We start from the raw sequence: 69,866 nt of genomic DNA on the forward strand, positions 1-69,866 counted from the left end.
AAACACGAGTCATGGAGCAGTGTGAGGGGAAACCCCGAGTTATGGTGCAGTGTGAGGGGAAACCCGAGTCATGGTGCAGTGCACGGGAAATCTCGAGTCATGGTGCAATATGAGGGGAAACCCGGAGTCATGGTGCAGTGTGAGGAGAAACCCCGAGTCGTGGAGCAGTGTGAGGGGAAACCCGAGTCATGGTGCAGTGTGACGGGAATCCCCGAGTCATGGTGCAGTGTGAGGGGAAACCCTGAGTCATGGAGCAGAGGGAGCGGAAAGCCCGAGTCATGGTGCAGTGTGAGGGAAACCCTGAGTCCTGGAGCAGTGTGAGGGGAAACACGAGTCATGGAGCAGTGTGAGGGGAAACCCCGAGTTATGGTGCAGTGTGAGGGGAAACCCCGAGTCATGGTGCAGTGTGTGGGGAAACCCTGAGTCATGGTACAGTGTGAGGGGAAACCCTGAGCCATGGTGCAGAAGGAGCAGAAACCCCGAGTCATGGTGCAGTGTGACGGGAAACCCCGAGTCTTGGTGCAGTGTGAGGGGAAACCCGAAGTCATGGTGCAGTGTGAGGAGAAACCCCGAGTCATGGTACAGTGTGAGGGGAAACCCTGAGTCATGGTGCAGAAGGAGCAGAAACCCCGAGTCATGGTGCAGTGTGACGGGAAACCCCAAGTCATGGTGCAGTGTGAGGGGAAACCCGAAGTCATGGTGCAGTGTGAGGAGAAACCCCGAGTCATGGAGCAGTGTGAGGAGAAACCACGAGTCATGGAGCAGTGTGAGGGAAAACCCCGAGTCATGGAGCAGTGTGAGAGGAAACCCGAGTCATGGTGCAGTGTGAGGGGAAACACGAGTCATGGAGCAGTGTGAGGAGAAACCCCGAGTCATTGTGCAGTGTGAGGGGAAACCCTGAGTCATGGTGCAGTGTGAGGGGAAGCCCAAGTCATGGTGCAGTGTGAGGCGATACCCCAAGTTATGGTGCAGTGTGAGGGGAAACCCGAGTCCCGGAGCAGTGTGAGGGCAAACCCGAGTCATGGTGCAGTGTGTGGGGAAACCCTGAGTCATGGTACAGTGTGAGGGGAAACCCTGAGTCATGGTGCAGAAGGAGCAGAAACCCCGAGTCATGGTGCAGTGTGACGGGAAACCCCGAGTCATGGTGCAGTGTGAGGGGAGACCCGGAGTCATGGTGCAGTGTGAGGAGAAACCCCGAGTCATGGAGCAGTGTGAGGAGAAACCCCGAGTCATGGAGCAGTGTGAGGGAAAACACCGAGTCATGGAGCAGTGTGAGGAGAAACCCCGAGTCATGGAGCAGTGTGAGGGGAAACCCGGAGTCATGGTGCAGTGTGAGGAGAAAACCCGAGTCATGGTGCAGTGTGAGGGGAAACCCGGAGTCATTGAGCAGTGTGAGGAGAAACCCCGAGTCATGGTGCAGTGTACGGGTAACCCCGAGTCATGGTGCAGTGTGAGGTGAAACCCGAGTCATGGTGCAGTGTACGGGTAACCCCAAGTCATGGTGCAGTGTGAGGGGAAACCCAGGTCCCGGAGGAGTGTGAGGGGAAACCCGAGCCATTGTGCAATGTGAGGGGAAACCCCGAGTCATGGTGAAGTGTGATGGGAAACCCGAGTCATGGTGCAGTGTGAGAGGAAACACCGAGTCATGGTCCAGTGTGAGGGGAAACCCCGAGTCATGGTGCAGTGTGAGGGGAAACCCGAGTCATGGTGCAGTGTGAGGGGAAACCCCGAGTCATGATGCAGTGAGAGGGGAAACCCCGAGTCATGGTGCAGTGTGAGTCGAAACCCCGAGTCATGGTGCAGTGTGAGGGGAAACCCTGAGTCATGGTGCAGAGGGAGCGGAAAGCCCAAGTCATGGTGCAGTGTGAGGGAAACCCCGAGTCCTGGAGCAGTGTGAGGGGAAACACGAGTCATTGTGCAGTGTGAGGGGAAACCCCGAGTCATGGTGCAGTGTGAGGGGAAGCCCAAGTCATGGTGCAGTGTGAGGCGATACCCCGAGTTATGATGCAGTGTGAGGGGAAACCCCAGTCCCGGAGCAGTGTGAGGGCAAACCTGAGTCATGGTGCAGTGTGTGGGGAAACCCTGAGTCATGGTACAGTGTGAGGGGAAACCCTGAGTCATGGTGCAGAAGGAGCAGAAACCCCGAGTCATGGTGCAGTGTGAGGTGAAACCCGAGTCATGGTGCAGTGTACAGGAAACCCCGAATCATGCTGCAGTGTGAGGGGAAACCCGAGTCATGGTGCAGTGTGAGGGCAAACCCGTGTCCCACAACAGCGTGATGGGAAACCCGAGTCATGGTGCAGTGTGAGGGGAAACCCCGAGTCATGGTGCAGTGTGAGGGGAAACCCGAGTCATGGTGCAGCGGGAGGGGACACCCCGAGTCATGGTGCAGTGTGAGGGGAAACCCCGAGTCATAGTGCAGTGTGAGGGGAAACCCTGAGTCATGGTGCAGAGTGAGGGGATACACCGAGACATGGTGCAGTGAGAGGGGAAACCCGAGTCCTGGTGCAGTGTGAGAAGAAACCCGAGTCTCGGAGCAATGTGAGGTGAAACCCCGAGTCATAGTGCAGTGTGAGGGGAAACCCTGAGTCATGGTGCAGAGGGAGCGGAAACCCCGAGTCATGGTGCAGTGTGACGGGAAACCCCGAGTCATGGTGCAGTGTGAGGGGAAACCCGGAGTCATGGTGCAGTGTGAGGAGAAACCCCGAGTCATGGAGCAGTGTGAGGAGAAACCGTGAGTCATGGAGCAGTGTGAGGGAAAACCCCGAGTCATGGAGCACTGTGAGAGGAAACCCGAGTCATGGTGCAGTGTGAGGGGAAACCCGGGTCATAGTGCAGTTTACGGGAAACCCCGAGTCATGGTGCAGTGTGAGGGGAAACCCCGAGTCATGGTACAATCTGAGGGGAAACCCCAGTCCCGGAGCAGTGTGGGGGGGAACCAGAGTCATGGTGCAGTGTGAGGGGAAACCCTGAGTCATGGTGCAGAGGGAGTGGAAAGCCCGAGTCATGGTGCAGTGTGAGGCAAACCCCGAGTCATGGAGCAGTGTGAGGGGAAACCCCAAGTCATGGTGCAGTGTGAGGGGAACCCGAGTCCCGGAGCAGTGTGAGGGCAAACCTGAGTCATTGTGCAGTGTGAGGGGAAACCCGAGTCCCGGAGCAGTATGAGGGCAAACCTGAGTCATGGTGCAGTGTGTGGTGAAACCCTGAGTCATGGTACAGTATGAGGGGAAACCCTGAGTCATGGTGCAGAGGGAGCGGAAACCCCGAGTCATGGTGCAGTGTGACGGGTATCCCCGAGTCATGGTGCAGTGTGAGGGGAAACCCGGAGTCATGGTGCAGTGTGAGGAGAAACCCCGAGTCATGGAGCAGTGTGAGGAGAAACCCCGAGTCATGGAGCAGTGTGAGGGGAAGTCCATGTCATGGCGCAGTGTGAGGGCAAACCCGAGTCATGGTGCAGTGTGTGGGGAAACCCTGAGTCATGGTGCAGAGGGAGCGGAAACCCCGAGTTATGGTGCAGTGTGAGGGGAAACCCCGAGTCATGGTGCAGTGTGAGGGGAAACCCGAGTCATGGTGCAGTGTGGGGGGAAACCCGAGTCATGGTGCAGTGTGGGGGGAAACCCGAGTCATGGTGCAGTGTGAGGGGAAACCCCGAGTCATGGTGCAGTGTGAGGTGAAACCCGAGTCATGGTGCAGTGTGAGGGGAAACCCCGAGTCATGGTGCAGTGTGAGGGGAAACCCGAGTCATGGTGCAGCGGGAGGGGAGACCCCGTGTCGTGGTGCAGTGTGAGGGGAAACCCAAGTTATGGTGCAGTGTGAGGGGAAACCCCGAGTCATTGTGCAGTGTGAGGGGAAACCCCGAGTCCTGGAGCAATGTGAGGTGAAACCCCGAGTCATAGTGCAGTGTGAGGAGAAACCGCGAGTCATGGAGCAGTGTGAGGGAAAACCCCGAGTCATGGTGCAGTGTGAGAGGAAACCTGAGTCATGGTGCAGTGTGAGGGGAAACCCCGAGTCATGGTACAATCTGAGGGGAAACCCCAGTCCCGGAGCAGTGTGGGGGGGAACCAGAGTCATGGTGCAGTGTGAGGGGAAACCCTGAGTCATGGTGCAGAGGGAGTGGAAAGCCCGAGTCATGGTGCAGTGTGAGGCAAACCCGAGTCCTGGAGCAGTGTGAGGGGAAACACGAGTCATGGAGCAGTGTGAGGAGAAACCCCGAGTCATTGTGCAGTGTGAGGGGAAACCCTGAGTCATGGTGCAGTGTGAGGGGAAACCCCAAGTCATGGCGCAGTGTGAGGGCAAACCTGAGTCATTGTGCAGTGTGAGGGGAAACCCGAGTCCCGGAGCAGTGTGAGGGCAAACCCGAGTCATGGTGCAGTGTGTGGGGAAACCCTGAGTCATGGTACAGTATGAGGGGAAACCCTGAGTCATGGTGCAGAGGAAGCGGAAACCCCGAGTCATGGTGCAGTGTGACGGGAAACCCCGAGTCATGGTGCAGTGTGAGGGGAAACCCGGAGTCATGGTGCAGAGGAAGCGGAAACCCCGAGTCATGGTGCAGTGTGACGGGAAACCCCGAGTCATGGTGCAGTGTGAGGGGAAACCCGGAGTCATGGTGCAGTGTGAGGAGAAACCCCGAGTCATGGAGCAGTGTGAGGAGAAACCCCGAGTCATGGAGCAGTGTGAGGGAAACCCCGAGTCATGGAGCAGTGTGAGAGGAAACCCGAGTCATGGTGCAGTGTGAGGGGAAACCCCGAGTCATGGTGCAGTGTGTGGGGAAACCCGAGTCATGGTGCAGTGTGTGGGGAAACCCTGAGTCATGGCAAAGTGTGAGGGGAAACCCTGAGTCATGGTGCAGAGGGAGCGGAAAGCCCGAGTCATGGAGCAGTGTGACGGGAAACCCCGAGTCATGGTGCAGTGTGAGGGAAACCCTGAGTCCTGGAGCAGTGTGAGGAGAAACCCCGAGTCATGGAGCAGTGTGAGGGAAAACCCCGAGTCATGGAGCAGTGTGAGAGGAAACCCGAGTCATGGTGCAGTGTGAGGGGAATCCCCGAGTCATGGTGCAGTGTGAGGGGAAACCCTGAGTCATGGTGCAGAGGGAGCGGAAAGCCCGAGTCATGGTGCAGTGTGAGGGGAAACCCCGAGTCCTGGAGCAGTGTGAGGGGAAACACGAGTCATGGAGCAGTGTGAGGAGAAACCCCGAGTCATGCTGCAGTGTGAGGGGAAGCCCAAGTCATGGTGCAGTGTGAGGCGATACCCCGAGTTATGGTGCAGTGTGAGGGGAAACCCGAGTCCCGGAGCAGTGTGAGGGCAAACCCGAGTCATGGTGCAGTGTGTGGTGAAACCCTGAGTCATGGTACAGTGTGAGGGGAAACCCTGAGTCATGCTGCAGAAGGAGCAGAAACATCGAGTCATGGTGCAGTGTGACGGGAAACCCCGAGTCATGGTGCAGTGTGAGGAGAAACCCCGAGTCATGGAGCACTGTGAGGGAAAATCCCGAGTCATGGAGCAGTGTGAGAGGAAACCCGAGTCATGGTGCAGTGTGAGGGGAAACCCGAGTCATGGTGCAGTGTACGGGAAACCTCGTGTCGTGGTGCAGTGTGAGGAGAAACCCCGAGTCATGGTGCAGTGTGAGGGGAAACCCAGGTCCCGGAGGAGTGTGAGGGGAAACCCGAGTCATGGTGCAATGTGAGGGGAAACCACGAGTCATGGTGAAGTGTGAGGGGAAACACCGCTGTCATGGTGCAGTGTGAGGGGAAACCCGAGTCATGGTGCAGTGTGAGAGGAAACTCCGAGTCATGGTCCAGTGTGAGGGGAATCCCCGAGTCATGGTGCAATGTACGGGGATTCCCTCAGTCATGGTGCATTGTGAGCGGAAACCCGAGTCCTGGTGCAGTGTGAGGGGAAACCCCGAGTCATGATGCAGTGTGAGGGGAAACCCCGAGTCATGGTGCAGTGTGAGTGGAAACCCCGAATCATGGTGCAGTGTGAGGGGAAACCCCGAGTCATGTGCAGTGTGAGTGGAAACCCCGAGACATGGTGCAGTGTGAGGGGAAACCCGAGTCCCGGAGAAGTGTGAGAGGAAACCGAGTCCCGGAGCAGTGTGAGAGGAAACCCGAGTAATGGTGCAGTGTACGGGTAACCTCGAGTCATGGTGCAGTGTGAGGGGAAACCCCGAGTCATGGTGCAGTGTGAGGGGAAACCCCGAGTCATGGTGCAGTGTGAGGGGAAACCCCGAGTCATGGTGCATCGGGCGGGGAAACCCCGTGTCGTGGTGCAGGGTGAGTGGAAACCCAAGTCATGGTGCAGTGTGAGGGGAAACCCAAGTCATGGTGCAGTGTGAGGGGAAACCCCGAGTCATGGTGCAGTGTGAGGGGAAACCCCGAGTCATGGTGCAGTGTGAGGGGAAACCCCGAGTCATGGTGCAGAGTGAGGGGATACACAGAGACATGGTGCAGTGTGTGGGGAAACCCTGAGTCTTGGTGCAGTGTGAGGGGAAACCCTGAGTCATGGTGCAGTGTGAGGGGAAACCCTGAGTCATGGTGCAGTGTGAGGGGAAACCCCGAGTCATGGTGCAGTGTGAGGGGAAACCCGAAGTCATGGTGCAGTGTGAGGAGAAACCCCGAGTCATGGAGCAGTGTGAGGAGAAACCCCGAGTCATGGAGCAGTGTGAGGGAAAACCCCGAGTCATGGAGCAGTGTGAGAGGAAACCCGAGTCATGGTGCAGTGTGAGGGGAATCCCCGAGTCATGGTGCAGTGTGAGGGGAAATCCTGAGTCATGGTGCAGAGGGAGCGCAAAGCCCGAGTCATGGTGCAGTGTGAGGGGAAACACCGAGTCCTGGAGCAGTGTGAGGGGAAACACGAGTCATGGAGCAGTGTGAGGAGAAACCCCGAGTCATTGTGCAGTGTGAGGGGAAACCCCGAGTCATGCTGCAGTGTGAGGGGAAGCCCAAGTCATGGTGCAGTGTGAGGCGATACCCCGAGTTATGGTGCAGTGTGAGGGGAAACCCGAGTCCCGGAGCAGTGTGAGGGCAAACCCGAGTCATGGTGCAGTGTGTGGTGAAACCCTGAGTCATGGTACAGTGTGAGGGGAAACCCTGAGTCATGCTGCAGAAGGAGCAGAAACCCCGAGTCATGGTGCAGTGTGACGGGAAACCCCGAGTCATGGTGCAGTGTGAGGGGAAACCCGGAGTCATGGTGCAGTGTGAGGAGAAACCCCGAGTCATGGAGCAGTGTGAGGCGAAACCCCGAGTCATGGAGCAGTGTGAGGGAAAATCCCGAGTCATGGAGCAGTGTGAGAGGAAACCCGAGTCATGGTGCAGTGTGAGGGGAAACCCGAGTCATGGTGCAGTGTACGGGAAACCTAGTGTCGTGGTGCAGTGTGAGGAGAAACCCGAGTCATGGTGCAGTGTGAGGGCAAACCCGTGTCCCACAACAGCGTGATGGGAAACCCGAGTCATGGTGCAGTGTGAGGGGAAACCCCGAGTCATCGTGCAGTGTGAGAGGAAAACCAAGTCATGGTGCAGTGTGAGGGGAAACCCAGGTCCCGGAGGAGTGTGAGGGGAAACCCGAGTCATGGTGCAATGTGAGGGGAAACCCCGAGTCATGGTGAAGTGTGAGGGGAAACACCGCTGTCATGGTGCAGTGTGAGGGGAAACCCCGAGTCATGGTGCAGTGTGAGAGGAAACTCCGAGTCATGGTGCAGTGTGAGTGGAAACCCCGAATCATGGTGCAGTGTGAGGGGAAACCCCGAGTCATGGTGCAGTGTGAGTGGAAACCCCGAGACATGGTGCAGTGTGAGGGGAAACCCGAGTCCCGGAGAAGTGTGAGAGGAAACCGAGTCCCGGAGCAGTGTGAGAGGAAACCCAAGTAATGGTGCAGTGTACGGGTAACCTCGAGTCATGGTGCAGTGTGAGGGGAAACCCCGAGTCATGGTGCAGTGTGAGGTGAAACCCCGAGTCATGCTGCAGTGTGAGGGGAAACCCGTGTCCCAGAACAGTGTGAGGGGAAACCCAAGTCATGGTGCAATGTGACGGGAAACCCCGAGTCATGGTGCAGTGTGAGGGGAAACCCCGAGTCATGGTGCAGTGTGAGGGGAAACCCCGTGTCGTGGTGCAGGGTGAGTGGAAACCCAAGTCATGGTGCAGTGTGAGGGGAAACCCAAGTCATGGTGCAGTGTGAGGGGAAACCCCGAGTCATGGTGCAGTGTGAGGGGAAACCCCGAGTCATGGTGCAGTGTGAGGGGAAACCCCGAGTCCTGGAGCAGTGTGAGGGGAAACACGAGTCATGGAGCAGTGTGAGGAGAAACCCCGAGTCATGCTGCAGTGTGAGGGGAAGCCCAAGTCATGGTGCAGTGTGAGGCGATACCCCAGTTATGGTGCAGTGTGAGGGCAAACCCGAGTCATGGTGCAGTGTGAGGGGAAACCCTGAGTCATGCTGCAGAAGGAGCAGAAACCCCGAGTCATGGTGCAGTGTGACGGGAAACCCCAAGTCATGGTGCAGTGTGACGGGAAACCCCGAGTCATGGTGCAGTGTGAGGAGAAACCCCGAGTCATGGAGCACTGTGAGGGAAAATCCCGAGTCATGGAGCAGTGTGAGAGGAAACCCGAGTCATGGTGCAGTGTGAGGGGAAACCCGAGTCATGGTGCAGTGTACGGGAAACCTCGTGTCGTGGTGCAGTGTGAGGAGAAACCCCGAGTCATGGTGCAGTGTGAGGGCAAACCCGTGTCCCACAACAGCGTGATGGGAAACCCGAGTCATGGTGCAGTGTGTGGTGAAACCCTGAGTCATGGTGCAGTGTGAGGGGAAACCCAGGTCCCGGAGGAGTGTGAGGGGAAACCCGAGTCATGGTGCAATGTGAGGGGAAACCCCGAGTCATGGTGAAGTGTGAGGGGAAACCCGAGTCATGGTGCAGTGTACGGGAAACCTCGTGTCGTGGTGCAGTGTGAGGAGAAACCCCGAGTCATGGTGCAGTGTGAGGGCAAACCCGTGTCCCACAACAGCGTGATGGGAAACCCGAGTCATGGTGCAGTGTGTGGTGAAACCCTGAGTCATGGTGCAGTGTGAGGGGAAACCCAGGTCCCGGAGGAGTGTGAGGGGAAACCCGAGTCATGGTGCAATGTGAGGGGAAACCCCGAGTCATGGTGAAGTGTGAGTGGAAACACCGCTGTCATGGTGCAGTGTGAGGGGAAACCCGAGTCATGGTGCAGTGTGAGAGGAAACTCCGAGTCATGGTCCAGTGTGAGGGGAATCCCCGAGTCATGGTGCAATGTACGGGGATTCCCTCAGTCATGGTGCATTGTGAGCGGAAACCCGAGTCCTGGTGCAGTGTGAGGGGAAACCCCGAGTCATGATGCAGTGTGAGGGGAAACCCCGAGTCATGGTGCAGTGTGAGTGGAAACCCCGAATCATGGTGCAGTGTGAGGGGAAACCCCGAGTCATGTGCAGTGTGAGTGGAAACCCCGAGACATGGTGCAGTGTGAGGGGAAACCCGAGTCCCGGAGAAGTGTGAGAGGAAACCGAGTCCCGGAGCAGTGTGAGAGGAAACCCGAGTAATGGTGCAGTGTACGGGTAACCTCGAGTCATGGTGCAGTGTGAGGGGAAACCCCGAGTCATGGTGCAGTGTGAGGGGAAACCCCGAGTCATGGTGCAGTGTGAGGGGAAACCCCGAGTCATGGTGCATCGGGCGGGGAAACCCCGTGTCGTGGTGCAGGGTGAGTGGAAACCCAAGTCATGGTGCAGTGTGAGGGGAAACCCAAGTCATGGTGCAGTGTGAGGGGAAACCCCGAGTCATGGTGCAGTGTGAGGGGAAACCCCGAGTCATGGTGCAGAGTGAGGGGATACACAGAGACATGGTGCAGTGTGTGGGGAAACCCTGAGTCTTGGTGCAGTGTGAGGGGAAACCCTGAGTCATGGTGCAGTGTGAGGGGAAACCCTGAGTCATGGTGCAGTGTGAGGGGAAACCCCGAGTCATGGTGCAGTGTGAGGGGAAACCCGAAGTCATGGTGCAGTGTGAGGAGAAACCCCGAGTCATGGAGCAGTGTGAGGAGAAACCCCGAGTCATGGAGCAGTGTGAGGGAAAACCCCGAGTCATGGAGCAGTGTGAGAGGAAACCCGAGTCATGGTGCAGTGTGAGGGGAATCCCCGAGTCATGGTGCAGTGTGAGGGGAAACCCTGAGTCATGGTGCAGAGGGAGCGCAAAGCCCGAGTCATGGTGCAGTGTGAGGGGAAACACCGAGTCCTGGAGCATTGTGAGGGGAAACACGAGTCATGGAGCAGTGTGAGGAGAAACCCCGAGTCATTGTGCAGTGTGAGGGGAAACCCCGAGTCATGCTGCAGTGTGAGGGAAAGCCCAAGTCATGGTGCAGTGTGAGGCGATACCCCGAGTTATGGTGCAGTGTGAGGGGAAACCCGAGTCCCGGAGCAGTGTGACGGCAAACCCGAGTCATGGTGCAGTGTGTGGTGAAACCCTGAGTCATGGTACAGTGTGAGGGGAAACCCTGAGTCATGCTGCAGAAGGAGCAGAAACCCCGAGTCATGGTGCAGTGTGACGGGAAACCCCGAGTCATGGTGCAGTGTGAGGAGAAACCCCGAGTCATGGAGCACTGTGAGGGAAAATCCCGAGTCATGGAGCAGTGTGAGAGGAAACCCGAGTCATGGTGCAGTGTGAGGGGAAACCCGAGTCATGGTGCAGTGTACGGGAAACCTCGTGTCGTGGTGCAGTGTGAGGAGAAACCCCGAGTCATGGTGCAGTGTGAGGGCAAACCCGTGTCCCACAACAGCGTGATGGGAAACCCGAGTCATGGTGCAGTGTGTGGTGAAACCCTGAGTCATGGTGCAGTGTGAGGGGAAACCCAGGTCCCGGAGGAGTGTGAGGGGAAACCCGAGTCATGGTGCAATGTGAGGGGAAACCCCGAGTCATGGTGAAGTGTGAGGGGAAACACCGCTGTCATGGTGCAGTGTGAGGGGAAACCCGAGTCATGGTGCAGTGTGAGGGGAAACCCCGAATCATGGTGCAGTGTGAGGGGAAACCCCGAGTCATGTGCAGTGTGAGTGGAAACCCCGAGACATGGTGCAGTGTGAGGGGAAACCCGAGTCCCGGAGAAGTGTGAGAGGAAACCGAGTCCCGGAGCAGTGTGAGAGGAAACCCGAGTAATGGTGCAGTGTACGGGTAACCTCGAGTCATGGTGCAGTGTGAGGGGAAACCCCGAGTCATGGTGCAGTGTGAGGGGAAACCCCGAGTCATGGTGCAGTGTGAGGGGAAACCCCGAGTCATGGTGCAGTGTGAGGGGAAACCCCGAGTCATGGTGCAGTGTGAGGGGAAACCCCGAGTCATGGTGCATCGGGCGGGGAAACCCCGTGTCGTGGTGCAGGGTGAGTGGAAACCCAAGTCATGGTGCAGTGTGAGGGGAAACCCAAGTCATGGTGCAGTGTGAGGGGAAACCCCGAGTCATGGTGCAGTGTGAGGGGAAACCCCGAGTCATGGTGCAGAGTGAGGGGATACACAGAGACATGGTGCAGTGTGTGGGGAAACCCTGAGTCTTGGTGCAGTGTGAGGGGAAACCCTGAGTCATGGTGCAGTGTGAGGGGAAACCCTGAGTCATGGTGCAGTGTGAGCGGAAACCCCGAGTCATGGTGCAGTGTGAGGGGAAACCCGAAGTCATGGTGCAGTGTGAGGAGAAACCCCGAGTCATGGAGCAGTGTGAGGAGAAACCCCGAGTCATGGAGCAGTGTGAGGGAAAACCCCGAGTCATGGAGCAGTGTGAGAGGAAACCCGAGTCATGGTGCAGTGTGAGGGGAATCCCCGAGACATGGTGCAGTGTGAGGGGAAATCCTGAGTCATGGTGCAGAGGGAGCGCAAAGCCCGAGTCATGGTGCAGTGTGAGGGGAAACACCGAGTCCTGGAGCAGTGTGAGGGGAAACACGAGTCATGGAGCAGTGTGAGGAGAAACCCCGAGTCATTGTGCAGTGTGAGGGGAAACCCCGAGTCATGCTGCAGTGTGAGGGGAAGCCCAAGTCATGGTGCAGTGTGAGGCGATACCCCGAGTTATGGTGCAGTGTGAGGGGAAACCCGAGTCCCGGAGCAGTGTGAGGGCAAACCCGAGTCATGGTGCAGTGTGTGGTGAAACCCTGAGTCATGGTACAGTGTGAGGGGAAACCCTGAGTCATGCTGCAGAAGGAGCAGAAACCCCGAGTCATGGTGCAGTGTGACGGGAAACCCCGAGTCATGGTGCAGTGTGAGGGGAAACCCGGAGTCATGGTGCAGTGTGAGGAGAAACCCCGAGTCATGGAGCAGTGTGAGGCGAAACCCCGAGTCATGGAGCAGTGTGAGGGAAAATCCCGAGTCATGGAGCAGTGTGAGAGGAAACCCGAGTCATGGTGCAGTGTGAGGGGAAACCCGAGTCATGGTGCAGTGTACGGGAAACCTAGTGTCGTGGTGCAGTGTGAGGAGAAACCCGAGTCATGGTGCAGTGTGAGGGGAAACACCGAGTCCTGGAGCAGTGTGAGGGGAAACACGAGTCATGGAGCAGTGTGAGGAGAAACCCCGAGTCATTGTGCAGTGTGAGGGGAAACCCCGAGTCATGCTGCAGTGTGAGGGGAAGCCCAAGTCATGGTGCAGTGTGAGGCGATACCCCGAGTTATGGTGCAGTGTGAGGGGAAACCCGAGTCCCGGAGCAGTGTGAGGGCAAACCCGAGTCATGGTGCAGTGTGTGGTGAAACCCTGAGTCATGGTACAGTGTGAGGGGAAACCCTGAGTCATGCTGCAGAAGGAGCAGAAACCCCGAGTCATGGTGCAGTGTGACGGGAAACCCCGAGTCATGGTGCAGTGTGAGGGGAAACCCGGAGTCATGGTGCAGTGTGAGGAGAAACCCCGAGTCATGGAGCAGTGTGAGGCGAAACCCCGAGTCATGGAGCAGTGTGAGGGAAAATCCCGAGTCATGGAGCAGTGTGAGAGGAAACCCGAGTCATGGTGCAGTGTGAGGGGAAACCCGAGTCATGGTGCAGTGTACGGGAAACCTAGTGTCGTGGTGCAGTGTGAGGAGAAACCCGAGTCATGGTGCAGTGTGAGGGCAAACCCGTGTCCCACAACAGCGTGATGGGAAACCCGAGTCATGGTGCAGTGTGAGGGGAAACCCCGAGTCATCGTGCAGTGTGAGAGGAAAACCAAGTCATGGTGCAGTGTGAGGGGAAACCCAGGTCCCGGAGGAGTGTGAGGGGAAACCCGAGTCATGGTGCAATGTGAGGGGAAACCCCGAGTCATGGTGAAGTGTGAGGGGAAACACCGCTGTCATGGTGCAGTGTGAGGGGAAACCCCGAGTCATGGTGCAGTGTGAGAGGAAACTCCGAGTCATGGTGCAGTGTGAGTGGAAACCCCGAATCATGGTGCAGTGTGAGGGGAAACCCCGAGTCATGGTGCAGTGTGAGTGGAAACCCCGAGACATGGTGCAGTGTGAGGGGAAACCCGAGTCCCGGAGAAGTGTGAGAGGAAACCGAGTCCCGGAGCAGTGTGAGAGGAAACCCGAGTAATGGTGCAGTGTACGGGTAACCTCGAGTCATGGTGCAGTGTGAGGGGAAACCCCGAGTCATGGTGCAGTGTGAGGTGAAACCCCGAGTCATGCTGCAGTGTGAGGGGAAACCCGTGTCCCAGAACAGTGTGAGGGGAAACCCAAGTCATGGTGCAATGTGACGGGAAACCCCGAGTCATGGTGCAGTGTGAGGGGAAACCCCGAGTCATGGTGCAGTGTGAGGGGAAACCCCGTGTCGTGGTGCAGGGTGAGTGGAAACCCAAGTCATGGTGCAGTGTGAGGGGAAACCCCGAGTCATGGTGCAGTGTGAGGGGAAACCCCGAGTCATGGTGCAGTGTGAGGGGAATCCCCGAGTCCTGGAGCAGTGTGAGGGGAAACACGAGTCATGGAGCAGTGTGAGGAGAAACCCCGAGTCATGCTGCAGTGTGAGGGGAAGCCCAAGTCATGGTGCAGTGTGAGGCGATACCCCAGTTATGGTGCAGTGTGAGGGCAAACCCGAGTCATGGTGCAGTGTGTGGTGAAACCCTGAGTCATGGTACAGTGTGAGGGGAAACCCTGAGTCATGCTGCAGAAGGAGCAGAAACCCCGAGTCATGGTGCAGTGTGACGGGAAACCCCAAGTCATGGTGCAGTGTGACGGGAAACCCCGAGTCATGGTGCAGTGTGAGGAGAAACCCCGAGTCATGGAGCACTGTGAGGGAAAATCCCGAGTCATGGAGCAGTGTGAGAGGAAACCCGAGTCATGGTGCAGTGTGAGGGGAAACCCGAGTCATGGTGCAGTGTACGGGAAACCTCGTGTCGTGGTGCAGTGTGAGGAGAAACCCCGAGTCATGGTGCAGTGTGAGGGCAAACCCGTGTCCCACAACAGCGTGATGGGAAACCCGAGTCATGGTGCAGTGTGTGGTGAAACCCTGAGTCATGGTGCAGTGTGAGGGGAAACCCAGGTCCCGGAGGAGTGTGAGGGGAAACCCGAGTCATGGTGCAATGTGAGGGGAAACCCCGAGTCATGGTGAAGTGTGAGGGGAAACCCGAGTCATGGTGCAGTGTACGGGAAACCTCGTGTCGTGGTGCAGTGTGAGGAGAAACCCCGAGTCATGGTGCAGTGTGAGGGCAAACCCGTGTCCCACAACAGCGTGATGGGAAACCCGAGTCATGGTGCAGTGTGTGGTGAAACCCTGAGTCATGGTGCAGTGTGAGGGGAAACCCAGGTCCCGGAGGAGTGTGAGGGGAAACCCGAGTCATGGTGCAATGTGAGGGGAAACCCCGAGTCATGGTGAAGTGTGAGTGGAAACACCGCTGTCATGGTGCAGTGTGAGGGGAAACCCGAGTCATGGTGCAGTGTGAGAGGAAACTCCGAGTCATGGTCCAGTGTGAGGGGAATCCCCGAGTCATGGTGCAATGTACGGGGATTCCCTCAGTCATGGTGCATTGTGAGCGGAAACCCGAGTCCTGGTGCAGTGTGAGGGGAAACCCCGAGTCATGATGCAGTGTGAGGGGAAACCCCGAGTCATGGTGCAGTGTGAGTGGAAACCCCGAATCATGGTGCAGTGTGAGGGGAAACCCCGAGTCATGTGCAGTGTGAGTGGAAACCCCGAGACATGGTGCAGTGTGAGGGGAAACCCGAGTCCCGGAGAAGTGTGAGAGGAAACCGAGTCCCGGAGCAGTGTGAGAGGAAACCCGAGTAATGGTGCAGTGTACGGGTAACCTCGAGTCATGGTGCAGTGTGAGGGGAAACCCCGAGTCATGGTGCAGTGTGAGGGGAAACCCCGAGTCATGGTGCAGTGTGAGGGGAAACCCCGAGTCATGGTGCATCGGGCGGGGAAACCCCGTGTCGTGGTGCAGGGTGAGTGGAAACCCAAGTCATGGTGCAGTGTGAGGGGAAACCCAAGTCATGGTGCAGTGTGAGGGGAAACCCCGAGTCATGGTGCAGTGTGAGGGGAAACCCCGAGTCATGGTGCAGAGTGAGGGGATACACAGAGACATGGTGCAGTGTGTGGGGAAACCCTGAGTCTTGGTGCAGTGTGAGGGGAAACCCTGAGTCATGGTGCAGTGTGAGGGGAAACCCTGAGTCATGGTGCAGTGTGAGGGGAAACCCCGAGTCATGGTGCAGTGTGAGGGGAAACCCGAAGTCATGGTGCAGTGTGAGGAGAAACCCCGAGTCATGGAGCAGTGTGAGGAGAAACCCCGAGTCATGGAGCAGTGTGAGGGAAAACCCCGAGTCATGGAGCAGTGTGAGAGGAAACCCGAGTCATGGTGCAGTGTGAGGGGAATCCCCGAGTCATGGTGCAGTGTGAGGGGAAACCCTGAGTCATGGTGCAGAGGGAGCGCAAAGCCCGAGTCATGGTGCAGTGTGAGGGGAAACACCGAGTCCTGGAGCAGTGTGAGGGGAAACACGAGTCATGGAGCAGTGTGAGGAGAAACCCCGAGTCATTGTGCAGTGTGAGGGGAAACCCCGAGTCATGCTGCAGTGTGAGGGGAAGCCCAAGTCATGGTGCAGTGTGAGGCGATACCCCGAGTTATGGTGCAGTGTGAGGGGAAACCCGAGTCCCGGAGCAGTGTGACGGCAAACCCGAGTCATGGTGCAGTGTGTGGTGAAACCCTGAGTCATGGTACAGTGTGAGGGGAAACCCTGAGTCATGCTGCAGAAGGAGCAGAAACCCCGAGTCATGGTGCAGTGTGACGGGAAACCCCGAGTCATGGTGCAGTGTGAGGAGAAACCCCGAGTCATGGAGCACTGTGAGGGAAAATCCCGAGTCATGGAGCAGTGTGAGAGGAAACCCGAGTCATGGTGCAGTGTGAGGGGAAACCCGAGTCATGGTGCAGTGTACGGGAAACCTCGTGTCGTGGTGCAGTGTGAGGAGAAACCCCGAGTCATGGTGCAGTGTGAGGGCAAACCCGTGTCCCACAACAGCGTGATGGGAAACCCGAGTCATGGTGCAGTGTGTGGTGAAACCCTGAGTCATGGTGCAGTGTGAGGGGAAACCCAGGTCCCGGAGGAGTGTGAGGGGAAACCCGAGTCATGGTGCAGTGTACGGGAAACCTCGTGTCATGGTGCAGTGTGAGGGGAAACCCCGAGTCATGGTGCAGTGTGAGGGGAAACCCAGGTCCCGGAGGAGTGTGAGGGGAAACCCGAGTCATGGTGCAATGTGAGGGGAAACCCCGAGTCATGGTGAAGTGTGAGGGGAAACACCGCTGTCATGGTGCAGTGTGAGGGGAAACCCGAGTCATGGTGCAGTGTGAGAGGAAACTCCGAGTCATGGTCCAGTGTGAGGGGAATCCCCGAGTCATGGTGCAATGTACGGGGATTCCCTCATTCATGGTGCATTGTGAGCGGAAACCCGAGTCCTGGTGCAGTGTGAGGGGAAACCCCGAGTCATGATGCAGTGTGAGGGGAAACCCCGAGTCATGGTGCAGTGTGAGTGGAAACCCCGAATCATGGTGCAGTGTGAGTGGAAACCCCGAGTCATGTGCAGTGTGAGTGGAAACCCCGAGACATGGTGCAGTGTGAGGGGAAACCCGAGTCCCGGAGAAGTGTGAGAGGAAACCGAGTCCCGGAGCAGTGTGAGAGGAAACCCGAGTAATGGTGCAGTGTACGGGTAACCTCGAGTCATGGTGCAGTGTGAGGGGAAACCCCGAGTCATGGTGCAGTGTGAGGGGAAACCCCGAGTCATGGTGCAGTGTGAGGGGAAACCCCGAGTCATGGTGCATCGGGCGGGGAAACCCCGTGTCGTGGTGCAGGGTGAGTGGAAACCCAAGTCATGGTGCAGTGTGAGGGGAAACCCAAGTCATGGTGCAGTGTGAGGGGAAACCCCGAGTCATGGTGCAGTGTGAGGGGAAACCCCGAGTCATGGTGCAGAGTGAGGGGATACACAGAGACATGGTGCAGTGTGTGGGGAAACCCTGAGTCTTGGTGCAGTGTGAGGGGAAACCCTGAGTCATGGTGCAGTGTGAGGGGAAACCCTGAGTCATGGTGCAGTGTGAGGGGAAACCCCGAGTCATGGTGCAGTGTGAGGGGAAACCCGAAGTCATGGTGCAGTGTGAGGAGAAACCCCGAGTCATGGAGCAGTGTGAGGAGAAACCCCGAGTCATGGAGCAGTGTGAGGGAAAACCCCGAGTCATGGAGCAGTGTGAGAGGAAACCCGAGTCATGGTGCAGTGTGAGGGGAATCCCCGAGTCATGGTGCAGTGTGAGGGGAAACCCTGAGTCATGGTGCAGAGGGAGCGCAAAGCCCGAGTCATGGTGCAGTGTGAGGGGAAACACCGAGTCCTGGAGCAGTGTGAGGGGAAACACGAGTCATGGAGCAGTGTGAGGAGAAACCCCGAGTCATTGTGCAGTGTGAGGGGAAACCCCGAGTCATGCTGCAGTGTGAGGGGAAGCCCAAGTCATGGTGCAGTGTGAGGCGATACCCCGAGTTATGGTGCAGTGTGAGGGGAAACCCGAGTCCCGGAGCAGTGTGAGGGCAAACCCGAGTCATGGTGCAGTGTGTGGTGAAACCCTGAGTCATGGTACAGTGTGAGGGGAAACCCTGAGTCATGCTGCAGAAGGAGCAGAAACCCCGAGTCATGGTGCAGTGTGACGGGAAACCCCGAGTCATGGTGCAGTGTGAGGGGAAACCCGGAGTCATGGTGCAGTGTGAGGAGAAACCCCGAGTCATGGAGCAGTGTGAGGCGAAACCCCGAGTCATGGAGCAGTGTGAGGGAAAATCCCGAGTCATGGAGCAGTGTGAGAGGAAACCCGAGTCATGGTGCAGTGTGAGGGGAAACCCGAGTCATGGTGCAGTGTACGGGAAACCTAGTGTCGTGGTGCAGTGTGAGGAGAAACCCGAGTCATGGTGCAGTGTGAGGGCAAACCCGTGTCCCACAACAGCGTGATGGGAAACCCGAGTCATGGTGCAGTGTGAGGGGAAACCCCGAGTCATCGTGCAGTGTGAGAGGAAAACCAAGTCATGGTGCAGTGTGAGGGGAAACCCAGGTCCCGGAGGAGTGTGAGGGGAAACCCGAGTCATGGTGCAATGTGAGGGGAAACCCCGAGTCATGGTGAAGTGTGAGGGGAAACACCGCTGTCATGGTGCAGTGTGAGGGGAAACCCGAGTCATGGTGCAGTGTGAGAGGAAACTCCGAGTCATGGTGCAGTGTGAGTGGAAACCCCGAATCATGGTGCAGTGTGAGGGGAAACCCCGAGTCATGGTGCAGTGTGAGTGGAAACCCCGAGACATGGTGCAGTGTGAGGGGAAACCCGAGTCCCGGAGAAGTGTGAGAGGAAACCGAGTCCCGGAGCAGTGTGAGAGGAAACCCGAGTAATGGTGCAGTGTACGTGTAACCTCGAGTCATGGTGCAGTGTGAGGGGAAACCCCGAGTCATGGTGCAGTGTGAGGTGAAACCCCGAGTCATGCTGCAGTGTGAGGGGAAACCCGTGTCCCAGAACAGTGTGAGGGGAAACCCAAGTCATGGTGCAGTGTGAGGGGAAACCCCGGGTCATGGTGCATCGGGCGGGGAAACCCCGTGTCGTGGTGCAGGGTGAGTGGAAACCCAAGTCATGGTGCAGTGTGAGGGGAAACCCAAGTCATGGTGCAGTGTGAGGGGAAACCCCGAGTCATGGTGCAGTGTGAGGGGAAACCCCGAGTCATGGTGCAGTGTGAGGGGAAACCCCGAGTCCTGGAGCAGTGTGAGGGGAAACACGAGTCATGGAGCAGTGTGAGGAGAAACCCCGAGTCATGCTGCAGTGTGAGGGGAAGCCCAAGTCATGGTGCAGTGTGAGGCGATACCCCGAGTTATGGTGCAGTGTGAGGGGAAACCCGAGTCCCGGAGCAGTGTGAGGGCAAACCCGAGTCATGGTGCAGTGTGTGGTGAAACCCTGAGTCATGGTACAGTGTGAGGGGAAACCCTGAGTCATGCTGCAGAAGGAGCAGAAACCCCGAGTCATGGTGCAGTGTGACGGGAAACCCCGAGTCATGGTGCAGTGTGACGGGAAACCCCGAGTCATGGTGCAGTGTGAGGAGAAACCCCGAGTCATGGAGCACTGTGAGGGAAAATCCCGAGTCATGGAGCAGTGTGAGAGGAAACCCGAGTCATGGTGCAGTGTGAGGGGAAACCCGAGTCATGGTGCAGTGTACGGGAAACCTCGTGTCGTGGTGCAGTGTGAGGAGAAACCCCGAGTCATGGTGCAGTGTGAGGGCAAACCCGTGTCCCACAACAGCGTGATGGGAAACCCGAGTCATGGTGCAGTGTGTGGTGAAACCCTGAGTCATGGTGCAGTGTGAGGGGAAACCCCGAGTCATGGTGAAGTGTGAGGGGAAACACCGCTGTCATGGTGCAGTGTGAGGGGAAACCCGAGTCATGGTGCAGTGTGAGAGGAAACTCCGAGTCATGGTCCAGTGTGAGGGGAATCCCCGAGTCATGGTGCAATGTACGGGGATTCCCTCAGTCATGGTGCATTGTGAGCGGAAACCCGAGTCCTGGTGCAGTGTGAGGGGAAACCCCGAGTCATGATGCAGTGTGAGGGGAAACCCCGAGTCATGATGCAGTGTGAGGGGAAACCCCGAGTCATGGTGCAGTGTGAGTGGAAACCCCGAATCATGGTGCAGTGTGAGGGGAAACCCCGAGTCATGGTGCAGTGTGAGTGGAAACCCCGAGACATGGTGCAGTGTGAGGGGAAACCCGAGTCCCGGAGAAGTGTGAGAGGAAACCGAGTCCCGGAGCAGTGTGAGAGGAAACCCGAGTAATGGTGCAGTGTACGGGTAACCTCGAGTCATGGTGCAGTGTGAGGGGAAACCGCGAGTCATGGTGCAGTGTGAGGGGAAACCCCGAGTCATGGTGCAGTGTGAGGGGAAACCCGTGTCCCAGAACAGTGTGAGGGGAAACCCAAGTCATGGTGCAATGTGACGGGAAACCCCGAGTCATGGTGCAGTGTGAGGGGAAACCACGAGTCATGGTGCATCGGGCGGGGAAACCCCGTGTCGTGGTGCAGGGTGAGTGGAAACCCAAGTCATGGTGCAGTGTGAGGGGAAACCCAAGTCATGGTGCAGTGTGAGGGGAAACCCCGAGTCATGGTGCAGTGTGAGGGGAAACCCCGAGTCATGGTGCAGAGTGAGGGGATACACAGAGACATGGTGCAGTGTGTGGGGAAACCCTGAGTCTTGGTGCAGTGTGAGGGGAAACCCTGAGTCATGGTGCAGTGTGAGGGGAAACCCCGAGTCATGGTGCAGTGTGAGGGGAAACCCGAAGTCATGGTGCAGTGTGAGGAGAAACCCCGAGTCATGGAGCAGTGTGAGGAGAAACCCCGAGTCATGGAGCAGTGTGAGGGAAAACCCCGAGTCATGGAGCAGTGTGAGAGGAAACCCGAGTCATGGTGCAGTGTGAGGGGAATCCCCGAGTCATGGTGCAGTGTGAGGGGAAACCCTGAGTCATGGTGCAGAGGGAGCGCAAAGCCCGAGTCATGGTGCAGTGTGAGGGGAAACACCGAGTCCTGGAGCAGTGTGAGGGGAAACACGAGTCATGGAGCAGTGTGAGGAGAAACCCCGAGTCATTGTGCAGTGTGAGGGGAAACCCCGAGTCATGCTGCAGTGTGAGGGGAAGCCCAAGTCATGGTGCAGTGTGAGGCGATACCCCGAGTTATGGTGCAGTGTGAGGGGAAACCCCGAGTCCTGGAGCAGTGTGAGGGCAAACCCGAGTCATGGTGCAGTGTGTGGTGAAACCCTGAGTCATGGTACAGTGTGAGGGGAAACCCTGAGTCATGCTGCAGAAGGAGCAGAAACCCCGAGTCATGGTGCAGTGTGACGGGAAACCCCGAGTCATGGTGCAGTGTGAGGGGAAACCCGGAGTCATGGTGCAGTGTGAGGAGAAACCCCGAGTCATGGAGCAGTGTGAGGCGAAACCCCGAGTCATGGAGCAGTGTGAGGGAAAATCCCGAGTCATGGAGCAGTGTGAGAGGAAACCCGAGTCATGGTGCAGTGTGAGGGGAAACCCGAGTCATGGTGCAGTGTACGGGAAACCTAGTGTCGTGGTGCAGTGTGAGGAGAAACCCGAGTCATGGTGCAGTGTGAGGGCAAACCCGTGTCCCACAACAGCGTGATGGGAAACCCGAGTCATGGTGCAGTGTGAGAGGAAAACCAAGTCATGGTGCAGTGTGAGGGGAAACCCAGGTCCCGGAGGAGTGTGAGGGGAAACCCGAGTCATGGTGCAATGTGAGGGGAAACCCCGAGTCATGGTGAAGTGTGAGGGGAAACACCGCTGTCATGGTGCAGTGAGGGGAAACCCGAGTCATGGTGCAGTGTGAGAGGAAACTCCGAGTCATGGTCCAGTGTGAGGGGAATCTCCGAGTCATGGTGCAATGTACGGGGATTCCCTCAGTCATGGTGCATTGTGAGCGGAAACCCGAGTCATGGTGCAGTGTGAGGGGAAACCCCGAGTCATGATGCAGTGTGAGGGGAAACCCCGAGTCATGATGCAGTGTGAGGGGAAACCCCGAGTCATGGTGCAGTGTGAGTGGAAACCCCGAATCATGGTGCAGTGTGAGGGGAAACCCCGAGTCATGGTGCAGTGTGAGTGGAAACCCCGAGACATGGTGCAGTGTGAGGGGAAACCCGAGTCCCGGAGAAGTGTGAGGGGAAACCGAGTCCCGGAGCAGTGTGAGAGGAAACCCGAGTAATGGTGCAGTGTACGGGAAACCTAGTGTCGTGGTGCAGTGTGAGGAGAAACCCGAGTCATGGTGCAGTGTGAGGGCAAACCCGTGTCCCACAACAGCGTGATGGGAAACCCGAGTCATGGTGCAGTGTGAGGGGAAACCCCGAGTCATGGTGCAGTGTGAGGTGAAACCCCGAGTCATGCTGCAGTGTGAGGGGAAACCCGTGTCCCAGAACAGTGTGAGGGGAAACCCGAGTCATGGTGCAGTGTGAGGGGAAACCCCGAGTCATGGTGCAGTGTGAGGTGAAACCCCGAGTCATGCTGCAGTGTGAGGGGAAACCCGTGTCCCAGAACAGTGTGAGGGGAAACCCAAGTCATGGTGCAATGTGACGGGAAACCCCGAGTCATGGTGCAGTGTGAGGGGAAACCCCGAGTCATGGTGCATCGGGCGGGGAAACCCCGTGTCGTGGTGCAGGGTGAGTGGAAACCCAAGTCATGGTGCAGTGTGAGGGGAAACCCAAGTCATGGTGCAGTGTGAGGGGAAACCCCGAGTCATGGTGCAGTGTGAGGGGAAACCCCGAGTCATGGTGCAGAGTGAGGGGATACACAGAGACATGGTGCAGTGAGAGGGGAAACCCGAGTCCCTGAGCAATGTGAGGTGAAACCCCGAGTCATGGTGCAGTGTGAGGGGAAACCCCGAGTCATGGTGCAATCTGAGGGGAAACACGAGTCCCAGAGCAGTGTGATTGGAAACCCCAAGTCCCGGAGCAGTGTGAGGGGGAACTAGAGTCATGGTGCAGTGTGAGGGGAATCCCTGAGTCATGGTGCAGTGTGAGGGGAAACCCTGAGTCATGGTGCAAAGGGAGCGGAAAGCCCGAGTCATGGTGCAGTGTGAAGGAAACCCCGAGTCCTGGAGCAGTGTGAGGGGAAACACAAGTCATGGAGCAGTGTGAGGAGAAACCCCGAGTCATGGTGCAGTGTGAGGGGAAACCCGAGTCCCGTAGAAGTGTGTGAGGAAACCCGAGTCCCGGAGCAGTGTGAGAGAAAACCCTAGTCATGGTGCAGTTTACGGGTAACCTCGCGTCATGGTGCAGTGTGAGGTGAAACCCGTGTCCCAGAACAGTGTGAGGGGAAACCCGAGTCATGGTGCAATGTGACGGGAAACCCCGAGTCATGGTGCAGTGTGAGGGGAAACCCCGAGTCATGGTGCATCGGGCGGGGAAACCCCGTGTCGTGGTGCAGGGTGAGTGGAAACCCAAGTCATGGTGCAGTGTGAGGGGAAACCCAAGTCATGGTGCAGTGTGAGGGGAAACCCTAGTCATGGTGCAGAGTGAGGGGATACACCGAGACATGGTGCAGTGAGAGGGGAAACCCGAGTACCCGAGCAGTGTGAGAGGAAACCCGAGTCCCTGAGCAATGTGAGGTGAAATCCCGAGTCGTGGTGCAGTGTGAGGGGAAACCCCGAGTCATGGTGCAATCTGAGGGGAAACACGAGTCCCAGAGCAGTGTGATTGGAAACCCCAAGTCCCGGAGCAGTGTGAGGGGGAACCAGAGTCATGGTGCAGTGTGAGGGGAATCCCCGAGTCATGGTGCAGTGTGAGGGGAAACCCTGAGTCATGGTGCAGAGGGAGCGGAAAGCCCGAGTCATGGTGCAGTGTGAGGGAAACCCCGACTCCTGGAGCAGTGTGAGGGGAAACACGAGTCATGGATCAGTGTGAGGAGAAACCCCGAGTCATTGTGCAGTGTGAGGGGAAGCCCAAGTCATGGTGCAGTGTGAGGCGATACCCCGAGTCATGGTGCAGTGTGAGGGGAAACCCCGAGTCATGGTGCAGTGTGAGGGGAATCACCAAGTCATGGTGCAGTGTGATGGGAAACCCGAGTCATGGTGCAGTGTGAGGGGATACACCGAGTCATGGTGCAGTGTGAGGGGAAACCCGAGTCATGGTGCAGCGGGCGGGGAAACCCCGTGTCATGGTGCAGGGTGAGTGGAAACCCAAGTCATGGTGCAGTGTGAGGGGAAACCCAAGTCATGGTGCATTGTGAGGGGAAACCCCGAGTCATGGTGCAGTGTGAGGGGAAACTCCGAGTCATGGTGCAGAGTGAGGGGATACCCGAGTCATGGTGCAGTGTGAGGGGAAACTCCGAGTCATGGTGCAGAGTGAGGGGATACCCGAGTCCCGACGCAGTGTGAGGGCAAACCCGAGTCCCGTAGCAGGGTGATGGGAAATCCGAGTCATGGTGCAGTGTGAGAGGAAACCCCGAGTCACTGTGCAGTGTGATTCAAAACTCCGAGTCATGCTGCAGTGTGAGGGGAAACCCGAGTCATGGTGCAGTGTGAGGGGAAACTCCGAGTCATGGTGCAGAGTGAGGGGATACCCGAGTCCCGACGCAGCGTGAGGGCAAACCCGAGTCCCGTAGCAGGGTGATGGGAAATCCGAGTCATGGTGCAGTGTGAGAGGAAACCCCGAGTCACTGTGCAGTGTGATTCAAAACTCCGAGTCATGCTGCAGTGTGAGGGGAAACCCGAGTCATGGTGCAGTGTGATGGGAAACCCGAGTCATGGTGCAGTGTGAGAGGAATCCCCGAGTCATGGTGCAGTGTGAGGGGAAACCCGAGCCATGGTGCAGTGTGAAGGGAACCCCTGAGTCATGGTGCATTGTGAGGGGAAACCCCGAGTCATGGTGCAGTGTGAGGGGAAACTCCGAGTCATGGTGCAGAGTGAGGGGATACCCGAGTCCCGACGCAGTGTGAGGGCAAACCCGAGTCCCGTAGCAGGGTGATGGGAAATCCGAGTCATGGTGCAGTGTATGGGTAACCTCAAGTCATGGTGCAATGTGACGGGAAACCCCGAGTCATGGTGCAGTGTGAGGGGAAACCCGAGTCATGGTGCAGCGGGCGGGGAAACCCCGAAACATGGTGCAGTGTGAGAGGAAACACCGAGTCATGGTCCAATGTGAGGGGAAACCCCGAGTCATGCTGCCGTGTGAGGGGAAACCCGAGTCATGGTGCAGTGTGAGGGGAAACCCCGAGTCATGATGCAGTGTGAGGGGAAACCCCGAGTCATGGTGCAGTGTGAGTGGAAACCCCGAGTCATGGTGCAGTGTGAGGGGAATCACCAAGTCATGGTGCAGTGTGATGGGAAACCCGAGTCATGGTGCACTGTGAGGGGAAACCCGAGTCATGGTGCAGCGGGCAGGGAAACCCCGTGTCATGGTGCAGTGTGAGGGGAAACCCAAGTCATGGTGCATTGTGAGGGGAAACCCCGAGTCATGGTGCAGTGAGAGGGGAAACTCCGAGTCATGGTGCAGAGTGAGGGGAAACCCGAGTCATGGTGCAGTGTGAGGGGAATCACCGAGTCATGGTGCAGTGTGAGGGGAAACCCGAGTCATGGTGCAGTGTGAAGGGAACCCCCGAGTCATGGTGCAGTGTGAGGGGAAACCCGAGTCATGGTGCAGTGTGAGGGGAAACCGCGAGTCACGGTGCAGTGTGAGAGGAAACCCCGAATCATGGTGCAGTGTGAGAGGAAACACCGAGTCATGGTCCAGTGTGAGGGGAAACCCCGAGTCATGCTGCAGTGTGAGGGGAAACCCGAGTCATGGTGCAGTGTGAGGGGAAACCCCGAGTCATGATGCAGTGTGAGGGGAAACCCCGAGTCATGGTGCAGTGTGAGTGGAAACCCCGAGTCATGGTGCAGTGTGAGGGGAATCACCGAGTCATGGTGCAGTGTGAGGGGAAACCCGAGTCATGGTGCAGTGTGAGGGGAATCACCGAGTCATGGTGCAGTGTGAGGGGAAACCCGAGTCATGGTGCAGTGTGAAGGGAACCCCCGAGTCATGGTGCAGTGTGAGGGGAAACCCGAGTCATGGTGCAGTGTGAGGGGAAACCGCGAGTCACGGTGCAGTGTGAGAGGAAACCCCGAATCATGGTGCAGTGTGAGAGGAAACACCGAGTCATGGTCCAGTGTGAGGGGAAACCCCGAGTCATGCTGCAGTGTGAGGGGAAACCCGAGTCATGGTGCAGTGTGAGGGGAAACCCCGAGTCATGGTGCAGTTTACGGGTAACCTCGCGTCATGGTGCAGTGTGAGGTGAAACCCGTGTCCCAGAACAGTGTGAGGGGATACCCGAGTCATGGTGCAATGTGAGGGGAAACCCGAGTCATGGTGCATCGGGCGGGGAAACCCCGTGTCGTGGTGCAGGGTGAGTGGAAACCCAAGTCATGGTGCAGTGTGAGGGGGAACCCCGAGTCATGGTGCAGTGTGCGGGGAAACCCCGAGTCATGGCGCAGTGTGAGGGGAAACCCCGAGTCATGGTGCAGTGTGAGGGGAAATCCCGAGTCATGGTGCAGAGTGAGGGGATACACCGAGACATTGTGCAGTGAGAGGGGAAACCCGAGTCCCCGAGCAGTGTGAGAGGAAACCCGAGTCCCTGAGCAATGTGAGGTGAAATCCCGAGTCATGGTGCAGTGTGAGGGGAAACCCTGAGTCATGGTGCAATCTGAGGGGAAACACGAGTCCCAGAGCAGTGTGATTGGAAACCCCAAGTCCCGGAGCAGTGTGAGGGGGAACCAGAGGTCATGGTGCAGTGTGAGGGGAATCCCCGAGTCATGGTGCAGTGTGAGGGGAAACCCTGAGTCATGGTGCAGAGGGAGCGGAAAGCCCGAGTCATGGTGCAGTGTGAGGGAAACCCCGAGTCCTGGAGCAGTGTGAGGGGAAACACGAGTCATGGAGCAGTGTGAGGAGAAACCCCGAGTCATTGTGCAGTGTGACGGGAAGCCCAAGTCATGGTGCAGTGTGAGGCGATACCCCGAGTCATGGTGCAGTGTCAGAGGAAACCCCGAGTCATGGTGCAGTGTGAGGGGAATCACCAAGTCATGGTGCAGTGTGATGGGAAACCCGAGTCATGGTGCAGTGTGAGGGGAAACCCGTGTCCCAGAACAGTGTGAGGGGAAACCCAAGTCATGGTGCAGTGTGAGGGGAAACCCGAGTCATGGTGCAGCGGGCGGGGAAACCCCGTGTCATGGTGCAGGGTGAGTGGAAACCCACGTCATGGTGCAGTGTGAGAGGAAACCCCGAGTCATGGTGCAGTGTGAGAGGAAACCCCGAGTCATGGTGCAGAGTGAGGGGATACACCGAGACATGGTGCAGTGAGAGGGGAAACCCGAGTCCAGTAGCAGTGTGAGAGGAAACCCGAGTCCCGGAGCAGTGTGAGAGGAAACCCGAGTCATGGTGCAGTGTACGGGTAACCCGAGTCATGGTGCAATGTGAGGGGAAACCCCGAGTCATGGTGCAGAGTGAGGGGATACCCGAGTCCCGACGCAATGTGAGGGCAAACCCGAGTCCCGTAGCAGGGTGATGGGAAATCCGAGTCATGGTGCAGTGTGAGAGGAAACCCCGAGTCATTGTGCAGTGTGAGGCGAAACTCCGAGTCATGCTGCAGTGTGAGGGGAAACCCGAGTCATGGTGCAGTGTGATGGGAAACCCGAGTCATGGTGCAGTGTGAGGGGAATCCCCGAGTCATGGTGCAGTGTGAGGGGAAACCCGAGTCATGGTGCAGTGTGAGGGGAAACCCCGAGTCATGGTGCAGTGTGAGGGGAATCCCCGAGGCATGGTGCAGTGTGAGGGGAAACCCGAGTCATGGTGCAGTGTGAAGGGAACCCCCGAGTCATGGTGCAGAGTGAGGGGATACTCCAAGACATGGTGCAGTGAGAGGGGAAACCCGAGTCCCGGAGCAGTGTGAGAGGAAACCCAAGTCCCGGAGCAGTGTGAGAGGAAACCCGAGTCATGGTGCAGTGTACGGGCAACCTCGAGTCATGGTGCAGTGTGAGGGGAAACCGCGAGTCATGGAGCAGTGTGAGGGAAAACCCCGAGTCATGGAGCAGTGTGAAAGGAAACCCGAGTCATGGAGCAGTGTGAGGGGAAACCCCGAGTCATGGAGCAGTGTAGGGAAAACCCCGAGTCATGGAGCAGTGTGAGAGGAAACCCGAGTCATGGTGCAGTGCACGGGAAATCTCGAGTCATGGTGCAATATGAGGGGAAACCCCGAGTCATGGTGCAGTGTGAGGGGAAACACCGAGTCATGGTCCAGTGTGAGGGGAAACCCGAGTCATGGTGCAGTGTGAGGGGAAACCTCGAGTCGTGGTGCAGTGTGAGGGGAAACGCCGAGTCATGGTGCAGTCTGAGGGGAAACACAAGTCCCAGAGCAGTGTGATGGGAATCCCCAAGTCCCGGAGCAGTGTGAGGGGAAACCCGAGTCATGATGCAGTGTGAGAGGAATCCGCGAGTCATGGTGCAGAGTGAGGGGAATCCCCGAGACATGGTGCAGTGTGAGGGGTATATCCAAGACGTGGTGCAGTGTGAGGGAAACCCCGAGTCCTGGAGCAATGTGAGGAGAAACACGAGTCATGGAGCAGTTTGAGGGGAAACACCGAGTCATGGTGCAGTGTGAGGGGAAACCCGAGTCATGGTGCAGTGTGAGAGGAAACCCGAGTCCCGGAGCAGTGTGAGGGGAAACCCGAGTCATGGTGCAGTGTGAGAGGAAACCCGAGTCATGGTGCAGTGTGTGGGGAAACCCGAGTCATGGTGCAGTGTGAGGGGAAACACAAGTCATGGTACAATGTGACGGGAAACCCGAGTCATGGTGCAGTGTGAGGGGAAACTCGAGTCCCGGAGGAGTGTGAGGGGAAACACAAGTCATGGTACAATGTGACGGGAAACCCGAGTCATGGTGCAGTGTGAGGGGAAACCCGAGTCATGGTACAGCGGGAGGGGAAACACCGAGTCATGGTGCTGTGTGAGGGGAAACACAGAGTCATGGTGCAGTGTGAGGGAAAGCCCCGAGTCATGGTGTAGTGTGAGGGGAAACGCCGAGTCATGGTGCAGAGTGAGGGGATACCCGAGTCCCGACGCAGTGTGAGGGCAAACCCGAGTCCCGAAGCAGGGTGATGGGAAACACCAAGTCATGGTCCAGTGTGAGGGGAAACACCGAGTCATGGTGCAGTGTGAGGGGAATCCCGAGTCATTGCGTAGTGTGAGGGGAAATCCGGAGTCATGGATCAGTGTGAGGGGAAACTCAGGTCCCGGAGGAGTGTGAGGGGAAACCCGAGTCATGGTGCAGTGTGAGGGGAAACACCGAGTCATGGTGCAACATGAGGGGAAACCCCGAGTCATGGTGCAGTGTTAGGGGAAACACCGAGTCATGGTGCAGTGTGAGGGGATACCCCGAATCATGGCGCAGTGTGAGTGGAATCCCAAGTCATGGTGCAGTGTGCGAGGAAACCCGAGTCATGGTCCAGTGTGAGGGGAAACACGAGTCCCAGAGCAGTGTGATGGGAAACCCCAAGTCCCGGAGCAGTGTGAGGGGAAATCCGAGTCATGTTGCAGTGTGAGGGGAATCCCCGAGTCATGGTGCAGTGTGAGGGGAAACCCCGAGTCCTGGAGCAGTGTGAGGGGAAACACGAGTCATGGAGCAGTGTGAGGAGAAAACCCGAGTCATTGTGCAGTGTGAGGGGAAACCCCAAATCATGGAGCAGTGTGAGGCCAAACTCCGAGTTATGGTGCAGTGTGAGGGGAATCCGAGTCCCGGAGCAGTGTGAGGGCAAACCTGAGACATTGTGCAGTGTGAGGGGAAACCCCAGTCCCGGAGCAGTGTAAGGGCAAACCTGAGTCATGGTGCAGTGTGTGGGGAAACCCTGAGTCATGGTACAGTGTGAGGGGAACCCTGAGTCATGGTGCAGAGGGAGCGGAAAGCCCGAGTCATGGTGCAGTGTAATTGGAAACCCCGAGTCATGGTGTAGTGTGAGGGGAAACCCGAGTCATGGTGCAGTGAGAGGGGAAATCCCGAATCATGGTGCAGTGTGAGGGGAACCCCGAATCATAGTGCCGTGTGAGGAGATACCCCGAATCATGGTACAGTGTGAGTGTAAACCCAAACCATGGTGCAGTGTGAGAGGAACCACCGAGTCATGGTCCAGTGTGATGGGAAACCCGAGTCATGGTGCAGTGTGAGGGCAAACCTGAGTCATGGTGCAGTGTGTGGGGAAACCCTGAGTCATGGTACAGTGTGGGGGGAACCCTGAGTCATGGTGCAGAGGGAGCGGAAAGCCCGAGTCATGGTGCAGTGTGATTGGAAACCCCGAGTCATGGTGCAGTGTGAGGGGAAACCCGGAGTAATGGTGCAGTGTGAGGAGAAACGCCGAGTCATGGAGCAGTGTGAGGAGAAACCCCGAGTCATGGGGCAGTGTGAGAGGAAACCCGAGTCATGGTGCAGTGTGAGAGGAAACACCGAGTCATGGTTCAGTGTGAGGGAAAACCCAGAGTCATGCTGCAGTGTGAGGGGAAACCCGAGTCATGGTGCAGTGAGAGGGGAACCCCGAGTTATGGTGCAGTGTGAGGGGAACCCTGAATCATAGTGCAGTGTGAGGTGATACCCCGAATCATGGTACAGTGTGAGTGTAAACCCAAGTCATGGTGCAGTGTGAGAGGAAACACCGAGTCATGGTCCAGTGTGATGGGAAACCCGAGTCATGGTGCAGTGTGAGGGGAAACCCGAGTCATGGTGCAGTGTGAGGGGAAACCTGAGTCATGGCGCAGTGCACGGGAAACCTCGAGTCATGGTGCAGTGTGCGGGGAAACCCCGAGTCATGGTGCAGTTTGAGGGGAAACCCCGAATCATGGTGCAGTGTGAGTGGAATCCCAAGTCATGGTGCGGTGTGAGAGGAAACCCGAGTCATGGTGCAGTGTGAGGGGATACCCGAGTCATGGTGCAGTGCACGGGAAACCTCGAGTCGTGGTGCAGTTTGAGGGGAAACCCCGAGTCATGGTCCAGTGTGAGGGGAAACCCCGAATAATAGTGCAGTGTGAGGGAATACCCCGAATCATGGTGCAATGGGAGTAGAATCCCAAGTCATGGTGCTTTGTGAGAGGAAACACCGAGTCATGGTCCAGTGTGTGGGGAAAACCCGAGTCATGCTGCAGTGTGAGATGAAACCCGAGTCATGGTGCAGTGTGAGGGGAAACCCGGAGTCATGGTGCAGTGTGAGGGGAAACCCGAGTAATGGTGCAGTGTGAGGGGAAACCCGGAGTCATGGTGCAGTGTGAGGGAAACCCGAGTCATGGTGCAGTGTGAGGGGAATCCCGAATCATGGTGCAGTGTGTGGGGAAACCCAAGTCATGGTGCAGTGTGAGGGGATACCCGAGTCATGGTGCAGTGTGAGGGGAAACCCCAGTCATGTTGCAGTGTGCGGGAAACCCCGAGTCCTGGAGCAGTGTGAGGGGAAACACGAGTCATGGAGCAGTGTGAGGAGAAAACCCGAATCATGGTGCAGTGTGAGGGGAAACACGAGTCATGGAGCAGTGTGAGGAGAAAACCCGAGTCATGGTGCAGTGTGAGGGGAAGCCCAAGTCATGGAGCAGTGTGAGGCCAAACTCCGAGTTATGGTGCAGTGTGAGGGGAACCCGAGTCCTGGAGCAGTGTGAGGACAAACCTGAGTCATTGTGCAGTGTGAGGGGAAACCCCAGGCCCGGAGCAGTGTGAGGGCAAAACTGAGTCATGGTGCAGTGTGTGGGGAAACCCTGAGTCATGGTACAGTGTGAGGGGAACCCTGAGTCATGGTGCAGAGGGAGCGGAAAGCCCGAGTCATGGTGCAGTGTGATTGGAAACCCCGAGTCATGGTGCAGTGTGAGGGGAAACCCGGAGTAATGGTGCAGTGTGAGGAGAAACCCCGAGTCATGGAGCAGTGTGAGGAGAAACCCCGAGTCATGGGGCAGTGTGAGAGGAAACCCGAGTCATGGTGCAGTGTGAGAGGAAACACCGAGTCATGGTTCAGTGTGAGGGAAAACCCCGAGTCATGCTGCAGTGTGAGGGGAAACCCGAGTCATGGTGCAGTGTGAGGGGAAACCCCGAGTCATGGTGCAGTGTGAGGGGAAACCCGGAGTCATGGTGCAGTGTGAGGGGAAACCCGAGTCATGGTGCAGTGTGAGGGGAAACCCCGAGTCATGGTGCAGTGCACGGGAAACCTCGAGTCGTGGTGCAGTTTGAGGGGAAACCCCGAGTCATGGTGCAGTGTGAGGGGAAACCCCGAGTCATGGTGCAGTGTGAGGGGAAACCCGGTGTCATGGTGCAGTGTGAGGGGAAACCCGAGTCATGTTCCAGTGTAAGGGGAAACCCCGAGTCATGTTGCAGTGTGAGGGGATACCCGAGTCATGGTGCAGTGTGAGGGGAATCGCCGAGTCATGGTGCAGTGTGAGGGGGATATCCAAGACGTGGTGCAGTGTGCGGGAAACCCCGAGTCCTGGAGCAGTGTGAGGGGAAACACGAGTCATGGAGCAGTGTGAGGGGAAACACGAGTCATGGAGCAGTGTGAGGGGAAACCCCAAGTCATGGTGCAGTGTGAGGGATAGCCCAAGTCATGGAGCAGTGTGTGGCCAAACTCCGAGTTATGGTGCAGTGTGAGGGGAACCCGAGTCCCGGAGCAGTGTGAGGGCAAACCTGAGTCATTGTGCAGTGTGAGGGGAAACCCCGGGTAATGGTGCAGTGTGAGGGGAATCCCGAATCATAGTGCAGTGTGAGGTGATACCCCGAATCATGGTGCAGTGTGAGTGGAAACCCAAGTCATGGTGCAGTGTGAGAGGAAACACCGAGTCATGGTCCAGTGTGAGGGGAAACCCGAGTCATGGTGCAGTGTGAGCGGATACCCGAGTCATGGTGCAGTGTGAGGGGAAACCCCGAGTCATGGTGCAGTGTGAGGGAAAACCCCGAGTCATGGTGCAGTGTGAGGGGAAGCCCGAGTCATGGTGCAGTGTGAGGGGAAACCCGGAGTAATGGTGCAGTGTGAGGAGAAACCCCGAGTCATGGAGCAGTGTGAGGAGAAACCCCGAGTCATGGGGCAGTGTGAGAGGAAACCCGAGTCATGGTGCAGTGTGAGAGGAAACACCGAGTCATGGTGCAGTGTGAGGGAAAACCCCGAGTCATGGTGCAGTGTGAGGGAAAACCCCGAGTCATGCTGCAGTGTGAGGGGAAACCCGAATCATAGTGCAGTGTGAGGTGATACCCCGAATCATGGTACAGTGTGAGTGTAAAACCAGGTGATGGTGCAGTGTGAGAGGAAACACCGAGTCATGGTCCAGTGTGATGGGAAACCCGAGTCATGGTGCAGTGTGAGGGGAAACCCGTGTCATGGTGCTGTGTGAGGGGAAACCCCGAGTCATGGTGCAGTTTGAGGGGAAACCCCGAATCATGGTGCAGTGTGAGTGGAATCCCAAGTCATGGTGCGGTGTGAGAGGAAACACCGAGTCATGGTCCAGTGTGAGGGGAAACCCCGAGTCATGCTGCAGTGTGAGAGGAAATCCGAGTCATGGTGCAGTGTGAGGGGATACCTGATTCATGGTGCAGTGCACGAGAAACCTCGAGTCGTGGTGCAGTTTGAGGGGAAACCCCGAGTCATGGTCCAGTGTGAGGGGAAACCCCGAATAATAGTGCAGTGTGAGGGAATACCCCGAATCATGGTGCAGTGGGAGTGGAATCTCAAGTCATGGTGCGGTGTGAGAGGAAACACCGAGTCATGGTCCAGTGTGTGGAGAAACCCCGAATCATACTGCAGTGTGAGATGAAACCCGAGTTTTGGTGCAGTGTGAGGGGAAACCCCGAGTCATGGTGCAGTGTGAGGGGAAACCCGGAGTCATGGTGCAGTGTGAGGGGAAACCCGAGTCATGGTGCAGTGTGAGGGGAAACCCCGAGTAATGGTGCAGTGTGAGGGGAATCCCGAATCATAGTGCAGTGTGAGGTGATACCCCGAAACATGGTGCAGTGTGAGAGGAAACACCGAGTCATGGTCCAGTGTGAGGGGAAACTCGAGTCATGGTGCAGTGTGAGGTGATACCCCGAATCATGGTGCAGTGTGAGGGGAAACCCAAGTCATGGTGCAGTGTGAGAGGAAACACCGAGTCATGGTCCAGTGTGAGGGGAAACACGAGTCATGGAGCAGTGTGAGAGGAAACCCGAGTCATGGTGCAGTGCACGGGAAACCTCGAGTCGTGGTGCAGTTTGAGGGGAAACCCCGAGTCATGGTGCAGTGTGAAGGGAAACCCCGAGTCATGGTGCAGTGTGAGGGGAAACCCGGAGTCATGTTGCAGTGTGAGGGGAAATCCGAGTCATGTTGCAGTGTGAGGGGAAACACGAGTCATGGAGCAGTGTGACGGGAAACCCCAAGTCATGGTGCAGTGTGAGGGGAAATCCGAGTCATGGTGCAGTGTAAGGGGAAACCCCGAGTCATGTTGCAGTGTGAGGGGATACCCGAGTCATGATGCAGTGTGAGGGGAATCCCCGAGTCATGGTGCAGTGTGAGGGGAAACACGAGTCATGGAGCAGTGTGAGGGGAAACCCCAAGTTATGGTGCAGTGTGAGGGGAACCCGAGTCCCGGAGCAGTGTGAGGGCAAACCTGAGTCATTGTGCAGTGTGAGGGGAAACCCCAGTCCCGGAGCAGTGTGAGGGCAAACCTGAGTCATGGTGCAGTGTGTGGGGAAACCCTGAGTCATGGTAAAGTGTGAGGGGAACCCTGAGTCATGGTGCAGAGGGAGCGGAAAGCCCGAGTCATGGTGCAGTGTGATTGGAAACCCCAGGTCATGGTGCAGTGTGAGGGGAAACCCGGAGTAATGGTGCAGTGTGAGGAGAAACCCCGAGTCATGGAGCAGTGTGAGGAGAAACCCCGAGTCATGGGGCAGTGTGAGAGGAAACCCGAGTCATGGTGCAGTGTGAGAGGAAACACCGAGTCATGGTTCAGTGTGAGGGAAAACCCCGAGTCATGCTGCAGTGTGAGGGGAAACCCGGAGTCATTGTGCAGTGTGAGGGGAAACCCGAGTCATGGTGCAGTGTGAGGGGAAACCCCGGGTAATGGTGCAGTGTGAGGGGAATCCCGAATCATAGTGCAGTGTGAGGTGATACCCCGAATCATGGTGCAGTGTGAGAGGAAACACCGAGTCATGGTCCAGTGTGAGGGGAAACCCGAGTCATGGTGCAGTGTGAGGGGATACCCGAGTCATGGTGCAGTGTGAGGGGAAACCCCAGTCATGGTGCAGTGTGAGGGGAAACCCCGAGTCATTGTGCAGTGTGAGGGAAAACCCCGAGTCATGGTGCAGTGAGAGGGGAAGCCCGAGTCATGGTGCAGTGTGAGGGGAAACCCCGAGTCATGGTGCATTGTGAGCGTAACAACCCGAGTCATGGAGCAGTCTGAGCCGAGACCCCGAGTCATGGTGCAGTGTGTGGGGAAACCCGAGTCCCGGAGCAGTGCGACGGGAAACACCGTGTCATGGTGCTGAGTGAGGTGTAACCTTGAGTCATGGTGCAGTGTGAGGGGCATCCCAAGTCATGGTGCAGTGTGAAGGGAAAACAGAGTTATGGTGCAGTGTTAGGGGAAACCCGAGTCATGGTGCAGTGTGAGGGAATACCCCGAGTCATGTTGCAGTGTGAGGGGATACCCGAGTCATGGTGCAGTGTGAGGGGAAACCCCGAGTCATGTTGCAGTGTGAGGGGATACCCGAGTCATGGTGCAGTGTGAGGGGAATCCCCGAGTCATGGTGCAGTGTGAGGGGGATATCCAAGACGTGGTGCAGTGTGCGGGAAACCGCGAGTCCTGGAGCAGTGTGAGGGGAAACACGAGTCATGGAGCAGTGTGAGGAGAAAACCCGAGTAATGGAGCAGTGTGAGGAGAAAACCCGAGTCATTGTGCAGTGTGAGGGGAAACCCCAAGTCATGGTGCAGTGTGAGGGGAACCCGAGTCCCGGAGCAGTGTGAGGGCAAACCTGAGTCATGGTGCAGTGTGTGGGGAAACCCTGAGTCATGGTACAGTGTGAGGGGAACCCTGAGTCATGGTGCAGAGGGAGCGGAAAGCCCGAGTCATGGTGCAGTGTGATTGGAAACCCCGAGTCATGGTGCAGTGTGAGGGGAAACCCGGAGTAATGGTGCAGTGTGAGGAGAAACCCCGAGTCATGGAGCAGTGTGAGGAGAAACCCCGAGTCATGGAGCAGTGTGAGGAGAAACCCCGAGTCATGGAGCAGTGTGAGGTGAAACCCCGAGTCATGGGGCAGTGTGAGAGGAAACCCGAGTTATGGTGCAGTGTGAGAGGAAACACCGAGTCATGGTCCAGTGTGAGGGCAAACCTGAGTCATGGTGCAGTGTGTGGGGAAACCCTGAGTCATGGTACAGTGTGAGGGGAACCCTGAGTCATGGTGCAGAGGGAGCGGAAAGCCCGAGTCATGGTGCAGTGTGATTGGAAACCCCGAGTCATGGTGCAGTGTGAGGGGAAACCCGGAGTAATGGTGCAGTGTGAGGAGAAACCCCGAGTCATGGGGCAGTGTGAGAGGAAACCCGAGTCATGGTGCAGTGTGAGAGGAAACACCGAGTCATGGTTCAGTGTGAGGGAAAACCCCGAGTCATGCTGCAGTGTGAGGGGAAACCCCGAGTCATGGTGCAGTGTGAGGGGAACCCCGAATCATAGTGCAGTGTGAGGTGATACCCCGAATCATGGTACAGTGTGAGTGTAAACCCAAGTCATGGTGCAGTGTGAGAGGAAACACCGAGTCATGGTCCAGTGTGAGGGCAAACCTGAGTCATGGTGCAGTGTGTGGGGAAACCCTGAGTCATGGTACAGTGTGAGGGGAACCCTGAGTCATGGTGCAGAGGGAGCGGAAAGCCCGAGTCATGGTGCAGTGTGATTGGAAACCCCGAGTCATGGTGCAGTGTGAGGGGAAACCCGGAGTAATGGTGCAGTGTGAGGAGAAACCCCGAGTCATGGAGCAGTGTGAGGAGAAACCCCGAGTCATGGGGCAGTGTGAGAGGAAACCCGAGTCATGGTGCAGTGTGAGAGGAAACCCCGAGTCATGCTGCAGTGTGAGGGGAAACCCCGAGTCATGGTGCAGTGTGAGGGGAACCCCGAATCATAGTGCAGTGTGAGGTGATACCCCGAATCATGGTACAGTGTGAGTGTAAACCCAAGTCATGGTGCAGTGTGAGAGGAAACACCGAGTCATGGGTCCAGTGTGATGGGAAACCCGACTCATGGTGCAGTGTGAGGGGAAACCCGAGTCATACTGAAGTGTGAGAGGAAACCCGAGTCATGGAGCAGTGTGAGGGGAATCCCCGAGTCATGGTGCGGTGTGAGGGGGATATCCAAGACGTGGTGCAGTGTGAGGGGGATATCCAAGACGTGGTGCAGTGTGCGGGAAACCCCGAGTCCTGGAGCAGTGTGAGGGGAAGCCCAAGTCATGGAGCAGTGTGAGGCCAAGCTCCGTGTTATGGTGCAGTGTGAGGGGAACCCGAGTCCCGGAGCAGTGTGAGGGCAAACCTGAGTCATTGTGCAGTGTGTGGGGAAACCCTGAGTCATGGTACAGTGTGAGAGGAATCACCGAGTAATGGTCCAGTGTGAGGGGAAACCCGAGTCATGGTCCAGTGTGAGGGGAAACCCGAGTCATGGTGCAGTGTGAGAGGAATCACCGAGTAATGGTCCAGTGTGAGGGGAAACCCGAGTCATGGTCCAGTGTGAGGGGAAACCCGAGTCATGGTGCAGTGTGAGGGGATACCCGAGTCATGGTGCAGTGTGAGGGGAAACCCCAGTCATGTTGCAGTGTGAGGGGAAACCCCGAGTCATGGTGCAGTGTGAGGGGAAACCCCGAGTCATGGTGCAGTGTGAGGGGAAGCCCGAGTCATGGTGCAGTGTGAGGGGAAACCCCGAGTCATGGTGCATTGTGAGCTGACAACCCGAGTCATGGAGCAGTGTGAGGGGAAGCCCGAGTCATGGTGCAGAGTGAGGGGAATCCCCGAGACATGGTGCAGTGTGAGGGGTATATCCAAGACGTGGTGCAGTGTGAGGGAAACCCCGAGTCCTGGAGCAATGTGAGGAGAAACACGAGTCATGGAGCAGTTTGAGGGGAAACACCGAGTCATGGTGCAGTGTGAGGGGAAACCCGAGTCATGGTGCAGTGTGAGGGGAAACCCCGAGTCATGGTGCAGTGTGAGGGGAACCCCGCGTCATGGTGCAGTGTGATGGGAAACCCGAGTCCCGGAGAAGTGTGAGAGGACACCCGAGTCATGGTGCAGTGTACGGGTAACCTCAAGTCATGGTGCAGTGTGAGGGGAAACCCGTGTCCCAGAACAGTGTGAGGGGAAACCCGTGTCCCAGAACAGTGTGAGGGGAAACACAAGTCATGGTACAATGTGACGGGAAACCCTGAGTCATGGTGCAGTGTGAGGGGAAACTCGAGTCCCGGAGGAGTGTGAGGGGAAACCCGAGTCATGGTGCAGCGGGAGGGGAAACCCCGAGTCATGGTGCTGTGTGAGGGGAAACACAGAGTCATGGTGCAGTGTGAGGGGAAACCCCGTGTCATGGTGCAGTGTGAGTGGAAACCCAAGTCATGGTGCAGTGTGTGGGGAAACCCGAGTCATGGTGCAGTGTGTGGGGAAGCCCCGAGTCATGGTGTAGTGTGAGGGGAAACGCCGAGTCATGGTGCAGAGTGAGGGGATACCCGAGTCCCGACGCAGTGTGAGGGCAAACCCGAGTCCCGAAGCAGGGTGATGGGAAATTCGAGTCATGGTGCAGTGTGAGGGGAGACCCCGAATCATGGTGCAGTGTGAGGGGAAACAACGAGTCATGGTGCAGTGTGAGGGGAAACCCGAGTCATTGCGCAGTGTGAGGGGAAATCCGGAGTCATGGATCAGTGTGAGGGGAAACTCAGGTCCCGGAGGAGTGTGAGGGGAAACCCGAGTCATGGTGCAGTGTGAGGGGAAACCCGAGTCATGGTGCAGTGTGAGGGAAAACCCAGGTCCCGGAGCAGTGTGAGGGGAAACACCGAGTCATGGTGCAGTGTGAGGTGAAACCCAGGTCCCGGAGCAGTGTGAGGGGAAACCCGAATCATGGTGCAACATGAGGGGAAACCCCGAGTCATGGTGCAGTGTTAGAGGAAACACCGAGTCATGGTGCAGTGTGAGGGGATACCCCGAATCATGGCGCAGTGTGAGTGGAATCCCAAGTCATGGTGCAGTGTGCGAGGAAACCCGAGTCATGGTCCAGTGTGAGGGGAAACACGAGTCCCAGAGCAGTGTGATGGGAAACCCCAAGTCCCGGAGCAGTGTGAGGGGAAATCCGAGTCATGTTGCAGTGTGAGGGGAATCCCCGAGTCCCGGTGCAGTGTGAGGGGGATATCCAAGACGTGGTGCAGTGTGCGGGAAACCCCGAGTCCTGGAGCAGTGCGAGGGGAAACACGAGTCATGGAGCAGGGTGAGGAGAAAACCCGAGTCATTGTGCAGTGTGAGGGGAAACCCCAAGTCATGGAGCAGTGTGAGGCCAAACTCCGAGTTATGGTGCAGTTTGAGGGGAACCCGAGTCCCGGAGCAGTGTGAGGGCAAACCTGAGTCATTGTGCAGTGTGAGGGGAAACCCCAGTCCCGGAGCAGTGTGAGGGCAAACCTGAGTCATAGTGCAGTGTGTGGGGAAACCCTGAGTCATGGTGCAGAGGGAGCGGAAAGCCCGAGTCATGGTGCAGTGTGATTGGAAACCCCGAGTCATGGTGCAGTGTGAGGGGAACCCCGAATCATAGTGCAGTGTGAGGTGATACCCCGAATCATGGGACAGTGTGAGTGTAAACCCAAACCATGGTGCAGTGTGAGAGGAAACACCGAGTCATGGTCCAGTGTGATGGGAAACCCGAGTCATGGTGCAGTGTGAGAGGAAACACCGAGTCATGGTCCAGTGTGATGGGAAACCCGACTCATGGTGCAGTGTGAGGGGAAACCCGAATCATGGTGCAGTGTGAGGGGAAACCCGAGTCATGGTGCATTGTGAGGTCAAACCTGAGTCATGGTGCAGTGTGTGGGGAAACCCTGAGTCATGGTACAGTGTGAGGGGAACCCTGAGTCATGGTGCAGAGGGAGCGGAAAGCCCGAGTCATGGTGCAGTGTGATTGGAAACCCCGAGTCATGGTGCAGTGTGAGGGGAAACCCGGAGTAATGGTGCAGTGTGAGGAGAAACCCCGAGTCATGGAGCAGTGTGAGGAGAAACCCCGAGTCATGGGGCAGTGTGAGAGGAAACCCGAGTCATGGTGCAGTGTGAGAGGAAACCCCGAGTCATGCTGCAGTGTGAGGGAAAACCCCGAGTCATGCTGCAGTGTGAGGGGAAACCCGAGTCATGGTGCAGTGAGAGGGGAAACATCGAGTCATGGTCCAGTGTGAGGGGAAACCCTGAGTCATGGTACAGTGTGAGGGTAAATCCGAGTCATGGTGCAGTGCACGGGAAACCCCGAGTCATGGTGCAGTCTGAAGGGAAACACAAGTCCCAGAGCAGTGTGATGGGAATCCCCAAGTCCCGGAGCAGTGTGAGGGGAAACCTGAGTCATGATGCAGTGTGAGAGGAATCCGCGAGTCATGGTGCAGAGTGAGGGGAATCCCCGAGACATGGTGCAGTGTGAGGGGTATATCCAAGACGTGGTGCAGTGTGAGGGAAACCCCGAGTCCTGGAGCAATGTGAGGAGAAACACGAGTCATGGAGCAGTTTGAGGGGAAACACCGAGTCATGGTGCAGTGTGAGGGGAAACCCCGAGTCATGGTGCAGTGTGAGGGGAAACCCCGAGTCATGGTGCAGTGCGAGGGGAACCCCGCGTCATGGTGCAGTGTGAGGGGAAACACCGAGTCATGGTGCAGTGTGATGGGAAACCCGAGTCCCGGAGAAGTGTGAGAGGAAACCCGAGTCATGGTGCAGTGTACGGGTAACCTCGAGTCATGGTGCAGTGTGAGGGGTAACCCGTGTCCCAGAACAGTGTGAGGGGAAACACAAGTCATGGTACAATGTGACGGGAAACCCTGAGTCATGGTGCAGTGTGAGGGGAAACCTCATGTCGTGGTGCAGTGTGAGGGGATACCCTGAGTCATGGTGCAGTGTGAGGGGAAACCCCGAATCATGGTGCAGTGTGAGTGGAATCCCAAACCATGGTGCAGTGTGAGAGGAAACACCGAGTCATGGTCCAGTGTGATGGGAAACCCGAGTCATGGTGCAGTGTGAGGGGAAACCCGAGTCATGGTGCAGTGTGAGGGGAAACCCGAGTCATGGTGCAGTGTGAGGGCAAACCTGAGTCATGGTGCAGTGTGAGGGGAACCCTGAGTCATGGTGCAGAGGGAGCGGAAAGCCCAAGTCATGGTGCAGTGTGATTGGAAACCCCGAGTCATGGTGCAGTGTGAGGGGAAACCCGGAGCAATGGTGCAGTGTGAGGAGAAACCCCGAGTCATGGAGCAGTGTGAGGTGAAACCCCGAGTCATGGGGCAGTGTGAGAGGAAACCCGAGTTATGGTGCAGTGTGAGAGGAAACACCGAGTCATGGTCCAGTGTGAGGGCAAACCTGAGTCATGGTGCAGTGTGTGGGGAAACCCCGAGTCATGGAGCAGTGTGAGGAGAAACCCCGAGTCATGGGGCAGTGTGAGAGGAAACCCGAGTCATGGTGCAGTGTGAGAGGAAACACCGAGTCATGGTTCAGTGTGAGGGCAAACTCCGAGTCATGCTGCAGTGTGAGGGGAAACCCGAGTCATGGTGCAGTGAGAGGGGAAACCCTGAGTAATGGTGCAGTGTGAGGGGAACCCCGAATCATAGTGCAGTGTGAGGTGATACCCCGAATCATGGTACAGTGTGAGTGTAAACCCAAGTCATGGTGCAGTGTGAGAGGAAACACCGAGTCATGGTCCAGTGTGAGGGGAAACCCGGAGTAATGGTGCAGTGTGAGGAGAAACCCCGAGTCATGGAGCAGTGTGAGGAGAAACCCCGAGTCATGGGGCAGTGTGAGAGGAAACCCGAGTCATGGTGCAGTGTGAGAGGAAACACCGAGTCATGGTTCAGTGTGAGGGAAAACCCCGAGTCATGCTGCAGTGTGAGGGGAAACCCGAGTCATGGTGCAGTGAGAGGGAAAACCCCGAGTCATGCTGCAGTGTGAGGGGAAACCCGAGTCATGGTGCAGTGTGAGAGGAAACACCAAGTCATGGTCCAGTGTGAGGGGATACCCGAGTCATGGTGCAGTGCAAGGGAAACCTCGAGTCGTGGTGCAGTTTGAGGGGAAACCCCGAGTCATGCTGCAGTGTGAGAGGAAACCCGAGTCATGGTGCAGTGTGAGGGGATACCCGAGTCATGGTGCAGTGTGAGGGGATACCCGAGTCATGGTGCAGTGCACGGGAAACCTCGAGTCATGGTGCAGTTTGAGGGGAAACCCCGAGTCATGGTGCAGTGTGAGGGGAAACCCCAAATAATAGTGCAGTGGGAGTGGAATCCCAAGTCATGGTGCGGTGTGAGAGGAAACACCGAGTCATGCTGCAGTGTGAGATGAAACCCGAGTCATGGTGCAGTGTGAGGGAAAACTCTGAGTCATGGTGCAGTGTGAGGGGAAACCCGCAGTCATGGTGCAGTGTGAGGGGAAACCCGAGTCATGGTGCAGTGTGAGGGGAAACCCCGAGTAATGGTGCAGTGTAAGGGGAATCCCGAATCATAGTGCAGTGTGAGGTGATACCCCGAATCATGGTGCAGTGTGAGGGGAAACCCAAGTCATGGTGCAGTGTGAGAGGAAACACCGAGTCATGGTCCAGTGTGAGGGGAAACACGAGTCATGGAGCAGTGTGAGGGGAAACCCGAGTCATGGTGCAGTGCACGGGAAACCTCGACTCGTGGTGCAGTTTGAGGGGAAACACCGAGTCATGGTGCAGTGTGAGGGGAAACCCCGAATAATAGTGCAGTGTGAGGGAATACCCCGAATCATGGTGCAGTGGGAGTGGAATCCCAAGTCATGGTGCGGTGTGAGAGGAAACACCGAGTCATGGTCCAGTGTGTGGGGAAACCCCGAGTAATGCTGCAGTGTGAGAGGAAACCCGAGTCATGGTGCAGTGTGGGGAAACCCCGAGTCATGGTGCAGTGTGAGGGGAAACCCGGAGTCATGGTGCAGTGTGAGGGGAAACCCGAGTCATGTTGCAGTGTGAGGGGATACCCGAGTCATGGTGCAGTGTGAGGGGAACCCCGAGTCATGGTGCAGTGTGAGGGGAACCCCGAATCATAGTGCAGTGTGAGGTGATACCCCGAATCATGGTACAGTGGGAGTGGAATCCCAAGTCATGGTGCGGTGTGAGAGGAAACACCGAGTCATGGTGCAGTGTGAGGGGAATCCCCGAGTCATGGTGCAGTGTGAGGGAAAACCCGAGTCATGGTGCAGTGTGAGGGGAACCCCGAATCATAGTGCAGTGTGAGTGTAAACCCAAGTCATGGTGCAGTGCGAGAGGAAACACCGAGTCATGGTCCAGTGTGATGGGAAACCCGAGTCATGGTGCAGTGCGAGGGGAAACCTGAGTAATGGTGCAGTGTGAGGGGAAACCCGAGTCATGGCGCAGTGCACGGGAAACCTCGAGTCATGGTGCAGTGTGAGGGGAAACCCCGAGTCATGGTGCAGTTTGAGGGGAAACCTCATGTCGTGGTGCAGTGTGAGGGGAAACCCCGAATCATGGTGCAGTGTGAGGGGAAACCCGGAGTCATGGTGCAGTGTGAGGGGAAACCCGAGTCATGGTGCAGTGTGAGGGGAAACCCCGAGTCATGTTGCAGTGTGAGGGGATACCCGAGTCATGGTGCAGTGTGAGGGGAACCCCGAGTCATGGTGCAGTGTGAGGGGAACCCCGAATCATAGTGCAGTGTCAGGTGATACCCCGAATCATGGTACAGTGGGAGTGGAATCCCAAGTCATGGTGCGGTGTGAGAGGAAACACCGAGTCATGGTGCAGTGTGAGGGGAATCCCCGAGTCATGGTGCAGTGTGAGGGGGATATCCAAGACGTGGTGCAGTGTGCGGGAAACCCCGAGTCCTGGAGCAGTGTGAGGGGAAACACGAGTCATGGAGCAGTGTGAGGGGAAGCCCAAGTCATGGAGCAGTGTGAGGCCAAACTCCGAGATATGGTGCAGTGTGAGGGGAACCCGAGTCCCGGAGCAGTGTGAGGGCAAACCTGAGTCATTGTGCAGTGTGAGGGGAAACCCTGAGTCATGGTGCAGTTTGAGGGGAAACCTAGAGTCGTGGTGCAGTTTGAGGGGAAACCCCGAAACATAGTGCAGTGTGAGGGAATACCCCGAATCATGGTGCAGTGAGAGTGGAATCCCAAGTCATGGTGCGGTGTGAGAGGAAACACCGAGTCATGGTCCAGTGTGTGGGGAAACCCGAGTCATGCTGCAGTGTGAGAGGAAACCCGAGTCATGGTGCAGTGTGGGGAAACCCCGAGTCATTGTGCAGTGTGAGGGGAAACCCTGAGTCATGGTACAGTGTGAGGGGAACCCTGAGTCATGGTGCAGAGGGAGCGGAAAGCCCGAGTCATGGTGCAGTGTGATTGGAAACCCCGAGTCATGGTGCAGTGTGAGGAGAAACCCCGAGTCATGGTGCAGTGTGAGGGGAAACCCGAGTCATGGTGCAGTGTGAGAGGAAACACCGAGTCATGGTGCAGTGTGAGGGCAAACCTGAGTCATGGTGCAGTGTGAGGTGATACCCCGAATCATGGTACAGTGTGAGTGTAAACCCAAGTCATGGTGCAGTGTGAGAGGAAACACCGAGTCATGGTGCAGTGTGAGGGCAAACCTGAGTCATGGTGCAGTGTGTGGGGAAACCCCGAGTCATGCTGCAGTGTGAGGGGAAACCCGAGTCATGGTGCAGTGAGAGGGGAAACCCCGAGTCATGGTGCAGTGTGAGGGGAACCCCGAATCATAGTGCAGTGTGAGTGTAAACCCAAGTCATGGTGCAGTGTGAGAGGAAACACCGAGTCATGGTCCAGTGTGATGGGAAACCCGAGTCATGGTGCAGTGCGAGGGGAAACCTGAGTAATGGTGCAGTGTGAGGGGAAACCCGAGTCATGGCGCAGTGCACGGGAAACCTCGAGTCATGGTGCAGTGTGAGGGGAAACCCCGAGTCATGGTGCAGTTTGAGGGGAAACCTCATGTCGTGGTGCAGTGTGAGGGGAAACCCCGAGTCATGGTGCAGTGTGAGGGGAAACCCGGAGTCATGGTGCAGTGTGAGAGGAAACCCGAGTCATGGTGCAGTGTGAGGGGAAACCCCGAGTCATGTTGCAGTGTGAGGGGATACCCGAGTCATGGTGCAGTGTGAGGGGAACCCCGAGTCATGGTGCAGTGTGAGGGGAACCCCGAATCATAGTGCAGTGTCAGGTGATACCCCGAATCATGGTACAGTGGGAGTGGAATCCCAAGTCATGGTGCGGTGTGAGAGGAAACACCGAGTCATGGTGCAGTGTGAGGGGAATCCCCGAGTCATGGTGCAGTGTGAGGGGGATATCCAAGACGTGGTGCAGTGTGCGGGAAACCCCGAGTCCTGGAGCAGTGTGAGGGGAAACACGAGTCATGGAGCAGTGTGAGGGGAAGCCCAAGTCATGGAGCAGTGTGAGGCCAAACTCCGAGATATGGTGCAGTGTGAGGGGAACCCGAGTCCCGGAGCAGTGTGAGGGCAAACCTGAGTCATTGTGCAGTGTGAGGGGAAACCCTGAGTCATGGTGCAGTTTGAGGGGAAACCTAGAGTCGTGGTGCAGTTTAAGGGGAAACCCCGAAACATAGTGCAGTGTGAGGGAATACCCCGAATCATGGTGCAGTGAGAGTGGAATCCCAAGTCATGGTGCGGTGTGAGAGGAAACACCGAGTCATGGTCCAGTGTGTGGGGAAACCCGAGTCATGCTGCAGTGTGAGAGGAAACCCGAGTCATGGTGCAGTGTGGGGAAACCCCGAGTCATTGTGCAGTGTGAGGGGAAACCCTGAGTCATGGTACAGTGTGAGGGGAACCCTGAGTCATGGTGCAGAGGGAGCGGAAAGCCCGAGTCATGGTGCAGTGTGATTGGAAACCCCGAGTCATGGTGCAGTGTGAGGAGAAACCCCGAGTCATGGTGCAGTGTGAGGGGAAACCCGAGTCATGGTGCAGTGTGAGAGGAAACACCGAGTCATGGTGCAGTGTGAGGGCAAACCTGAGTCATGGTGCAGTGTGTGGGGAAACCCCGAGTCATGCTGCAGAGTGAGGGGAAACCCGAGTCATGGTGCAGTGAGAGGGGAAACCCCGAGTCATGGTGCAGTGTGAGGGGAACCCCGAATCATAGTGCAGTGTGAGGTGATACCCCGAATCATGGTACAGTGTGAGTGTAAACCCAAGTCATGGTGCAGTGTGAAAGGAAACACCGAGTCATGGTCCAGTGTGATGGGAAACCCGAGTCATGGTGCAGTGCGAGGGGAAACCTGAGTCATGGTGCAGTGTGAGGGGAAACCCGAGTCATGGCGCAGTGCACGGGAAACCTCGAGTCATGGTGCAGTGTGAGGGGAAACCCCGAGTCATGGTGCAGTTTGAGGGGAAACCTCATGTCGTGGTGCAGTGTGAGGGGAAACCCCGAGTCATGGTGCAGTGTGAGTGGAATCCCAAGTCATGGTGCGGTGTGAGAGGAAACATCGAGTCATGGTCCAGTGTGAGGGGAAACCCCGAGTCATGGTGCAGTGTGAGGGGAAACCCGGAGTAATGGTGCAGTGTGAGGAGAAACCCCGAGTCATGGAGCAGTGTGAGGAGAAACCCCGAGTCATGGGGCAGTGTGAGAGGAAACCCGAGTCATGGTGCAGTGTGAGAGGAAACACCGAGTCATGGTTCAGTGTGAGGGAAAACCCCGAGTCATGCTGCAGTGTGAGGGGAAACCCGAGTCATGGTGCAGTGAGAGGGAAAACCCCGAGTCATGCTGCAGTGTGAGGGGAAACCCGAGTCATGGTGCAGTGAGAGGGGAAACCCTGAGTCGTGGTGCAGTGAGAGGGGAAACCCCGAGTCGTGGTGCAGTGTGAGAGGAAACACCAAGTCATGGTCCAGTGTGAGGGGAAACCCCGAGTCATGCTGCAGTGTGAGAGGAAACCCGAGTCATGGTGCAGTGTGAGGGGAAACCCCGAGTCATGGTGCAGTGTGAGGGGAAACCCGGAGTCATGGTGCAGTGTGAGGGGAAACCCGAGTCATGGTGCAGTGTGAGGGGAAACCCCGAGTAATGGTGCAGTGTAAGGGGAATCCCGAATCATGGTGCAGTGTGAGGGGAAACCCAAGTCATGGTGCAGTGTGAGAGGAAACACCGAGTCATGGTCCAGTGTGAGGGGAAACACGAGTCATGGAGCAGTGTGAGGGGAAACCCGAGTCATGGTGCAGTGCACGGGAAACCTCGAGTCGTGGTGCGGTGTGAGAGGAAACATCGAGTCATGGTCCAGTGTGAGGGGAAACCCCGAGTCATGCTGCAGTGTGAGAGGAAACCCGAGTCATGGTGCAGTGTGAGGGGATACCCGAGTCATGGTGCAGTGTGAGGGGAACCCCGAATAATAGTGCAGTGTGAGGGAATACCCCGAATCATGGTGCAGTGGGAGTGGAATCCCAAGTCATGGTGCGGTGTGAGAGGAAACACCGAGTCATGGTCCAGTGTGTGGGGAAACCCCGAGTCATGCTGCAGAGTGAGGGGAAACCCGAGTCATGGTGCAGTGTGGGGAAACCCGAGTCATTGTGCAGTGTGAGGGGAAACCCGGAGTCATGGTGCAGTGTGAGGGGAAACCCGAGTCATGGTGCAGTGTGAGGGGAACCCCGAGTCATGGTGCAGTGTGAGGGGAACCCCGAATCATAGTGCAGTGTGAGGTGATACCCCGAATCATGGTACAGTGGGAGTGGAATCCCAAGTCATGGTGCGGTGTGAGAGGAAACACCGAGTCATGGTGCAGTGTGAGGGGATACCCGAGTCATGGTGCAGTGTGAGGGGAAACCCCAGTCATGTTGCAGTGTGAGGGGAAACCCCGAGTCATTGTGCAGTGTGAGGGAAAACCCCGAGTCATGCTGCAGTGTGAGGGGAAACCCGAGTCATGGTGCAGTGAGAGGGGAAACCCCGAGTCGTGGTGCAGTGAGAGGGGAAACCCCGAGTCGTGGTGCAGTGTGAGAGGAAACACCAAGTCATGGTCCAGTGTGAGGGGAAACCCCGAGTCATGCTGCAGTGTGAGAGGAAACCCGAGTCATGGTGCAGTGTGAGGGGAAACCCCGAGTCATGGTGCAGTGTGAGGGGAAACCCGGAGTCATGGTGCAGTGTGAGGGGAAACCCGAGTCATGGTGCAGTGTGAGGGGAAACCCCGAGTAATGGTGCAGTGTAAGGGGAATCCCGAATCATGGTGCAGTGTGAGGGGAAACCCAAGTCATGGTGCAGTGTGAGAGGAAACACCGAGTCATGGTCCAGTGTGAGGGGAAACACGAGTCATGGAGCAGTGTGAGGGGAAACCCGAGTCATGGTGCAGTGCACGGGAAACCTCGAGTCGTGGTGCGGTGTGAGAGGAATCATCGAGTCATGGTCCAGTGTGAGGGGAAACCCCGAGTCATGCTGCAGTGTGAGAGGAAACCCGAGTCATGGTGCAGTGTGAGGGGATACCCGAGTCATGGTGCAGTGTGAGGGGAACCCCGAATAATAGTGCAGTGTGAGGGAATACCCCGAATCATGGTGCAGTGGGAGTGGAATCCCAAGACATGGTGCGGTGTGAGAGGAAACACCGAGTCATGGTCCAGTGTGTGGGGAAACCCCGAGTCATGCTGCAGTGTGAGGGGAAACCCGAGTCATGGTGCAGTGTGGGGAAACCCGAGTCATGGTGCAGTGTGAGGGGAAACCCGGAGTCATGGTGCAGTGTGAGGGGAAACCCGAGTCATGGTGCAGTGTGAGGGGAACCCCGAGTCATGGTGCAGTGTGAGGGGAACCCCGAATCATAGTGCAGTGTGAGGTGATACACCGAATCATGGTACAGTGGGAGTGGAATCCCAAGTCATGGTGCGGTGTGAGAGGAAACACCGAGTCATGGTGCAGTGTGAGGGGATACCCGAGTCATGGTGCAGTGTGAGGGGAAACCCCAGTCATGTTGCAGTGTGAGGGGAAACCCCGAGTCATTGTGCAGTGTGAGGGAAAACCCCGAGTCATGGTGCAGTGTGAGGGGAAGCCCGAGTCATGGTGCAGTGTGAGAGGAAACCCGAGTCATGGTGCAGTGTACGGGCAACCTCGATTCATGGTGCAGTGTGAGGGGAAACCCCAAGTCATGGTGCAGTGTGAGGGGAAGCCCAAGTCATGGAGCAGTGTGAGGCCAAACTCCGAGTCATGGTGCAGTGTGAGGGCAAACCTGAGTCATTGTGCAGTGTGAGGGGAAACCCTGAGTCATGGTGCAGTGTGAGGGGATACCCGAGTCATGGTGCAGTGCACGGGAAACCTAGAGTCGTGGTGCAGTTTGAGGGGAAACCCCGAGTCATGGTGCAGTGTGAGGGGAAACCCCGAATAATAGTGCAGTGTGAGGGAATACCCCGAATCATGGTGCAGTGGGAGTGGAATCCCAAGTCATGGTGCGGTGTGAGAGGAAACACCGAGTCATGGTCCAGTGTGAGGGGAAACCCCGAGTCATGGTGCAGTGTGAGGGGAAACCCGGAGTAATGGTGCAGTGTGAGGAGAAACCCCGAGTCATGGAGCAGTGTGAGGAGAAACCCCGAGTCATGGGGCAGTGTGAGAGGAAACCCGAGTCATGGTGCAGTGTGAGAGGAAACACCGAGTCATGGTTCAGTGTGAGGGAAAACCCCGAGTCATGCTGCAGTGTGAGGGGAAACCCGAGTCATGGTGCAGTGAGAGGGAAAACCCCGAGTCATGCTGCAGTGTGAGGGGAAACCCGAGTCATGGTGCAGTGAGAGGGGAAACCCCGAGTCGTGGTGCAGTGAGAGGGGAAACCCCGAGTCGTGGTGCAGTGTGAGAGGAAACACCAAGTCATGGTCCAGTGTGAGGGGAAACCCCGAGTCATGCTGCAGTGTGAGAGGAAACCCGAGTCATGGTGCAGTGTGAGGGGAAACCCCGAGTCATGGTGCAGTGTGAGGGGAAACCCGGAGTCATGGTGCAGTGTGAGGGGAAACCCGAGTCATGGTGCAGTGTGAGGGGAAACCCCGAGTAATGGTGCAGTGTAAGGGGAATCCCGAATCATGGTGCAGTGTGAGGGGAAACCCAAGTCATGGTGCAGTGTGAGAGGAAACACCGAGTCATGGTCCAGTGTGAGGGGAAACACGAGTCATGGAGCAGTGTGAGGGGAAACCCGAGTCATGGTGCAGTGCACGGGAAACCTCGAGTCGTGGTGCGGTGTGAGAGGAAACATCGAGTCATGGTCCAGTGTGAGGGGAAACCCCGAGTCATGCTGCAGTGTGAGAGGAAACCCGAGTCATGGTGCAGTGTGAGGGGATACCCGAGTCATGGTGCAGTGTGAGGGGAAACCCCGAGTCATGGTGCAGTGTGAGGGGAAACCCGGAGTCATGGTGCAGTGTGAGGGGAAACCCGAGTCATGGTGCAGTGTGAGGGGAAACCCCGAGTAATGGTGCAGTGTAAGGGGAATCCCGAATCATGGTGCAGTGTGAGGGGAAACCCAAGTCATGGTGCAGTGTGAGAGGAAACACCGAGTCATGGTCCAGTGTGAGGGGAAACACGAGTCATGGAGCAGTGTGAGGGGAAACCCGAGTCATGGTGCAGTGCACGGGAAACCTCGAGTCGTGGTGCGGTGTGAGAGGAAACATCGAGTCATGGTCCAATGTGAGGGGAAACCCCGAGTCATGCTGCAGTGTGAGAGGAAACCCGAGTCATGGTGCAGTGTGAGGGGATACCCGAGTCATGGTGCAGTGTGAGGGGAACCCCGAATAATAGTGCAGTGTGAGGGAATACCCCGAATCATGGTGCAGTGGGAGTGGAATCCCAAGTCATGGTGCGGTGTGAGAGGAAACACCGAGTCATGGTCCAGTGTGTGGGGAAACCCCGAGTCATGCTGCAGTGTGAGGGGAAACCCGAGTCATGGTGCAGTGTGGGGAAACCCGAGTCATGGTGCAGTGTGAGGGGAAACCCGGAGTCATGGTGCAGTGTGAGGGGAAACCCGAGTCATGGTGCAGTGTGAGGGGAACCCCGAGTCATGGTGCAGTGTGAGGGGAACCCCGAATCATAGTGCAGTGTGAGGTGATACCCCGAATCATGGTACAGTGGGAGTGGAATCCCAAGTCATGGTGCGGTGTGAGAGGAAACACCGAGTCATGGTGCAGTGTGAGGGGATACCCGAGTCATGGTGCAGTGTGAGGGGAAACCCCAGTCATGTTGCAGTGTGAGGGGAAACCCCGAGTCATTGTGCAGTGTGAGGGAAAACCCCGAGTCATGCTGCAGTGTGAGGGGAAGCCCGAGTCATGGTGCAGTGTGAGAGGAAACCCGAGTCATGGTGCAGTGTACGGGCAACCTCGATTCATGGTGCAGTGTGAGGGGAAACCCCAAGTCATGGTGCAGTGTGAGGGGAAGCCCAAGTCATGGAGCAGTGTGAGGCCAAACTCCGAGTCATGGTGCAGTGTGAGGGCAAACCTGAGTCATTGTGCAGTGTGAGGGGAAACCCTGAGTCATGGTGCAGTGTGAGGGGATACCCGAGTCATGGTGCAGTGCACGGGAAACCTAGAGTCGTGGTGCAGTTTGAGGGGAAACCCCGAGTCATGGTGCAGTGTGAGGGGAAACCCCGAATAATAGTGCAGTGTGAGGGAATACCCCGAATCATGGTGCAGTGGGAGTGGAATCCCAAGTCATGGTGCGGTGTGAGAGGAAACACCGAGTCATGGTCCAGTGTGTGGGGAAACCCCGAGTCATGCTGCAGTGTGAGAGGAAACCCGAGTCATGGTGCAGTGTGGGGAAACCCTGAGACATGGTGCAGTGTGAGGGGAAACCCGGAGTCATGGTGCAGTGTGAGGGGAAACCAGAGTCATGGTGCAGTGTGAGGGGAAACCCCGAGTCACGTTGCAGTGTGAGGAGATACCCTAGTCATGGTGCAGTGTGAGGGGAATCCCCGAGTCATGGTGCAGTGTGAGAGGAAACACCGAGTCATGGTTCAGTGTGAGGGAAAACCCCGAGTCATGGTGCAGTGTGAGGCCAAACTCCGAGTTATGGTGCAGTGTGAGGGGAACCCGAGTCCCGGAGCAGTGTGAGGGCAAACCTGAGTCATGGTGCAGTGTGTGGGGAAACCCTGAGTCATGGTACAGTGTGAGAGGAACCCTGAGTCATGGTGCAGAGGGAGCGGAAAGCCCGCGTCATGGTGCAGTGTGATTGGAAACCCCGAGTCATGGTGCAGTGTGAGGGGAAACCCGGAGTAATGGTGCAGTGTGAGGAGAAACCCCGAGTCATGGAGCAGTGTGAGGAGAAACCCCGAGTCATGGGGCAGTGTGAGAGGAAACCCGAGTCATGGTGCAGTGTGAGAGGAAACACCGGGTAATGGTGCAGTATGAGGGGAATCCCGAATCATAGTGCAGTGTGAGGTGATACCCCGAATCATGGTGCAGTGTGAGTGGAAACCCCGAGTCATGGTGCAGTGTGAGGGGAAACCCGGAATCATGGTGCAGTGTGAGGGGAAACCCGAGTCATGGTGCAGTGTGAGGGGAAACCCCGGGTAATGGTGCAGTATGAGGGGAATCCCGAATCATAGTGCAGTGTGAGGTGATACCCCGAATCATGGTGCAGTGTGAGTGGAAACCCAAGTCATGGTGCAGTGTGAGAGGAAACACCGAGTCATGGTCCAGTGTGAGGGGAAACCCGAGTCATGGTGCAGTGTGAGGGGATACCCGAGTCATGGTGCAGTGTGAGGGGAAACCCCGAGTCATGGTGCATTGTGAGCGGACAACCCGAGTCATGGAGCAGTCTGAGTCGAGACCCCGAGTCATGGTGCAGTGTGTGGGGAAACCCGAGTCCCGGAGCAGTGTGACGGGAAACACCGTGTCATGGTGCTGAGTGTGGTGTAACCTCGAGTCATGGTGCAGTGTGAGGGGCATCCCAAGTCATGGTGCAGTGTGAAGGGAAAACAGAGTTATGGTGCAGTGTTAGGGGAAACCCGAGTCATGGTGCAGTGTGAGGGAATACCCCGAGTCATGTTGCAGTGTGAGGGGATACCCGAGTCATGGTGCAGTGTGAGGGGAAACCCCGAGTCATGTTGCAGTGTGAGGGGATACCCGAGTCATGGTGCAGTGTGAGGGGAATCCCCAAGTCATGGTGCAGTGTGAGGGGGATATCCAAGATGTGGTGCAGTGTGCGGGAAACCCCGAATCCTGGATCAGTGTGAGGGGAAACACGAGTCATGGAGCAGTGTGAGGGGAAAACCCGAGTCATGGAGCAGTGTGAGGAGAAAACCCGAGTCATGGAGCAGTGTGAGGAGAAAACCCGAGTCATTGTGCAGTGTGAGGGGAAACCCCAAGTCATGGTGCAGTGTGAGGGGAACCCGAGTCCCGGAGCAGTGTGAGGGCAAACCTGAGTCATTGTGCAGTGTGTGGGGAAACCCCAGTCCCGGAGCAGTGTGAGGGCAAACCTGAGTCATGGTGCAGTGTGTGGGGAAACCCTGAGTCATGGTACAGTGTGAGGGGAACCCTGAGTCATGGTGCAGAGGGAGCGGAAAGCCCGAGTCATGGTGCAGTGTGATTGGAAACCCCGAGTCATGGTGCAGTGTGAGGGGAAACCCGGAGTAATGGTGCAGTGTGAGGAGAAACCCCGAGTCATGGAGCAGTGTGAGGAGAAACCCCGAGTCATGGGGCAGTGTGAGTGGAAACCCGAGTCATGGTGCAGTGTGAGAGGAAACACCGAGTCATGGTGCAGTGTGAGGGGAAACCCGAGTCATTGTGCAGTGTGAGGGGAAACCCCGAGTCATGCTGCAGTGTGAGGGGAAACCCGAGTCATTGTGCAGTGTGAGGGGAAACCCCGAGTCATGGTGCAGTGTGAGGGGAACCCCGAATCATAGTGCAGTGTGAGGTGATACCCCGAATCATGGTACAGTGTGAGTGTAAACCCAAGTCATGGTGCAGTGTGAGAGGAAACACCGAGTCATGGTCCAGTGTGATGGGAAACCCGACTCATGGTGCAGTGTGAGGGGAAACCCGAGTCATGCTGCAGTGTGAGAGGAAACCCGAGTCATGGTGCAGTGTTAGGGGAAACCCCGAGTCATGGTGCAGTGTGAGGGGAAACCCGGAGTCATGGTGCAGTGTGAGGGGAAACCAGAGTCATGGTGCAGTGTGAGGGGAATCCCCGAGTCATGGTGCAGTGTGAGGGGGATATCCAAGACGTGGTGCAGTGTGCGGGAAACCCCGAGTCCTGGAGCAGTGTGAGGGGAAACACGAGTCATGGAGCTGTGTGAGGGGAACCCCGAATAATAGTGCAGTGTGAGGGAATACCCCGAATCATGGTGCAGTGGGAGTGGAATCCCAAGTCATGGTGCGGTGTGAGAGGAAACACCGAGTCATGGTCCAGTGTGTGGGGAAACCCCGAGTCATGCTGCAGTGTGAGGGGAAACCCGAGTCATGGTGCAGTGTGGGGAAACCCGAGTCATGGTGCAGTGTGAGGGGAAACCCGGAGTCATGGTGCAGTGTGAGGGGAAACCCGAGTCATGGTGCAGTGTGAGGGGAACCCCGAGTCATGGTGCAGTGTGAGGGGAACCCCGAATCATAGTGCAGTGTGAGGTGATACCCCGAATCATGGTACAGTGGGAGTGGAATCCCAAGTCATGGTGCGGTGTGAGAGGAAACACCGAGTCATGGTGCAGTGTGAGGGGATACCCGAGTCATGGTGCAGTGTGAGGGGAAACCCCAGTCATGTTGCAGTGTGAGGGGAAACCCCGAGTCATTGTGCAGTGTGAGGGAAAACCCCGAGTCATGCTGCAGTGTGAGGGGAAGCCCGAGTCATGGTGCAGTGTGAGAGGAAACCCGAGTCATGGTGCAGTGTACGGGCAACCTCGATTCATGGTGCAGTGTGAGGGGAAACCCCAAGTCATGGTGCAGTGTGAGGGGAAGCCCAAGTCATGGAGCAGTGTGAGGCCAAACTCCGAGTCATGGTGCAGTGTGAGGGCAAACCTGAGTCATGGTGCAGTGTGAGGGGAAACCCTGAGTCATGGTGCAGTGTGAGGGGATACCCGAGTCATGGTGCAGTGTGAGGGGATACCCGAGTCATGGTGCAGTGCACGGGAAACCTAGAGTAATGGTGCAGTGTGAGGGGAAACCCCGAATAATAGTGCAGTGTGAGGGAATACCCCGAATCATGGTGCAGTGGGAGTGGAATCCCAAGTCATGGTGCGGTGTGAGAGGAAACACCGAGTCATGGTCCAGTGTGTGGGGAAACCCCGAGTCATGCTGCAGTGTGAGAGGAAACCCGAGTCATGGTGCAGTGTGGGGAAACCCTGAGTCATGGTGCAGTATGAGGGGAAACCCGGAGTCATGGTGCAGTGTGAGGGGAAACCAGAGTCATGGTGCAGTGTGAGGGGAAACCCCGAGTCACGTTGCAGTGTGAGGGGATACCCGAGTCATGGTGCAGTGTGAGGGGAATCCCCGAGTCATGGTGCAGTGTGAGAGGAAACACCGAGTCATGGTTCAGTGTGAGGGAAAACCCCGAGTCATGGTGCAGTGTGAGGCCAAACTCCGAGTTATGGTGCAGTGTGAGGGGAACCCGAGTCCCGGAGCAGTGTGAGGGCAAACCTGAGTCATGGTGCAGTGTGTGGGGAAACCCTGAGTCATGGTACAGTGTGAGAGGAACCCTGAGTCATGGTGCAGAGGGAGCGGAAAGCCCGCGTCATGGTGCAGTGTGATTGGAAACCCCGAGTCATGGTGCAGTGTGAGGGGAAACCCGGAGTAATGGTGCAGTGTGAGGAGAAACCCCGAGTCATGGAGCAGTGTGAGGAGAAACCCCGAGTCATGGGGCAGTGTGAGAGGAAACCCGAGTCATGGTGCAGTGTGAGAGGAAACACCGGGTAATGGTGCAGTATGAGGGGAATCCCGAATCATAGTGCAGTGTGAGGTGATACCCCGAATCATGGTGCAGTGTGAGTGGAAACCCCGAGTCATGGTGCAGTGTGAGGGGAAACCCGGAATCATGGTGCAGTGTGAGGGGAAACCCGAGTCATGGTGCAGTGTGAGGGGAAACCCCGGGTAATGGTGCAGTATGAGGGGAATCCCGAATCATAGTGCAGTGTGAGGTGATACCCCGAATCATGGTGCAGTGTGAGTGGAAACCCAAGTCATGGTGCAGTGTGAGAGGAAACACCGAGTCATGGTCCAGTGTGAGGGGAAACCCGAGTCATTGTGCAGTGTGAGGGGATACCCGAGTCATGGTGCAGTGTGAGGGGAAACCCCGAGTCATGGTGCATTGTGAGCGGACAACCCGAGTCATGGAGCAGTCTGAGTCGAGACCCCGAGTCATGGTGCAGTGTGTGGGGAAACCCGAGTCCCGGAGCAGTGTGACGGGAAACACCGTGTCATGGTGCTGAGTGTGGTGTAACCTCGAGTCATGGTGCAGTGTGAGGGGCATCCCAAGTCATGGTGCAGTGTGAAGGGAAAACAGAGTTATGGTGCAGTGTTAGGGGAAACCCGAGTCATGGTGCAGTGTGAGGGAATACCCCGAGTCATGTTGCAGTGTGAGGGGATACCCGAGTCATGGTGCAGTGTGAGGGGAAACCCCGAGTCATGTTGCAGTGTGAGGGGATACCCGAGTCATGGTGCAGTGTGAGGGGAATCCCCAAGTCATGGTGCAGTGTGAGGGGGATATCCAAGATGTGGTGCAGTGTGCGGGAAACCCCGAATCCTGGATCAGTGTGAGGGGAAACACGAGTCATGGAGCAGTGTGAGGGGAAAACCCGAGTCATGGAGCAGTGTGAGGAGAAAACCCGAGTCATGGAGCAGTGTGAGGAGAAAACCCGAGTCATTGTGCAGTGTGAGGGGAAACCCCAAGTCATGGTGCAGTGTGAGGGGAACCCGAGTCCCGGAGCAGTGTGAGGGCAAACCTGAGTCATTGTGCAGTGTGTGGGGAAACCCCAGTCCCGGAGCAGTGTGAGGGCAAACCTGAGTCATGGTGCAGTGTGTGGGGAAACCCTGAGTCATGGTACAGTGTGAGGGGAACCCTGAGTCATGGTGCAGAGGGAGCGGAAAGCCCGAGTCATGGTGCAGTGTGATTGGAAACCCCGAGTCATGGTGCAGTGTGAGGGGAAACCCGGAGTAATGGTGCAGTGTGAGGAGAAACCCCGAGTCATGGAGCAGTGTGAGGAGAAACCCCGAGTCATGGGGCAGTGTGAGTGGAAACCCGAGTCATGGTGCAGTGTGAGAGGAAACACCGAGTCATGGTGCAGTGTGAGGGGAAACCCGAGTCATTGTGCAGTGTGAGGGGAAACCCCGAGTCATGCTGCAGTGTGAGGGGAAACCCGAGTCATTGTGCAGTGTGAGGGGAAACCCCGAGTCATGGTGCAGTGTGAGGGGAACCCCGAATCATAGTGCAGTGTGAGGTGATACCCCGAATCATGGTACAGTGTGAGTGTAAACCCAAGTCATGGTGCAGTGTGAGAGGAAACACCGAGTCATGGTCCAGTGTGATGGGAAACCCGACTCATGGTGCAGTGTGAGGGGAAACCCGAGTCATGCTGCAGTGTGAGAGGAAACCCGAGTCATGGTGCAGTGTTAGGGGAAACCCCGAGTCATGGTGCAGTGTGAGGGGAAACCCGGAGTCATGGTGCAGTGTGAGGGGAAACCAGAGTCATGGTGCAGTGTGAGGGGAATCCCCGAGTCATGGTGCAGTGTGAGGGGGATATCCAAGACGTGGTGCAGTGTGCGGGAAACCCCGAGTCCTGGAGCAGTGTGAGGGGAAACACGAGTCATGGAGCTGTGTGAGGGGAAACCCCAGGTCATGGTGCAGTGTGAGGGGAAGCCCAAGTCATGGAGCAGTGTGAGGCCAAACTCCGAGTTATGGTGCAGTGTGAGGGGAACCCGAGTCCCGGAGCAGTATGAGGGCAAACCTGAGTCATGGTGCAGTGTGTGGGGAAACCCTGAGTCATGGTACAGTGTGAGAGGAACCCTGAGTCATGGTGCAGAGAGAGCGGAAAGCCCGCGTCATGGTGCAGTGTGATTGGAAACCCCGAGTCATGGTGCAGTGTGAGGGGAAACCCGGAGTAATGGTGCAGTGTGAGGAGAAACCCCGAGTCATGGAGCAGTGTGAGGAGAAACCCCGAGTCATGGGGCAGTGTGAGAGGAAACCCGAGTCATGGTGCAGTGTGAGAGGAAACACCGAGTCATGGTTCAGTGTGAGGGAAAACCCCGAGTCATGGTGCAGTGTGAGGGGAAACCCGGAATCATGGTGCAGTGTGAGGGGAAACCCGAGTCATGGTGCAGTGTGAGGGGAAACCCCAGGTAATGGTGCAGTGTTGGGGGGATCCCGAATCATAGTGCAGTGTGAGGTGATACCCCGAATCATGGTGCAGTGTGAGTGGAAACCCAAGTCATGGTGCAGTGTGAGAGGAAACACCGAGTCATGGTCCAGTGTGAGGGGAAACCCGAGTCATGGTGCAGTGTGTGGGGAAACCCGAGTCATGGTGCAGTGTGAGGGGAAACCCCGAGTCATTGTGCAGTGTGAGGGAAAACCCCGAGTCATGGTGCAGTGTGAGGGGATACCCGAGTCATGGTGCAGTGCACGGGAAACATCAAGTCGTGGTGCAGTTTGAGGGGAAACCCCGAGTCATGGTGCAGTGTGAGGGGATACCCGAGTCATGGTGCAGTGTGAGGGGAAACCCCGAGTCATGGTGCAGTGTGAGGGGAAACCCCGAGTCATGGAGCAGTCTGAGGCGAGACCCCGAGTCATGGTGCAGTGTGTGGGGAAACCCGAGTCCCGGAGCAGTGTGACGGGAAACACCGTGTCATGGTTCTGAGTGAGGTGTAACCTCGAGTTATGGTGCAGTGTGAGGGGCATCCCAAGTCATGGTGCAGTGTGAAGGGAAAACAGAGTTATGGTGCAGTGTTAGGGGAAACCCGAGTCATGGTGCAGTGTGAGGGAATACCCCGAGTCATGTTGCAGTGTGAGGGGATACCCGAGTCATGGTGCAGTGTGAGGGGAAACCCCGAGTCATGTTGCAGTGTGAGGGGATACCCGAGTCATGGTGCAATGTGAGGGGAATCCCCAAGTCATGGTGCAGTGTGAGGGGGATATCCAAGATGTGGTGCAGTGTGCGGGAAACCCCGAGTCCTGGATCAGTGTGAGGGGAAACACGAGTCATGGAGCAGTGTGAGGGGAAAACCCGAGTCATGGAGCAGTGAGAGGAGAAAACCCGAGTCATGGAGCAGTGTGAGGAGAAAACCCGAGTCATTGTGCAGTGTGAGGGGAAACCCCAAGTCATGGTGCAGTGTGAGGGGAACCCGAGTCCCGGAGCAGTGTGAGGGCAAACCTTAGTCATGGTGCAGTGTGAGGGGAAACCCCAGTCCCGGAGCAGTGTGAGGGCAAACCTGAGTCATTGTGCAGTGTGTGGGGAAACCCCAGTCCCGGAGCAGTGTGAGGGCAAACCTGAGTCATGGTGCAGTGTGTGGGGAAACCCTGAGTCATGGTACAGTGTGAGGGGAACCCTGAGTCATGGTGCAGAGGGAGCGGAAAGCCCGAGTCATGGTGCAGTGTGATTGGAAACCCCGAGTCATGGTGCAGTGTGAGGGGAAACCCGGAGTAATGGTGCAGTGTGAGGAGAAACCCCGAGTCATGGAGCAGTGTGAGGAGAAACCCCGAGTCATGGGGCAGTGTGAGTGGAAACCCGAGTCATGGTGCAGTGTGAGAGGAAACACCGAGTCATGGTGCAGTGTGAGGGGAAACCCGAGTCATTGTGCAGTGTGAGGGGAAACCCCGAGTCATGCTGCAGTGTGAGGGGAAACCCGAGTCATTGTGCAGTGTGAGGGGAAACCCCGAGTCATGGTGCAGTGTGAGGGGAACCCCGAATCATAGTGCAGTGTGAGGTGATACCCCGAATCATGGTACAGTGTGAGTGTAAACCCAAGTCATGGTGCAGTGTGAGAGGAAACACCGAGTCATGGTCCAGTGTGATGGGAAACCCGACTCATGGTGCAGTGTGAGGGGAAACCCGAGTCATGCTGCAGTGTGAGAGGAAACCCGAGTCATGGTGCAGTGTTAGGGGAAACCCCGAGTCATGGTGCAGTGTGAGGGGAAACCCGGAGTCATGGTGCAGTGTGAGGGGAAACCAGAGTCATGGTGCAGTGTGAGGGGAATCCCCGAGTCATGGTGCAGTGTGAGGGGGATATCCAAGACGTGGTGCAGTGTGCGGGAAACCCCGAGTCCTGGAGCAGTGTGAGGGGAAACACGAGTCATGGAGCTGTGTGAGGGGAAACCCCAGGTCATGGTGCAGTGTGAGGGGAAGCCCAAGTCATGGAGCAGTGTGAGGCCAAACTCCGAGTTATGGTGCAGTGTGAGGGGAACCCGAGTCCCGGAGCAGTATGAGGGCAAACCTGAGTCATGGTGCAGTGTGTGGGTAAACCCTGAGTCATGGTACAGTGTGAGAGGAACCCTGAGTCATGGTGCAGAGAGAGCGGAAAGCCCGCGTCATGGTGCAGTGTGATTGGAAACCCCGAGTCATGGTGCAGTGTGAGGGGAAACCCGGAGTAATGGTGCAGTGTGAGGAGAAACCCCGAGTCATGGAGCAGTGTGAGGAGAAACCCCGAGTCATGGGGCAGTGTGAGAGGAAACCCGAGTCATGGTGCAGTGTGAGAGGAAACACCGAGTCATGGTTCAGTGTGAGGGAAAACCCCGAGTCATGGTGCAGTGTGAGGGGAAACCCGGAATCATGGTGCAGTGTGAGGGGAAACCCGAGTCATGGTGCAGTGTGAGGGGAAACCCCAGGTAATGGTGCAGTGTTGGGGGGATCCCGAATCATAGTGCAGTGTGAGGTGATACCCCGAATCATGGTGCAGTGTGAGTGGAAACCCAAGTCATGGTGCAGTGTGAGAGGAAACACCGAGTCATGGTCCAGTGTGAGGGGAAACCCGAGTCATGGTGCAGTGTGTGGGGAAACCCGAGTCATGGTGCAGTGTGAGGGGAAACCCCGAGTCATTGTGCAGTGTGAGGGAAAACCCCGAGTCATGGTGCAGTGTGAGGGGATACCCGAGTCATGGTGCAGTGCACGGGAAACATCATGTCGTGGTGCAGTTTGAGGGGAAACCCCGAGTCATGGTGCAGTGTGAGGGGATACCCGAGTCATGGTGCAGTGTGAGGGGAAACCCCGAGTCATGGTGCAGTGTGAGGGGAAACCCCGAGTCATGGAGCAGTCTGAGGCGAGACCCCGAGTCATGGTGCAGTGTGTGGGGAAACCCGAGTCCCGGAGCAGTGTGACGGGAAACACCGTGTCATGGTTCTGAGTGAGGTGTAACCTCGAGTTATGGTGCAGTGTGAGGGGCATCCCAAGTCATGGTGCAGTGTGAAGGGAAAACAGAGTTATGGTGCAGTGTTAGGGGAAACCCGAGTCATGGTGCAGTGTGAGGGAATACCCCGAGTCATGTTGCAGTGTGAGGGGATACCCGAGTCATGGTGCAGTGTGAGGGGAAACCCCGAGTCATGTTGCAGTGTGAGGGGATACCCGAGTCATGGTGCAGTGTGAGGGGAATCCCCAAGTCATGGTGCAGTGTGAGGGGGATATCCAAGATGTGGTGCAGTGTGCGGGAAACCCCGAATCCTGGATCAGTGTGAGGGGAAACACGAGTCATGGAGCAGTGTGAGGGGAAAACCCGAGTCATGGAGCAGTGAGAGGAGAAAACCCGAGTCATGGAGCAGTGTGAGGAGAAAACCCGAGTCATTGTGCAGTGTGAGGGGAAACCCCAAGTCATGGTGCAGTGTGAGGGGAACCCGAGTCCCGGAGCAGTGTGAGGGCAAACCTTAGTCATGGTGCAGTGTGAGGGGAAACCCCAGTCCCGGAGCAGTGTGAGGGCAACCCTGAGTCATGGTGCAGTGTGTGGGGAAACCCTGAGTCATGGTACAGTGTGAGGGGAACCCTGAGTCATGGTGCAGAGGGAGCGGAAAGCCCGAGTCATGGTGCAGTGTGATTGGAAACCCCAAGTCATGGTGCAGTGTGAGGGGAAACCCGGAGTAATGGTGCAGTGTGAGGAGAAACCCCGAGTCATGGAGCAGTGTGAGGAGAAACCCCGAGTCATGGGGCAGTGTGAGAGGAAACCCGAGTCATGGTGCAGGTTGAGAGGAAACACCGAGTCCTGGTTCAGTGTGAGGGAAAACCCCGAGTCATGGTGCAGTGAGAGGGAAAACCCCGAGTCATGCTGCAGTGTGAGGGGAAACCCGAGTCATGGTGCAGTGAGAGGGGAAACCCCAGTCCCAGAGCAGTGTGAGGGCAAACCTGAGTCATGGTGCAGTGTGTGGGGAAACCCTGAGTCATGGTACAGTGTGCGGGGAACCCTGAGTCATGGTGCAGAGGGAGCGGAAAGCCCGAGTCATGGTGCAGTGTGATTGGAAACCCCGAGTCATGGTGCAGTGTGAGGGGAAACCCAGAGTAATGGTGCAGTGTGAGGAGAAACCCCGAGTCATGGAGCAGTGTGAGGAGAAACCCCGAGTCATGGGGGAGTGTGAGAGGAAACACCGAGTCATGGTGTAGTGTGAGAGGAAACACCGAGTCATGGTTCAGTGTGAGGGAAAATCCCGAGTCATGCTGCAGTGTGAAGGGAAACCCGAGTCATGGTGCAGTGAGAGGGGAAACCCCGAGTCATGCTGCAGTGTGAGGGGAACCCCGAATAATAGTGCAGTGTGAGGTGATACCCCGAATCATGGTACAGTGTGAGTGTAAACCCAAGTCATGGAGCAGTGTGAGAGGAAACACCGAGTCATGGTCCAGTGTGATGGGAAACCCGAGTCATGGTGCAGTGTGAGGGGAAACCCGAGTCATGGTGCAGTGTGAGGGGAAACCCGAGTCATGGTGCAGTGTGAGGGGAAACCCGAGTCATGGCGCAGTGCACGGGAAACCTCGAGTCATGGTGCAGTGTGAGGGGAAACACCGAGTCATGGTGCAGTTTGAGGGAAAACCTCGAGTCGTGGTGCAGTGTGAGGGGAAACCCCGAGTCATGGTGCTGTGTGAGGGGAAACCCCGAATCATGGTGCAGTGTGAGTGGAATCCCAAGTCATGGTGCGGTGTGAGAGGAAACACCGAGTCATGGTCCAGTGTGAGGGGAAACCCCGAGACATGGTGCAGTGTGAGGGGAAACCCGGAGTAATGGTGCAGTGTGAGGAGAAACCCCGAGTCATGGAGCAGTGTGAGGAGAAACCCCGAGTCATGGGGCAGTGTGAGAGGAAACCTGAGTCATAGTGCAGTGTGAGAGGAAACACCGAGTCATGGTTCAGTGTGAGGGAAAACCCCGAGTCATGCTGCAGTGTGAGGGGAAACCCGAGTCATGGTGCAGTGAGAGGGAAAACCCCGAGTCATGCTGCAGTGTGAGGGGAAACCCGAGTCATGGTGCAGTGAGAGGGGAATCCCCGAGTCGTGGTGCAGTGTGAGAGGAAACACCAAGTCATGGTCCAGTGTGAGGGGAAACCCCGAGTCATGCTGCAGTGTGAGAGGAAACCCGAGTCATGGTGCAGTGTGAGGGGATACCCGAGTCATGGTGCAGTGCACGGGAAACCTCGAGTCGTGGTTCAGTTTGAGGGGAAACCCCGAATAATAGTGCAGTGGGAGTGGAATCCCAAGTCATGGTGCGGTGTGAGAGGAAACACCGAGTCATGGTCCAGTGTGTGGGGAAACCCCGAGTCATGATGCAGTGTGAGGGGAAACCCCGAGTCATGGGGCAGTGTGAGAGGAAACCCGAGTTATGGTGCAGTGTGAGAGGAAACACAGAGTCATGGTCCAGTGTGAGGGCAAACCTGAGTCATGGTGCAGTGTGTGGGGAAACCCCGAGTCATGGTGCAGTGTGAGGGTAAACCCGGAGTAATGGTGCAGTGTGATGAGAAACCCCGAGTCATGGAGCAGTGTGAGGAGAAACCCCGAGTCATGGGGCAGTGTGAGAGGAAACCCGAGTCATGGTGCAGTGTGAGAGGAAACACCGAGTCATGGTTCAGTGTGAGGGAAAACCCCGAGTCGTGCTGCAGTGTGAGGGGAAACCCGAGTCATGGTGCAGTGAGAGGGGAAACCCTGAGTCATGGTGCAGTGTGAGGGGAACCCCGAATCATAGTGCAGTGTGAGGTGATACCCCGAATCATGGTACAGTGTGAGTGTAAACCCAAGTCATGGTGCAGTGTGAGAGGAAACACCGAGTCATGGTCCAGTGTGATGGGAAACCCGAGTCATGGTGCAGTGTGAGGGGAAACCTGAGTCATGGTGCAGTGTGAGGGGAAACCCGAGTCATGGCGAAGTGCACGGGAAACCTCGAGTCATGGTGCAGTGTGAGGGGAAACCCCGAGTCATGGTGCAGTTTGAGGGGAAACCTCATGTCGTGTTGCAGTGTGAGGGGAAACCCTGAGTCATTGTGCAGTGTGAGGGGAAACCCCGAATCATGGTGCAGTGTGAGTGGAATCCCAAGTCATGGTGCGGTGTGAGAGGAAACACCGAGTCATGGTCCAGTGTGAGGGGTAACCCGGAGTAATGGTGCAGTGTGAGGAGAAACCCCGAGTCATGGAGCAGTGTGAGGAGAAACCCCGAGTCATGGTGCAGTGTGAGAGGAAACACCGAGTCATGGTTCAGTGTGAGGGAAAACCCCGAGTCATGCTGCAGTGTGAGGGGAAACCCGAGTCATGGTGCAGTGTGAGGGGAAACCCGAGTCATGGTGCAGTGTGAGAGGAAACACCAAGTCATGGTCCAGTGTGAGGGGATACCCGAGTCATGGTGCAGTGCACGGGAAACCTCGAGTCGTGGTGCAGTTTGAGGGGAAACCCCGAGTCATGCTGCAGTGTGAGAGGAAACCCCAAATAATAGTGCAGTGGGAGTGGAATCCCAAGTCATGGTGCAGTGTGAGAGGAAACACCGAGTCATGCTGCAGTGTGAGATGAAACCTGAGTCATGGTGCAGTGTGAGGGGAAACTCTGAGTCATGGTGCAGTGTGAGGGGAAACCCGCAGTCATGGTGCAGTGTGAGGGGAAACCCGAGTCATGGTGCAGTGTGAGGGGAAACCCCGAGTAATGGTGCAGTGTAAGGGGAATCCCGAATCATAGTGCAGTGTGAGGTGATACCCCGAATCATGGTGCAGTGTGAGGGGAAACCCAAGTCATGGTGCAGTGTGAGAGGAAACACCGAGTCATGGTCCAGTGTGAGGGGAAACACGAGTCATGGAGCAGTGTGAGGGGAAACCCGAGTCATGGTGCAGTGTGAGGGGAAACCCGGAGTAATGGTGCAGTGTGAGGAGAAACCCCGAGTCATGGAGCAGTGTGAGGAGAAACCCCGAGTCATGGGGCAGTGTGAGAGGAAACCCGAGTCATGGTGCAGTGTGAGAGGAAACACCGAGTCATGGTTCAGTGTGAGGGAAAACCCCGAGTCATGCTGCAGTGTGAGGGGAAACCCGAGTCATGGTGCAGTGTGAGGGGAAACCCGAGTCATGGTGCAGTGTGAGAGGAAACACCAAGTCATGGTCCAGTGTGAGGGGATACCCGAGTCATGGTGCAGTGCACGGGAAACCTCGAGTCGTGGTGCAGTTTGAGGGGAAACCCCGAGTCATGCTGCAGTGTGAGAGGAAACCCGAGTCATGGTGCAGTGTGAGGGGATACCCGAGTCATGGTGCAGTGCACGGGAAACCTCGAGTCATGGTGCATTTTGAGGGGAAACCCCGAGTCATGGTGCAGTGTGAGGGGAAACCCCAAATAATAGTGCAGTGGGAGTGGAATCCCAAGTCATGGTGCAGTGTGAGAGGAAACACCGAGTCATGCTGCAGTGTGAGATGAAACCTGAGTCATGGTGCAGTGTGAGGGGAAACCCGCAGTCATGGTGCAGTGTGAGGGGAAACCCGAGTCATGGTGCAGTGTGAGGGGAAACCCCGAGTAATGGTGCAGTGTAAGGGGAATCCCGAATCATAGTGCAGTGTGAGGTGATACCCCGAATCATGGTGCAGTGTGAGGGGAAACCCAAGTCATGGTGCAGTGTGAGAGGAAACACCGAGTCATGGTCCAGTGTGAGGGGAAACACGAGTCATGGAGCAGTGTGAGGGGAAACCCGAGTCATGGTGCAGTGCACGGGAAACCTCGAGTCGTGGTGCAGTTTGAGGGGAAACACCGAGTCATGGTGCAGTGTGAGGGGAAACCCCGAATAATAGTGCAGTGTGAGGGAATACCCCGAATCATGGTGCAGTGGGAGTGGAATCCCAAGTCATGGTGCGGTGTGAGAGGAAACACCGAGTCATGGTCCAGTGTGTGGGGAAACCCCGAGACATGCTGCAGTGTGAGAGGAAACCCGAGTCATGGTGCAGTGTGGGGAAACCCCGAGTCATGGTGCAGTGTGAGGGGAAACCCGGAGTCATGGTGCAGTGTGAGGGGAAACCCGAGTCATGCTGCAGTGTGAGGGGAAACCCCGACTCATGGTGCAGTGTGAGGGGAACCCCGAATCATAGTGCAGTGTGAGGTGATACCCCGAATCATGGTACAGTGGGAGTGGTATCCCAAGTCATGGTGCGGTGTGAGAGGAAACACCGAGTCATGGTGCAGTGTGAGGGGAATCCCCGAGTCATGGTGCAGTGTGAGGGGGATATCCAAGACGTGGTGCAGTGTGCGGGAAACCCCGAGTCCTGGAGCAGTGTGAGGGGAAACACGAGTCATGGAGCAGTGTGAGGGGAAGCCCAAGTCATGGAGCAGTGTGAGGCCAAACTCCGAGATATGGTGCAGTGTGAGGGGAAACACGAGTCATGGTGCAGTGTGAGGGGAACCCGAGTCCCGGATCAGTGTGAGGGCAAACCTGAGTCATTGTGCAGTGTGAGGGGAAACCCTGAGTCATGGTGCAGTTTGAGGGGAAACCTAGAGTCGTGGTGCAGTTTGAGGGGAAACCCCGAAACACAGTGCAGTGTGAGGGAATACCCCGAATCATGGTGCAGTGAGAGTGGAATCCCAAGTCATGGTGCGGTGTGAGAGGAAACACCGAGTCATGGTCCAGTGTGTGAGGAAACCCGAGTCATGCTGCAGTGTGAGAGGAAACCCGAGTCATGGTGCAGTGTGGGGAAACCCCGAGTCATTGTGCAGTGTGAGGGGAAACCCTGAGTCATGGTACAGTGTGAGGGGAACCCTGAGTCATGGTGCAGAGGGAGCGGAAAGCCCGAGTCATGGTGCAGTGTGATTGGAAACCCCGAGTCATGGTGCAGTGTGAGGAGAAACCCCGAGTCATGGTGCAGTGTGAGGGGAAACCCGAGTCATGGTGCAGTGTGAGAGGAAACACCGAGTCATGGTGCAGTGTGAGGGCAAACCTGAGTCATGGTGCAGTGTGAGGTGATACCCCGAATCATGGTACAGTGTGAGTGTAAACCCAAGTCAAGGTGCAGTGTGAGAGGAAACACCGAGTCATGGTGCAGTGTGAGGGCAAACCTGAGTCATGGTGCAGTGTGTGGGGAAACCCCGAGTCATGCTGCAGTGTGAGGGGAAACCCGAGTCATGGTGCAGTGAGAGGGGAAACCCCGAGTCATGGTGCAGTGTGAGGGGAACCCCGAATCATAGTGCAGTGTGAGGTGATACCCCGAATCATGGTACAGTGTGAGTGTAAACCCAAGTCATGGTGCAGTGTGAGAGGAAACACCGAGTCATGGTCCAGTGTGATGGGAAACCCGAGTCATGGTGCAGTGCGAGGGGAAACCTGAGTCATGGTGCAGTGTGAGGGGAAACCCGAGTCATGGCGCAGTGCACGGGAAACCTCGAGTCATGGTGCAGTGTGAGGGGAAACCCCGAGTCATGGTGCAGTTTGAGGGGAAACCTCATGTCGTGGTGCAGTGTGAGGGGAAAACCCAAGTCATGGTGCAGTGTGAGTGGAATCCCAAGTCATGGTGCGGTGTGAGAGGAAACACCGAGTCATGGTCCAGTGTGAGGGGAAACCCCGAGTCATGGTGCAGTGTGAGGGGAAACCCGGAGTAATGGTGCAGTGTGAGGAGAAACCCCGAGTCATGGAGCAGTGTGAGGAGAAACCCCGAGTCATGGGGCAGTGTGAGAGGAAACCCGAGTCATGGTGCAGTGTGAGAGGAAACACCGAGTCATGGTTCAGTGTGAGGGAAAACCCCGAGTCATGCTGCAGTGTGAGGGGAAACCCGAGTCATGGTGCAGTGAGAGGGAAAACCCCGAGTCATGCTGCAGTGTGAGGGGAAACCCGAGTCATGGTGCAGTGAGAGGGGAAACCCCGAGTCGTGGTGCAGTGTGAGAGGAAACACCAAGTCATGGTCCAGTGTGAGGGGAAACCCCGAGTCATGCTGCAGTGTGAGGGGAAACCCCGAGTCATGGTGCAGTGTGAGGGGAAACCCCGAGTCATGGTGCACTGTGAGGGGAAACCCGGAGTCATGGTGCAGTTTGAGGGGAAACCTAGAGTCGTGGTGCAGTTTGAGGGGAAACCCCGAAACACAGTGCAGTGTGAGGGAATACCCCGAATCATGGTGCAGTGAGAGTGGAATCCCAAGTCATGGTGCGGTGTGAGAGGAAACACCGAGTCATGGTCCAGTGTGTGGGGAAACCCGAGTCATGCTGCAGTGTGAGAGGAAACCCGAGTCATGGTGCAGTGTGGGGAAACCCCGAGTCATTGTGCAGTGTGAGGGGAAACCCTGAGTCATGGTACAGTGTGAGGGGAACCCTGAGTCATGGTGCAGAGGGAGCGGAAAGCCCGAGTCATGGTGCAGTGTGATTGGAAACCCCGAGTCATGGTGCAGTGTGAGGAGAAACCCCGAGTCATGGTGCAGTGTGAGGGGAAACCCGAGTCATGGTGCAGTGTGAGAGGAAACACCGAGTCATGGTGCAGTGTGAGGGCAAACCTGAGTCATGGTGCAGTGTGAGGTGATACCCCGAATCATGGTACAGTGTGAGTGTAAACCCAAGTCAAGGTGCAGTGTGAGAGGAAACACCGAGTCATGGTGCAGTGTGAGGGCAAACCTGAGTCATGGTGCAGTGTGTGGGGAAACCCCGAGTCATGCTGCAGTGTGAGGGGAAACCCGAGTCATGGTGCAGTGAGAGGGGAAACCCCGAGTCATGGTGCAGTGTGAGGGGAACCCCGAATCATAGTGCAGTGTGAGGTGATACCCCGAATCATGGTACAGTGTGAGTGTAAACCCAAGTCATGGTGCAGTGTGAGAGGAAACACCGAGTCATGGTCCAGTGTGATGGGAAACCCGAGTCATGGTGCAGTGCGAGGGGAAACCTGAGTCATGGTGCAGTGTGAGGGGAAACCCGAGTCATGGCGCAGTGCACGGGAAACCTCGAGTCATGGTGCAGTGTGAGGGGAAACCCCGAGTCATGGTGCAGTTTGAGGGGAAACCTCATGTCGTGGTGCAGTGTGAGGGGAAAACCCAAGTCATGGTGCAGTGTGAGTGGAATCCCAAGTCATGGTGCGGTGTGAGAGGAAACACCGAGTCATGGTCCAGTGTGAGGGGAAACCCCGAGTCATGGTGCAGTGTGAGGGGAAACCCGGAGTAATGGTGCAGTGTGAGGAGAAACCCCGAGTCATGGAGCAGTGTGAGGAGAAACCCCGAGTCATGGGGCAGTGTGAGAGGAAACCCGAGTCATGGTGCAGTGTGAGAGGAAACACCGAGTCATGGTTCAGTGTGAGGGAAAACCCCGAGTCATGGTGCAGTGTGAGGGGAAACCCGAGTCATGGTGCAGTGAGAGGGAAAACCCCGAGTCATGCTGCAGTGTGAGGGGAAACCCGAGTCATGGTGCAGTGAGAGGGGAAACCCCGAGTCGTGGTGCAGTGTGAGAGGAAACA

This window comes from Chiloscyllium plagiosum, unplaced genomic scaffold, assembly GCF_037043375.1.
Source record: "Chiloscyllium plagiosum isolate Xiang-an unplaced genomic scaffold, Cpla_swu_hap1 HiC_scaffold_16, whole genome shotgun sequence".
NCBI classification, from domain to species: domain Eukaryota; kingdom Metazoa; phylum Chordata; class Chondrichthyes; order Orectolobiformes; family Hemiscylliidae; genus Chiloscyllium; species Chiloscyllium plagiosum.